General features: G+C 44.4%; 5 protein-coding genes and 5 long non-coding RNA genes across 12 annotated transcripts; 8 read left to right on the top strand and 2 right to left on the bottom strand.

Annotated features, from left to right (window-relative positions):
• The first annotated feature begins 3,311 nt into the window (after positions 1-3,311).
• On the top strand, positions 3,312-7,862 carry sparcl1 (SPARC-like 1). The gene is made up of 10 exons (XM_041933637.1): positions 3,312-3,365; positions 3,516-3,581; positions 3,669-4,748; positions 5,600-5,708; positions 6,047-6,168; positions 6,262-6,382; positions 6,488-6,624; positions 6,857-7,005; positions 7,497-7,645; positions 7,834-7,862. The coding sequence occupies exons 1-10, from the start codon at positions 3,312-3,314 to the stop codon at positions 7,860-7,862; spliced, it is 2,016 nt and encodes a 671-aa protein (XP_041789571.1).
• Positions 7,863-10,788: 2,926 nt separating this feature from the next.
• On the top strand, positions 10,789-12,652 carry scpp9 (secretory calcium-binding phosphoprotein 9). Its single transcript, XM_041934261.1, has 9 exons — positions 10,789-10,822; positions 10,932-10,991; positions 11,262-11,276; positions 11,370-11,549; positions 11,837-11,902; positions 11,991-12,050; positions 12,140-12,211; positions 12,288-12,338; positions 12,429-12,652. The coding sequence occupies exons 2-9, from the start codon at positions 10,947-10,949 to the stop codon at positions 12,495-12,497; spliced, it is 558 nt and encodes a 185-aa protein (XP_041790195.1). The 5' UTR covers positions 10,789-10,822; positions 10,932-10,946; the 3' UTR covers positions 12,498-12,652.
• A 2,002-nt stretch (positions 12,653-14,654) lies between these two features.
• Positions 14,655-16,718, top strand: odam (odontogenic, ameloblast associated). The gene is made up of 10 exons (XM_041934146.1): positions 14,655-14,678; positions 14,778-14,850; positions 14,926-14,961; positions 15,040-15,087; positions 15,162-15,410; positions 15,506-15,562; positions 15,649-15,771; positions 16,223-16,255; positions 16,356-16,439; positions 16,527-16,718. Exons 2-10 carry the CDS (start codon positions 14,791-14,793, stop codon positions 16,560-16,562), a joined length of 726 nt encoding a protein of 241 aa, XP_041790080.1. The 5' UTR covers positions 14,655-14,678; positions 14,778-14,790; the 3' UTR covers positions 16,563-16,718.
• Positions 16,719-23,831: 7,113 nt separating this feature from the next.
• On the top strand, positions 23,832-24,852 carry LOC121604782 (spore coat protein SP96-like). The gene is made up of 4 exons (XM_041934385.1): positions 23,832-23,968; positions 24,081-24,154; positions 24,240-24,302; positions 24,394-24,852. The coding sequence occupies exons 2-4, from the start codon at positions 24,098-24,100 to the stop codon at positions 24,613-24,615; spliced, it is 342 nt and encodes a 113-aa protein (XP_041790319.1). The 5' UTR covers positions 23,832-23,968; positions 24,081-24,097; the 3' UTR covers positions 24,616-24,852.
• Positions 24,853-29,592: 4,740 nt separating this feature from the next.
• On the top strand, positions 29,593-30,385 carry LOC121604700. Its single transcript, XR_006006762.1, has 4 exons — positions 29,593-29,676; positions 29,789-29,862; positions 29,950-30,006; positions 30,129-30,385. It is a non-coding gene; the product is annotated as an uncharacterized LOC121604700 (long non-coding RNA).
• Positions 30,386-31,147: 762 nt separating this feature from the next.
• On the bottom strand, positions 31,148-32,225 carry LOC121604686. The gene is made up of 4 exons (XR_006006760.1): positions 32,141-32,225; positions 31,955-32,028; positions 31,805-31,849; positions 31,148-31,681 (listed from the first exon to the last, which is right to left on the bottom strand). It is a non-coding gene; the product is annotated as an uncharacterized LOC121604686 (long non-coding RNA).
• A 7,201-nt stretch (positions 32,226-39,426) lies between these two features.
• LOC121604795 lies at positions 39,427-40,346 on the top strand. The gene is made up of 4 exons (XR_006006769.1): positions 39,427-39,511; positions 39,624-39,697; positions 39,803-39,847; positions 39,971-40,346. It is a non-coding gene; the product is annotated as an uncharacterized LOC121604795 (long non-coding RNA).
• An 8,428-nt stretch (positions 40,347-48,774) lies between these two features.
• Positions 48,775-49,694, bottom strand: LOC121604792. Its single transcript, XR_006006768.1, has 4 exons — positions 49,610-49,694; positions 49,424-49,497; positions 49,274-49,318; positions 48,775-49,150 (listed from the first exon to the last, which is right to left on the bottom strand). It is a non-coding gene; the product is annotated as an uncharacterized LOC121604792 (long non-coding RNA).
• A 6,198-nt stretch (positions 49,695-55,892) lies between these two features.
• Positions 55,893-56,822, top strand: LOC121604791. Its single transcript, XR_006006767.1, has 4 exons — positions 55,893-55,948; positions 56,061-56,134; positions 56,240-56,284; positions 56,408-56,822. It is a non-coding gene; the product is annotated as an uncharacterized LOC121604791 (long non-coding RNA).
• A 2,045-nt stretch (positions 56,823-58,867) lies between these two features.
• On the top strand, positions 58,868-65,808 carry rrp36 (ribosomal RNA processing 36). Of its 3 annotated transcripts, none has more exons than XM_041933691.1 (9): positions 58,868-58,938; positions 60,743-61,149; positions 62,214-62,628; positions 63,699-63,831; positions 63,913-63,979; positions 64,060-64,164; positions 64,268-64,345; positions 64,630-64,747; positions 64,849-65,808. In XM_041933691.1, the coding sequence occupies exons 3-9, from the start codon at positions 62,247-62,249 to the stop codon at positions 64,998-65,000; spliced, it is 1,035 nt and encodes a 344-aa protein (XP_041789625.1). In that variant the 5' UTR covers positions 58,868-58,938; positions 60,743-61,149; positions 62,214-62,246; the 3' UTR covers positions 65,001-65,808. The 3 variants fall into 3 exon arrangements, with proteins under 3 accessions (XP_041789625.1, XP_041789622.1, XP_041789624.1); XM_041933688.1 differs by lacking the exon at positions 58,868-58,938 and adding an exon at positions 59,715-59,952; XM_041933690.1 differs by lacking the exon at positions 58,868-58,938 and having other exon boundaries at positions 61,018-61,149; positions 62,134-62,628.
• Positions 65,809-68,590: the final 2,782 nt, after the last annotated feature.

Below are 68,590 nucleotides of genomic sequence, written 5' to 3'. Positions count from 1 at the left end.
TTTTTTTTTTTTTTTTTTTTTCCGGAGATGAAGCTCAACACAAACACACACTGGCATGATAATGATGGCACACACACACACCACAAACACACACACACGCACACACACACAGAGTTTCAGTCGGTCCCTCAGTGTCCTCCGCCCCCTCTCAAGTCTTCAGTGAAATATAGTTCAGTGTAGTAAACCATAGGGTTTGTGGCCTGCTGAGAAAACAAACGCACCCACTCAGAGAGGGAAGAAGAGCCAGACAGGGACGTGCTTGTTTCCGGTGAAATGGCTTTTTATCCCTCGCTATCTCGTCTAATTAAAGGTGAAGTTTTTACTGTTGTCTAATCTTAATAACGAGGAGCAAGTGAGAGGTGGTGCCTTGCTCAAGGGTGCGTTCAAAATACTCATCCACACAGCAACAATGGGAAAAAATGAGCTCTGACACGGAGGCTTAAACTTGAGACAGCATCACATAACTGGAGTCACACACACACACACACACACACACACACACACACACATCCACTGATGATGCATGTAAAAAAAACACACTGTTTTGTAAGCTCTTGTCGTCAGGGTTACGTGATGTTACTGGAAACAGGATTTGTTCTTGGACACGGGGCATGTACAGTAGAAAGGCTAAATAAAGACTTCTATATTTCCTCCCGGAGGCACATAATTGTTTCCTGGATGTTCATATATGGTCAGGCCTAAAATAAAGCGACAGAATTCCTTGTTTAACCTCACTTTGGATTTCAACCGTGCAAAGGAAACTTGTAATTAGATGTTCACCAGTCTGGAGCTGTTTGCCAAAGCCACAGCTACCAGTTGTTGTAAGGCCCTGCTTCGGAACAGGAGGGGGGAGGAGACGAGTGGTGCTTGTTGATGCGCAGACCGCCAGTCAACAACCTCAGTTTTTTATGGTGAAGCGACCCATCGGAAGCAGCGAGCTCATTGATTTACTTTCATGTGACGCAGACTCACCTGATCCTGGTCCTCACAGGCCAGGGTGATGCAGGTTTTTGCTGCCACTGGGCCAATCATGGATCATTAGCTAATCAAGGGGGGGGGCGGACAGAAACCTGCAGGATGCTGATACTTCAAAGACATTACATTTCAGAGGGAATATAACTCTTTACTCCACTACATTACACTATTTGACAGCTATAGTAGCTATTTATAGTTATATAGTAGCTATACTACTTTTATTATAGATGAAGTTACCCAGCAGCGTATAAGGGTATACATATATGCATATAAGATATATATACACACACACACACACACACACGCTGTATATTAATATACATAATATACAATATACATATATGTAGATATGTAATATACACACATACATACTCATTATTCATAATGAGTAATTTTACTTTTGATACTTTTGTACTTCCACTCAAGTAAATTTTTGAAGGCAGGACTTGTAACACAGTATTACAGTTTTTTACTTGAGTAAAAGTACTTCCTCCACGACATTGATCCATGACTTGTAAATCTTCAAAGTTCACAGCAGTAACTGTTCTGGAGCTTTCAGTCGTATCACATGATCTTCATCACCGGACAGCCTTGTGAGTGAATGTGAATTTAATCTAAAGTACATTTCCATTAAAACTGGGCAAACTTCCTGAAGATCATGTGGTATGACTGAAAGCTCCAGAAGAGCCACACAGACGACCCCACCACACCACGACGTCGATCGTCATGTCCCTCCCCTCATCACAGGAAAACATTAACACTTGTGGGGTTGGTGGCCTCAGGAGGGCAGACTTGTGACAGAGTGACATCTAGTGGTCAGATGTGTTATGTGTTATTAATGAGTTGGTTTGGTTTTAATCTGAACTAGAAACAACTTCAGACTCTTATTTAAACTTTCACAAAACAAAAGAAATAAATTCAGTCCACCATGAGACCTGCAGGTGAACAACAATCATACAAGCTCAGAGACTGAACTTCATGCTCCATCACTAACGCTTCTGTCTCAAGCCGGATATCATCTAATGTTCACATTACTTTGTTCAAAGTGTCAGGAAAAAAAAACATATTAATAAGATTAAATGAAATAAAGCTTCATCTTCTCTGCTGTTCTCTGCTCTGCATCTCTGCTGCTCAGAGACCCTCCCAAAGTTAGACAAAGCTTTACAGCCATAGACCCAGAAACAACTGTGTGTGTGTGTGTGTGTGTGTGTGTGTGTGTGTGTGTGTGGACAGTGTGAGCGCGGTCTGGAATACAAGAGCACATCATCTCCGCAGGTTCGGCACAGGCTCGTACTGGTGTGTGCGGGACTCTCTTGCTCTTGCTCTTGCCGGCCTCAGGTAAGGTCTGAATTCTGAGACTTGTCTTTTTTGAAGGGTCATTTGTTGTTGGTCAGACGGAGATGTGTGGGACATGTGTGGGACATGTGTGGGACATGTGTGGGACATCTCGTCCACTGATTTGTTTGCAAACTTGCAACTTGTTTTGTGGCGTGTGCAGCGAGCGCTGCCTCGGTTGTGCTGCAGCAAAACCTAATTTAGATGCTCATTTTTGAAGTTGATGCCTTGATTATAGTGTAAATACTCTGTGGTATGATGTACTAATATACTGTGAGTGTATAGACACATTTCTGTGTCGGCTGTGCATAATCTATGTTACATCAGCATATATTTTATAGTTCTAAACTCTTCTCAAGAGATCAAATAACTTGTATTAAATACAGTGAAAGCTGCATTTCTGACAATCAGAAACACATATAGGTATTATATGTATGATAAAGCTAGTATTTGTCCTGTGAAGCATTGCCTTAATATTGTAAAGAAATAAAATTGTGTGATTAATGGCAGTCTGTGAATATCCACACACCCTCCCCCGTGTCCACCTATCAGGGGTTTACTGGGCCGGACCAGGCAGCCATTGTTCCGCTGGACAGGCCCAGCACTGTCTGCTTTGTTTCCGTCCAGAGAGACAAAAAGTTTGTGGACTTAGTCAACTTTTTTCCAGTCTGGTAGCTTCTGATGTTTGCTTTAGCTCTGAATGTGACTTTTGAGAGAGAGGCGCATCTCGGCGGTCTGTAACCACGGCAACAGCGGAGGCCAGTCCTGCAGCTCCGCTTGCTGGCAGCATGCAGATGCACTCATCTGCTTCAGCTTTGAAACGGTTGCCAAGTTCACGCCTTAGCTGTGACCGGCTGGAAGTCAGATTCTCGGATATTCGTTGTTCTTGTTTTGTTGAATCAGATTTTCAGCTCCGCAGTAAAATGTAAATTAGCACAAGTTGTCGAACTGTGTTGTGATTTGCGTCTCACGTTTAAACTGTTCATTTCACCGTTTCAGATATGAGGGCCTGCTTAGTATTCCTGTACTTACTGGCAGCAGCACTTGCCCTGTCTGTGAGTAGCAGCACGATGAATATGTTTCTTAATCTGAAGTGAAGTTTGAGCCATGAAACTGCTGCCAAACAAAAGGTGTGACACTGGTTTAGTGCAGTTTCTGCATTAACTGAGTGGATGTTCATTATCAATTATCCCTGTTATATTTAGGTGAAAAGTAAACCCCACGGAAAACATCATGGATTGCATAAGACTCCACATGCAGCCAAAGAAAAGGTAAATAGATTTTTGAAAATGTACATTAAGTATAAGACGATTTCGTGTTTCATGTAAAATTCACATTTTTCTTTTCTCCTCTTTAAGGACGTTATCACAGAGGAGGCCAACAAGCCACAGATCTTACCCACGTTAGTCCCGTTTGAGGCCAGCAGCCACGAGCAGGAAGATGAGGAACTGAGCTCCGAAGACAATGCTAATGCTAACAAGGAGGAGGGGGGGTTTGAGGTGACTGAGAGGAGCGGCAAAAGCACCGCAGTGCTGTTGAGTGAGGAGGAACTGGTAGACCTCCTGAAGAAAGAAGCAGAGGAAGAGCAGGAAGCAGAAGAAAGAGTGCTGGAAGAAGAAGAAGTGGAGGCGGAGAGAGGCAACGTGGAGGATGAGGAGGTGGAGGAGAAGACGCTGGACGACAAACTAGAACTGGAGGAAGGTGCTAAAGGGGCGACGGATGAGGAAGAAGAGGTGAGGGAGGATGCTGAGATGCTGGAGAAAGAGGAGGAGGTGAAGGTGGAAAAGATGAGCCTTCAGGAAAAGTCTGCAGAAAAACCAGCAGACAGAGAGGAGGAGGAGGCCTCACAGGAGGAAGCAGAGGGTAGCACAGGGTCAGAGATCCCAGCCGATCTGGATTACGCTGCTGATAGTGGCATCTTACAGCCTCTGCAGCTTGTATCCACTGAAAGGAAGCCCCCCAGTGATGACACCCAGCCTGCCTCAAAACCAGATGTTAAAGAGAAGGAAGCCAGTGAGGGAGGACTGCCCGCCATCCCAGACGACTACGAACAAGACGTTCAAAACACAGAGGCAATGGACGGCGAGGAAGCGTCCGATCACGACAAAGAGCCAGAGGCCAAATCTAAAGGGACGAGCGTCGATAAGAAAGAACCCGAAGCAAATGTGGACCCTCAGGAACCAAGGAGCGGTGCAGAGTTTGAGTCAGGGTCCCGAGTGGCTGGAAAGGAGGAAGAGAAAAGTAAGAACGACAGTGGAAGTCACGCCAAGGGCAAGACTAGGAAACAGAAGAAGAACCAGAGGGCAAGGAAGCACTCTCCACAGAGTGAGGAAGCACTGTCTGGACAGGAACAGAGCCAGCAGGACCCTCAGGAGCCTGAAGGCAGCAGCATTGACAATGCAGTCCACAAAGCAAAAAGGAGAAGGGCGGGGAAATGGGTAATGCACACATAACCTGAACATTAACTTTCTTTAAAGTGGCTTTAATCAATATTTTTAAAGTGGCTCTCAGAGATGTCAGTCCTGGGTGATTTGGCGACACCTGTGGTTACTGGTGGTAACAGCAGGTACAGTTGAATGCTACAGCTAACACACTTCTTCTTAATAAAGGATTCAGACAATAATTGACCTTTTCCATCATTCTGTGAACAACCAGGATCTGATTTTATGCTGCACACAGGATGAGTCTGTTTAACACAGCGTTTATTCCAGACCCCCAGTTCATAATACTGCAGATATATAAATACTGCAATGCTTTCATCAGGGGATCAATCACCACTGTGTTAGTTCATTTGGTGATAGATAGTGATTAACAGATATTTATTTCAATGAAAATCTTCAACATTATAACTTTTAATCAACAGTGGATCATGTGACTGCTTGCATGTGACAGAAACCCAATGACTCTCCTCTCCTCTCCTCGTTTTAGCATCTTTCAGCTCAAATTTTTTGGTTTTAGGCCCAGAACGTCGCTGTTTGGTTCACTCTCACTGCTCCCATGGCAATGTTTTTGGCTTTGACCTCTGAAGCTGGTGTAGACCAAACACAGAGCTAAAACTGCTGGATGTGTAATTAGCAACTGACACAAAAAAAACAAATCAACTGAAGGGTCCATGTCAGTGTTTACAGTGTGTTTCTGCTGCCCCCGAGTGGCCACACATCTGTTATTGCAGGTTTTCATTTACCTTTACTGTGATCCTGCTGTCTGATGTGGCCCTAATGGGTGGCTGATACTCTTTTTCTTTTGTGTCAAGTAACTTCCTTTTCATGTTTCCTGTGTGCTTCTCCAGGGTCCTTTAGTAGGAATGAATCCAGTGCAGATTAGAGCCACGGTGGAGCTCTACCCCAGCTCCAGGTCCTCTCTCGGTGCAGGCGCACATCGCCCAGAGGCCCCCGCTGGTTGGTCACCACACTGACTAATGCACTATGCCAACAACGTCACAGAGGAATCTGCTGACTGGATCGTTTGGCTAAAACTTCTGCATGAATAGTGCCGCTCTGCTTCACGGTCACTACCTAAACACAACTCTGAGGGCTTAAGGAGTGAATGATAGAGATCAAGTTGAATTTAATCACTGTACAAACTCCAGTGGCAGAGGAATGCAGGGGTGGTGTGTCGAGTTATAGCTCACTGACTTCCAGGACATAAAACCAGACTAGCCCAGAAAATGATTGTTGACCCCACTGTGTTTAAAGTAGAGGTCAAATGTCGTCACAGTGCTCGTCTTTTCTTCTAGATCCATGTGACAACTTTCCCTGCAAACGTGGAAAGACGTGTAAACTTGATGCGGACAATAAGCCAAGCTGTGCGTGTCAAGAGCCGTCAGAGTGTCCCGCCAGCGTGAACGACTTCGATCACGTAAGTCCGGACGATCCGCTGAAAGCTGAACTGGAAGCGGTTTCCGACAGCCGCCGCGTCGCCTTTGACTGCTGTGTTGTTGCTGTCGTGTAGGTTTGTGGGACCGACAACAAAACGTATGACACATCATGTGAACTCTTCGCTACTAAATGTAACCTGGAGGGCACAAAGCGAGGACACAGGCTGCACCTGGACTACACTGGGCCCTGCAAACGTGAGGGTTAACTGCTGCACAGAGATCACAGTTTAAACAGCAGCATCGCTGACGCATGCTGCAGGACATCTGTCTGACGCTGCTCTTTGTCTGTCCCCCTCTCAGTGATACCTGCATGTGTGGACACTGAGCTGGTCCAGTTCCCTCTGCGAATGAGGGACTGGCTGAAGAACGTGCTGCTGCAGCTCTACGAACACGACTCCATGTCTCCTGGCTTCCTCACTCCTAAACAGCGTTTTAGAGTAAGCTGCTCAGATGAAACTGGGATTCTCCTTCCAAAACCAGTTTAATCTTAAAACCTGTGTATTTCCTACAAGTTAAAGCGACATTATTTCTCTGCAATTTGTTGTGTGATTCGTGTCAGTCAGTCAGTGAAAGCCACAGAGCATCTTTGTGGGAAGGAAAACTTCTACAAAACGTTAAATGTTGTTGATCAAAGTGGGTCAAACTGCGGCGTCCTGGGTTATTTTGCAGGTGAAGAAAATCTTTGAGAGCGAGAGGCGTCTTCATGCTGGCGATCACTCTGTCGAGCTGCTTGCGCAGGACTTTGAGAAGAACTACAACATGTACATCTACCCAGTGCACTGGCAGTTCGCTCAGCTGGACCAGCACCCCTCCGACAGGTTCGTCCGATTCGTCGGTGCTCGCTGAACCACAACCTCTGGACCGCATTCACAGATTCTCACAGAGCGCCCCCTGCAGGCCTTCGCTGTGGGTTTGAAAGCCAATAATTCATAATGTTACAAACATTAAAGTCACTAATTAATCATTTTGTACCATCTTCATACCAAAAATATCTCAAAATTATAAAGAGTAAGATAATTGAAATATCCAGTGGAAGTGAAGTGAGTCAGTTAATAGATAACCCCGACAGCGGTTCATTTTTTATAACGATGTTTCTGACTGTTGTGGTCATTAGTGATGTAAGAATCACAGGACAGGCTCATCCACCAACCTTTAAAGTCAAATTCTTAGACACACAGAAAGTGATCCCGTTTTCTGAAGTTCTGATCCTGGATGAACCTGCGTGAACGCAGCCGGTACAGCAGGGTTCATCGCCCCCGTGCATGAACTCCACGCTCGCAGTGATGAACATGTGGTTGGTGTCGTGCAGGTTCTTGTCCCACTCGGAGCTGGCTCCACTTCGAGTCCCGCTGGTCCCGATGGAGCACTGCACCTCCCGCTTCTTCCAAGAGTGCGACGCCGACAAGGACAAGCAGGTGTCCTTCAAAGAGTGGACTTCCTGTTTCGGTATCAAGAACGGTAAGAGCCCCAGCGTGTCACCTGTAACTCCTGCCTCAGTGCTGATCGTGGCTTTAACTTGTGAGTTCAGCTCAGTTAGTTTGAACCGAGCCGATGCCTCGCAGCACACGTGTTTGTCTTCTTTAATTGTCGCACATTTAAAGCACAAGACAAATACTGTTGACACCTTCTCTTCACTGTCTCCACAGAGGACATGGATGTCAACCAGTTATTCTGAGCTCCATGTTGTTCCTCATCTACTACACAAGCATGATGAAGCAGCTCCAGCAGTGCATCCTGGGACAGAAGCCTCCATGATCCTCTGCGATATCGGGAGCTCTGACGCCCACAGAAACTCATTTCACCTCCTGCTACAGAGGACCGGTGCTGGGGCTCGCTGCTGTTGTCTTGTGTCAGGCTGAGCTCGGACATTTGGGTCCTTGTTCTGTAATCTAGACTAAGATGCTAGAGTATTTTTGTTAGAATGTCCGACTTATTTTTACTTATTTTTAGCTGGTTTTACTCAGAAACTGTTTTCTAATGCATTCCAAAGTGGGGAAACGTTTACACGAGCTCTCTGGTAGAAAAGGTGCTCTTCAAAAGAGCTTCGGTTTGTATGTTAGAGGGATTTAGTGCAGGATTACTCTTTAAATAAAGTAGATGACTCAACACGCGTGTGTTACAGTAGGAGATGTAAAACAGTGACTGTATTTCTTATCGTAGCAGTAAATGCTGTAAGTGTTTGTCTCTGTGTCTTATGTTTTGTTGCAGCTCTCATTAAAGCTTTATTGACAGCACTGACCTTCACAATATCATGACAGAGAATATTTGAGTGCACCCTGATATCAGTGATGACTCGTTTCCTTACAGGCCTGAAATAAGGTTGTTGCATGATACTGGTGGATCCCAGCTGATCACTTCACGCTCTAATATCATGTTTTATTTGCTGGTAAATTTTCCTGATGCCACCATGACATGAAAATATGACCTCTGCAAGTCACTGATACCTGGTTTAGGTGTGCCACATAATCCTGAATAATGGGCCTCTGTAAGGTAACAAAGCAGAAAACAGCCTGCAGCACGGTCATGATGATTACAGTGACTTGCTGTTTTGAGGTGAAATGCTGGACTCTGATTGGACCTCTCTTGGTGATCCAGAACCTGATGTTCTCTATATAAGCAAAGCAAAGATGAAGAGCTTCACCTGTCGACTGCCTCCTGCGGCTGAGATCAAACATGTTCTGCATGCTGTGGCTTGTCTTTCAGACCCTGGCTGTTGTGGTGGGGGGTGGTGTGTCTTCAGGGAGTGCTGAGGCACTGGCCAATGGGGGAGTGAATAATAATGGAGCAGCAGCTGGCAACAGTGTCAACCCTGGGGCTCAGAGTGGGGTCCCACTAAACGGTGAACCCCTTGTGGCCCGTTTAGTCCAACTTGGTGGCTCATTTTTTATCCAGCCAGTCGGGAACCAAGGGGGTCAGGCTCCCCTGCCGCAGCTGATTCCCATCAGAGGTCTCCAACAAGATGGGCCTTTTGCTGTGGGTCAGGCAGGTGGAGCCAGTGTGAATGCACAGGGGCAGCTGGCTCCAGGGGCCGGGGGTGGGCCGGTCACGTTGTTTGCTGTGCTGCCGCAGAGGAATGCTGGAGGAGACCCGCAGGGGGCGCTGCTGACCCCCGGCCAAGTGCACCTGATCCCGGCGGCCGGGCTGAGCAGCCAGCAACAGGCGGCCCGCAGGCTCAGGTTCCAGCGTTCAGTGGCAGCTCGTCTCCAGAGGACGCAGCCTCCGGCGATGAAGGTGATGGCAGCTGAAGAGGAGGAAGAATGCTCCGGGATGGAGGAGAACCAAGCGAAATGAAACGACACCATGTGACTCCTGCGTCCTGATCCTGTGTCACCATAAATCACAGCCATCATAACTGATAACAATAAATGATTGAAGTCAATGTTGAACCTTTGCTGAGTTTTTATTCCAACAATCAACACAACACGTGTTAGTTTCCACATCATCATCATCATCATCATCATCTGAAGCGAAGCACTGAACAACGCGGGTGGGGTCGCTCTGACGGAGCTCAAGGTGCTGCAGGACACGCCGACAGGTGTGCACACATTTCTGTTCGCAGCGTGAAAACACACATGACATCACATGAGTGTGAGGCTCGTGTTTAAAATCTGTATAAAAGCAGGAATCAGACACATAAACGCGCTCTGATTAACAGAATGAGTCGGCAAACACCGTTAAACCATTAAACTGCAGGTGGGAATAAAATGTTGCTCCATTTGAGGAGCATGACGGTGTGTAATCAGTGCAAAGCTGCAGGGCAGACTGCCACAGCGGGTGTATAGCTGCTCTGCTGCGGCTGCACACTCAGCAGCCACACACACACACACACACACACACACACACACACACACACACACGCGTGGAAACATCTGCAGAAACCCGACACACACACCTGCTTATTAGTGACATCATCAGCAGAGGGCTGACAGCTTGCGGTCACGGCTGCCGAGTTGTTGTTGAGTGTAACACGAGTGGATATTTCAGATCTGCTCAGCCAAATATAGACTCATCATAAGTTACAGTTAGGCGTCCAGACACAGACAGTGCCCCCCCCCCCCCCCCCCCCCCCCCCGACATGAAATCTGTGCTTCCAGATTAGAAACAAACAGACAAACACACATGTCATTCTTACTTGGCTGTTTTCCTGAAGGCAGCTTCTTACAAACAACATAATGCGTGCAGGATCTTTAATTAAATGTGGGGGTGCACACGTGTTTTTCACGGGTTCTACATAAAAGCTTTTGATGCTGATGTCAGTTGTTTGCCTCCTGCGACCACAGCCCGCAACATTAAGAAGGCTGACATGACGGCTTTGAGTCAGTAGCTTCCAGAAATCCCCCCCCAGGACACTGACTCACTCTGCTGTTGTTTGTGGTCACTCAGCTGCACTGAGAACAATGTCGGACGGTTCACAGAGAGCAGCTCTATGTGTTGCATTTCTTTAAACCTTGAAGGGTAAGAAAAAAATGTCAAGTTCTCATGACACACAGGTGACAAACAGGCTCCGAACAAGTCAGGTTCTCCTCTATTATTGGCTCATAATAATCTCTGGGACTGATAAAAGGGGCTCTGATTTCAGGGAGCAGCTACAGTCCACCTGGGCACGAAGTGTTTGAGAGAAGAACAAAAACTAAGGTTTGCATTGAGCCACTGAGATTTTCTACAGACGTGATCAGATTTAAAGTGTGACGGAGTTTCAGACGCAGATGTTGATGTTTTGACTGACGTCTGCTCTTCTTCACAGCTTTCAGGCTGCAAAATGAAGCTTCTCCTCCTCACAATGTTTGTGGCGACCATCTGCTATGTGAGTATCCATCCACCCATCCATCCATCCACCCATCCATCCACCCATCCATCCATCCATCCATCCATCCACCCATCCATCCACCCATCCATCCACCCATCCATCCATCCACCCATCCATCCACCCATCCACCCATCCATCCATCCATCCATCCATCCACCCATCCATCCATCCACCCATCCATCCACCCATCCATCCATCCATCCATCCATCCATCTGTCTCACATATAAAGCCATGCATGTCACCTGTGCTCTCTTTGCTCACTACAGGTGAACGCAGGGAAGGTAAGAATCATTCATTATAATAATTTCTGCATAATTAGAGCGACAGTCTCACATCACCAGCAACAAACGCTCCTCCACCCCCCCCTCACACAGAAACATCTGTTGGCTGCTCTGAATGCTGGCCTGATGGCAGGTATGAACAGAGGAATGATGGCAGGTGTGAATGGAGGAATGGCAAATGGAGCCATCCCTGGGATGTTGGTTGGAGGCCTGAACGCACCCATGGTAGCTGGCGGGGGGGCAGGTGTTCTTGGGCAGCCTCAGTTCGCTCAGGTCAGTGCTTCAGGTCGTCATTTTGAGTGTCTTCATGCTTTCTCTTTTGAAGCTTTTTAACATACAGGTGAGCTTACATTCCTGCTGGCTGTGAATGGACAGAAACATGTGACCTGTCTTTTCTCTGACCTTTAACCACCACAAGATGGCGCTCTCCTGCTGTTGGTCCCATGCTTTATTGTTAGCAGATGGAAAATTCTTCACTTTGATCTGAACTTCAAATCTAATTTAAAGTTGGACAATACATCTCCGTCAGTCACATTGTGCCGTCTGTCGCTCCCTCTCAGTTTGTTCCTGGACTTCGTGCTTTTGCTGTTCCGGCTCCGGTTCCTAACCTGTACCCAGTCCCTGTGGTGAGTGCGGTCAGTGCTGCACACACACACTGATTCAGGCTTCAGTTGACCACATAAAAACTCTGACTTCTGCCTCGTTTGTTGGCAGCTTCCTCTCCTGGGACTCCCTCAGACGGCACCGATGAATCCTCCTCAGCAGCCTCTGCTGGTAATCCGCCGCCTCCATCGCTGCTCTCCAGTCACACACGACACCCTTTAATCACAGGTAACGTGCTGACGACTTCCTGTCTTGTTCAGGGGAACGTGGGTGGCGCCGTGCAGCAGCAGCAGCAGCTTCCTCCTCAGCTGGACCCTCTCAGGAGATTCAGGGTAGGAACCAAGCAAACTGCATGAAGATGTGCTGTATGTGAGCTCTGATGATGACTGTTGTTCTCTGACTGTCCAGCGTCAGACTGAGAAACAGGACGGCACCTTTAAGACCACCGTGGACACTCAGGTAAGTTTCATTTAGAAGCACAGGAGCAGGTTTAGGTGGATGAGACTGCAAACATCATCATCACCCTCTGCTCCATCTTCATCTCCTCAGATTCCCGCCCCGACTGAAGCGATGGCAACAGCTCCGTGTGGCAGAGAAGGCCGGCATGAATATGATTAAGAAGAAGCTTATAACATAACTTACATGATTTTGTCAGTCACCAGCGATCATTGAAGCTCTGTGTTATGTTTCATCCTGAGAGTCACTTTTGAATGAATCTCAATAGAAAACAATTGAATCAACTTAAAAGTTCACTGTCCATTAAAAATAAATCATACTTTGACTTCAAGTGTTGTGGAACCTTCTCATTTTACACTGAATCAGACAAACTGTCATCATCACTGCAGTTTATTGTGGATCTCTGCTGTCATCTAAAGGACAACGAGTAGAAGTACATAAAAAGTCACATAAAAAAGTCTCGTGAAGGTCAGACTAAAGGAGACGAGCAGGATGATTCAGATTCATGAGAGGATTGTGAGGATTTACAGCTGAGGTAGCTGAGGTTTCAGTTCCCGTACAGGAAAAGGCTTCTTCAAACATATGGAAGATATTTACAGAAACCAGTGAAGCTGAAGCAGCTTTCAGTTTTCAGGTGATGGTGCGAGATGGAGAATGATGGAGAGCCGTCACTAATGTCCCATCCTGCTGTGACGAGTCAAAGATCTGCTGTGAAAAAGATTCCAGCTTTAAAAACAAGAGACGAACGAAGCACAACTGTCATTTTAACCAAAACAGGAAGTTAGAACTGAGCACCAGAAACTAGTGTTGTGACGTTCACGAACGAACTGGTTCTTTTGAACGGCTGGTTAACATGAACGATGGGAACCGAGTCGCAGCTGGGAACCGTTCTTTTTTTTTTTTCCGGGTTACATGGGGAGGAGCGCTGCCCAGCTGCTTATTAAATATGCAAATATGCAAATAGCAAATAGCGTGAGTGCACCAGTAACAAAAAAAAACAACAACAAAGCACTGTCAAAGCAGAGTGATGTGGCGCCACCCTGTGGAATATTTATAATTAATCCAGATCAGACTTTAAAATCTAATCCAGACATGTCAAATAACGTTATCATCAATGTTTCAGAATAATTCAAACTCATATTGGTGGGATATCTAAATTCATTCCTCCCAGTGATTATTTCCAAGATGAAACGAGTTAAGGCCAGACTGCCTTCTTAAAACTGAATAAATATAAAAATGAGCCAAATGAGCCAGTTTTTTGAACGGCTCTATGAAAGGAACGGCTCACCAAGATCCTCCTCTCCTCAAAGAGCCATAAATCCCATCTCTACCAGAAACATCTGAACATCAAAAGTGCATCTGTTCATTAAAAACACCTGAAACAATCCTCATCAATCAGCTCAGGACAACAGCTGATTCAGCTCGAGGCTACGTGAGATTCACGCCTCCATTTCATCACTGTGTGACACGGGTCGCGGTCTGGTTCTGGTCCATCACTCACTGGGTTCTGGTCCAACATGTTCCTTTCCTGCAGCCACGCAGCAGTCTGACTGACGTCACACATCGGCCTTTTCAAAGATGGATGACCGACATGGTCTCAGTCGCTCAGGTGGAAAGACTCCGGCCCCCGAGAACTGATTCTCTCATCTGGATGTTGTTTATCTAGACGTGTCTATAGGAGACCAGGACGCGGGTCCACCTGGTCTTAATCCTTATTGAAGTCTGTTTTATGGCACTTAGTGCTCGATAGTTCCTTTGATTTCATGCTAACTTTTATTTTCATTTATTTTGATTAATTGCTAATTTATCAACTGGTCTTTCTGTTAAAGTTTAAACTAACATACTAGAAAAAAAGATGGCACCATCAGTGAGAACATGATGAACAGCTTGTGACAAACGTCTGATTACAAGCTCCGAGCTCCTGTTTTCCTTTTCTTTCCTCATGACTTTGCCAAAAATCCCGTCGGTCTTAACACCTGTAATTACCCCCTGAACGCCTCGCTTCAACACACACACATAAGCCTGAGCGTCACGCGCACGGGGGCCTGGGCGCTGAAAGTCATCGAGTTCTGGGCTGCAAAAGAGAAACAGTCAATGAAGCTGAAGTGTTTTAATCCTGATCTCAGATTCCCGACGCAGACCGGTCCGGGTGTTTAGAGACATGACTTGCACCTAATGACACGCTAACCTGCTCTGTGCTGTCAGTGTCTGAGTCTGACGCCATGAGGAACGTCTGTCACACTGACCGCATGCTGTCTGGACGGCTCACGTGGACAGGGTTTAAAAGGGATGTGGACCAGGTGAGGCAGGTACCCGGTCAGCGAAAGCAGAGCCAGAGAAACGGTAAAACCTCGTTGTAGCGCTCGGTGGCGGTTTTATTCCCGTGGTGGTGAAATGTTCAGAGCTTGAACTCATGGCGTCTTTTTAATCGTGTCTTTACAGACTGTCGGACATCATGAGGCTCCAGTCTGCACTCCTGCTCTTCTGTCTCTTCAGGACAAGCTTCGCTCTCCCGGTGAGTGAAGGATGAAGCAGACATTCCTCATATCTTCATCGTGGCGGCGCTGAAGTGTTAATGTTTTTTTGACAGGTGCAGATTGGAATTCTTGCGAGCAACAGCAACGAGGTAAATATACGACTTTTATTCCCGTAAAGTCAAAAGAATGATGTCACCAGACTGAATGCAAGCCTCCTGTGTGCTCAGATCCTGAGGCTGAACGGACTGACCCTGGCAGCTCTGGGACAAACACAGGTACCGGTTCATCGTTTCTCTTCAAAGAGCTGAAGGAAACGACTCGTTACTGACGCGCCTCCTCTCCTCTCCAGGCGTCCTCCGTATTACCGCAGTACGTGCTGCAGCAGCAGCAGCCGGAGGTGCTGCTCACTCCACAGGTGGTGAACCTGAACCCTCAGATGGCCGGTCCCTTCGGCCCCCAGGGGCCCCAGCTGTTTCTGCCCGCCCAGGGCAACCAGCTCACGCCTCTGCTCGTCCCCAATGGCCAGCAAGACCAGCTCGGACCTCCGCAGGACCCCAACGCTCCGAATGTCCCCCAGACGGCCCAAAACCCTGTCCAGGTAGGACGAACCAGACCGCTTTGTGCTGTCGCTGTATCTGCGATGCTCCTCACAGTCATATGGAGATATGAATAACTGTCTTTGCTGTGCTTCAGATGTTTCCACATTTCCAGTATGGCTCTTATGGATTTCCTCAGTTTCCCAGACAGCAGGTATGAAGTCACGCATGCTGACCTGAGCGCTCACACCCGCCTTTGGACGCTCACTGCAGATTTTAAATCGCTTCTGTCGTCCACAGGGCTTCCCGTACTTTGTGCCCTCTTACGGTTATCCTCAGCAGAGGAACACTGCGGCGCTGCAGCCCAACAACGGCCAGCAAACCCTGGAGAGGAGCACGCAGAGACCACAGCTCCCCCTGCAGGTGAGTAAAGGAAACACGCTGGCTTCATGTTTACTGAAGAACGTAAGAAAAGCTGAAACTTCCCTTTGCCACTTTGAACTGAGGTTAAGGGCTGAAACCCCAGACTGAGATGACTAAAGAAGGGCTTACTGATAATAACACAGCGGCAGGCACTGAGTCATGTGTGGTGACAGGTGTGATGGAACTGTCTGTCGAACTCACCACAAAGTGTTCGTCTGGCTTCGTGGCTGAACTCACGTCGCTGAAGTGTGAAGCGACTGGAAAACATGGTCAGGAATTCATTTTGACTCATCGTCTCGCTGAGTTCTTGTCATTTTGCTGCTGTTGTTTATCGTGATTCTTGTTCCTAACCGATTTATCCTCAAAGTTAAATTCTAAAATAAAATATGTGCGTGAATCCTTAATCCGTCTTTAGTAAATCCTTTTTCTAATCTAATTTTCCTCCGTGTAGCAGGCGTCCCAGCCCAAGCTGCAAACAGAGAAGGTGAGTTTCTGACATCAGCTCTTAATTTGTCTGATTTCTCAGGTAAAACGAAGGTGTGAGGTCTAACTGCTGTGTTTCTGAATCTTTCTGTCTGAAGCAGACGTGGCCGGTGGGGACGCAGAAAGAGTCGACCACAGTCCCTCCTGATCCTCGCGGGGACACATCTGGTCCAGGTGTTGACGAGGTGTGACACTCTGACACTGCGTCCATGTCGGCGTCCTTTCACTGTGCAGGATTCGGTTATTTTAACAGCAGTTTTCTGTTTCTGCAGGCTCAATCCAACTTCCCCTTCCTGTTTGAGCCTTAGAGCTCGGTTTGGGGAGACGTTCGGCCACAGTCGCTCATTCTCCTGCTCGACTGGGTGAATCTTTTGAACGCAACTTCTTTGTACTCCATTCTTTTTACTTTACATGAAACGCTCCTCGCTTTCATAACATGTCGAATAAAAACTTTGCCAAAGTCACTTCTGAGAGTTTTATTGTGATTTGCAAGAAGCTTTTACAGGAAATGCAGAATTAGACGGGAGATTTCTCAGAATGTTGATGCAACTTTAAGGTCCTGGTTTCCTGACGAGAGCGAGAGAAAAAAACATTGTGAGCAGCGAACTGATGATCAGGAAATTAAACTCAATCAGCATCACATAACTCCACAGCCCTCACCTTTTAGAGCCGTCCGTCATCGTCCTCTGGATTATTTTCCCCTCAAAACACCTTGAAAATAACAAAGTTGTTCAAATGAATCACACAAGACCACAGAAATGTCAGTGAATGTGCAAACAAAGACTTTTTATTAGGCCGATTCCAGATAACATGCATAATAACCAAGTTCAATATAGTAAAGTCAACAGTAGGTCTCATTTACTGGTGAGAGAGAAGCAAGAATTTCACATTTTAATGACAAATATTCTATAGAAAATCAATTCAGACTAACATATGATGTCATGTGCTTTCAAGCTGCCTGTACTTACATATTTCATGACTCCATACTCAATGGACACGTTGTTCTGCACACGGAAGAAGAGGAAATAGGATTATTACTGAGGAGAGGCAGCAAACACAGACATGTTCAGTGTGTGCAGAGCGAGGAGGTCACCGGCTGAGCTGCTCCGTAGATCAGCTTCACATATCGCTGAAAAACAAAAATCACGACGCAGCTCTCTTTAAAATAAAGTCTCACATCAAAGCAGGTGAAAATAATCCCGGAGGAAGTAAAGTTGTGTTTTTATACAATGTTGGACTGAAATGAACAGCCGGCATACCCTGTCCCCCTTGGACTCGAAGTACGAGTGAAGATCAAACCTGCTGTGCTGCTGTAATAATGACTCCCCGTGATGATGACGACGTTCTTCCTCGGTGCTGTGGGCAGAGGGTCAGTCATCAGTGTCGTTAACAGTGGAAATATTCTTCTTCTTTAATTTGATTCTTTAAATGTGAGTTAAATTATTTTTTTACCACCTGATGATGATGATGATGATGGTGTCGTCCTTCACCAGGCTGTGGATTGATTGTCAGTGATTAGTGTTCATTGATCTTTGACTGTAATTAAATTTCATGCTGATTGTTCAGTCGCCTGCCTTTGGAAACACAACATTTCACAACACAAAGTGAAGATTTCATCAATAAGATTCAAATCAAGAAAGTAAATCCTGTGTTCAGCTCCTGCAGGGCTCAGCTGAGCTCCTCTGTGGATGAACGATGGTCATACTGTGTGAAGCCGCAGCTCTGCATGTCAAACATGAAACAGTTTATTGGACATAACATTTTTCACTCATGATCTCACCTGAAATGACGCATTTTCAATCTGAAAAATATGAATAAACACATGAAAATCTGTTTTTGCCGGCTGTTAAAGGTGTATTGATGTCATAGAGAGACGATAGTGGACGTACCTGGAAAACAGGGTGCGCCTAAAACAAGAAAGAAATGATTGTATGTCATTTATTTTCATCATAAAGCAGAACAAAACCGCTTCAGCTGTGACGTCTGAGTCATTTTAAAGCCACTTTTGAAAGGAGACATCAAATAGTGCTTCACAATCAAAGACAACAGCAACAGATAGAAGATCTAGACAGATCATAGAGGTAAAAAAAGTACAGGTAATATAAAAAGAATAAAATGAACAAAATAAAAGTGAGGTTGAGGTCTATTGGGTAGCTTTTCTACCTGCCCTGCGGCTTCATGTCACCTGGTTTCAGAGGAAAGTGACTCACCTGCTCAGTGTGATGAGTTCAAATGTGTTCTCCTGATGTACAGTCAGAACGTTTTATTCAGGATGCATCAGAAATAGTTGTTAAATGACAACATGAAATAATAAAAGAAATAAAAGCCCTTACATTCACATATTATTTATTATATATATATCTTATATACCTGTAGACACATTTTATTGCCTTTATGGTTCCTTAAACATCACATCAGGCTTCATGTGCTAACATATAGATTTCAGCTAGACGGAGTGAGCTCAAAGCTGTGCTAACTAAGCTAAAGCTAATTATCTCTCTGTGTCGGGCTAAACGAAGACAATCTGCATTCAAATCCTGGCGTCACGTCATCGTCATTATCAAGCAACAGTGAGCAGGAAAACAGGCAGCCGAGCAGCTCGCCGAAGGTAAAAACACGCCTTTAACACCGTCCTCCAGTCATGAAGACATAAAATACATGATGATGAATGCTATACTGCACGTCTGTAACGCTGCACGCTGCACGTTCACACCTCATAGCTTGTTTGTTAACACATGCAAAATGTGGAAAGGACATTTGTTGATTCAGACGTGGTCACGTGGCGTCACCACAGACTGACGAACAACAGGTCTAACTACAGTTAGTCCAGAACGCTGCAGCCAGAGTCCTGACAAAAACAAAGAAAATCAATCATATCACCCCCCTCCTTAAAACACTACACTGGCTCCCTGTTTCCTTCAGAATAGATTTTAAAGTTCTTTTATTCGTCTACGAAGCTTTAAATAACCTCGCTCCTCCGTACATAAGAGACTCTGTCATTTTATGTCCCAGCCAGAACACTGAGGTCCTCTACTGCTTTTATTTTGAAAGTTCCTCATATGCTCCAGGTGAGTACAAGTGAAGCTGCCTTCTGATTTTGCGGCCCTAAACTGTGGAGCACATTACCTTTTGACATCAGAATGGCGAGCTCTCTCTGTATTTTTAAAAGGAAATTGAAGACCTCTTTTTAATCTGGCTTTTAATTTGGAATAATGTTATAACCCAGGCTGACAAAACACTGCTGCTTTAAACTATTTTAATTTCAAACACTGTTGTTTTTGCCCTAGTCTATTTCCATTTTTTATTTATTTATTTATTTATTTATTTATTTATTTATTTAATTATTTTTATTCTTGTATTGTTTTATTACCATTTCATCATTTTGCTTTTTGCCATTTTATTGTTTTATTGCCATTTTATTGTTTTGTTTCTTTCTTGATGCCTTTTAATTCTGTTTTGATGGATGATTGCATGAAAGGTGCTATATAAATAAAAGTTGAGTTGAGTTGAGTTGAGTTGAGTTGAGGTCGTCTGTCCGCCGGTCACCGTGACAACCCTCTGGATGTGGCTCGCCATGAAACAGTTGCAAAACATTTTCATGCTCTTTTTTGTGGACTGTCTCAACAAACTCTCGGAAAGAAAGTGAATTAAACTATTCCTGAATCAGAAATAAAAAGGTGGCGGTAGATACCTGTCTGCAGCCTTTCACGGGTTCTGCTGGTTTTCCCTGTCCTGGTCTTTGAATGGGCCAAAAAAAAAGTTTCAGCCCCAGAGAAGAAAAGACATCATCTCCATGCACAAAGTCATCACAGTCACTATTACCTGAAATAAAACGACAGATTTCTCAGGTTTGAACATTGCTGGAAACATTTGTTCTAATGTTTGTGCACAACTCAACAAAATCTCTGGTGTAACACAGGTCCAGTCGTTTCAGACGTTTTAATGTAATAATGGTGCATTTTGTCCGTTTGACTCATGGCTTGAGGCGACGTACCTTTGCTGCGTCTCCAGTTTGTGTCACAGACTGCTTGTTGTCACCACGCTGAAGGTTAGAAAACATTAGAAACAAACAGTTTAAAACAGAAAAGTAATTTAAGCCCACCCAAAACAATACACATATTATCAAAAGTCAAACTTACATGAAGCTGCTGACAGCAGCAGAGCTACGCATGGCTGCACGGCTGCACGGCTGCCCGGCTGCACGGCTGCACGGCTGCACAGCTGCACGGCTGCACGGCTGCCCGGCTGCATGGCTGGACGGCTGCTGAAGAACATCAGGAATCATTGGAGCAGAACATGAAGCTCAGCGGGTCACTGACGGTTGATCCTCCACTGTGAGACTCACCTGTGCCGTGCAGGTGTGTGTACGGTCCATACGTGTGGATTCTTATATGAACATTGAGACACACCACACGTTTCTAAAACAACATCTTCATCACACCTAATTACAGATTGTTCAGTAACGTCTTGACTTTGATCCCTGTTCTTAGCAAATGAACATGATGATAACACTGATAACTGATGATTAATGATTAATAACTAATAAAACTGGAACACCATGTCAGATGGGTGAGTTGTACATGGTTTTGGGCAGTCCAGGTAACAACAGAAAGTAATTTCCTAAAATAAGAGGATCCATAAAGAAATGCACTCTTCACTGGGTGTTGGCCGATAAGTCACATGTAATAATTTGTAATCTTTAAACCAGGTATTCCCAGACAGGTGGAGAATACAGAGACTGGACATCCATAACATAAAATGTTTTCTGACTATACTAAAACTGATATTTACACTTGAATTTTACTCAAATCCAGTGGACCGTCGTACGTTAATTCTGATGGGAGATAATCATGAATGCTTCATCTCATACGGTCCAGGTGTGGTTTCAAAACTGTGGAGGTGGACGGAGGATTTCTCAGTGATTTGCCAACAGTGCTGTGTGCTGATGAAATGACCTCCGCTCCTGTAACTGTATATAAGAAAAGCTGAACAGAGCGACACTACAACCACCTCCTCCACCTGCTGCCAGACCGTCTGCTGAAGCTCTGAAGGCTTGAAGGTAAAGATCTGAATCCTCTGTCTGTATCTGCAGCGTGAGCTTGATGGGATGGTGATTGGACTGAGATCATGCTGACATCTGATGCTGAAGGACGCCTCCCGAGCCTCGCTCTGGCTCGTCCTGTAAGTCAGCATCAACAGGAGTGCAGCAGCAGCTGGAACGACTCCACTTCCTCCACCTCCTTCTCAACCTCTTCTGGTCACTGTGTTGGTTTGGCATGAAGACTCCGTCCTCAGTATCTGCTGAGTAAACTTCATGGATGAGAAATATGAATGAAGCTGTGCAGAGAAACGATTGGACAGGAAGACAGTTTCAGCGGGTCTGTGCCCTCCTGACGACTGTGGTCAGACCGAACCAGAACTTTGAGATATTCCAAACGTTATTTCATTTGTTTGGCAACTTTATTGGCATTTTGTGGCAGAAGAACAGGACCAGAACCCCTGCACTTCCAAAGAAGTTTGGCCTCTGCGTGAAACATGATTAAAAGAGCAGCAGCAGTCGTGGATGGACAGTTTGAAGCTGAAGTTTACGCACCAAAACTTCTTGGTTAGTTTGAGGAAATGGTTCGGCTAACCCTAACCCGGTCTAAATGAGGAGGAGGAGGAGAGTCAGTCCATCAGCGTCAACAAAATGAGCCAATTAAGGAAACGAAGCAGCATTCAGATGCACTTTCCTCTCGTGGCAGACAGTAAGGCTAAACGCAGTATTTGTCAAAAAATATTTCTTTTAAGTCAGACTCCACAAATAATTTGCACAGACACCTGAAAACTGAACATCCAGCAGTGACAGAGGTGACAAGAGAGCCAGACGACTCAGATAATAGTGACAGTGAAGTCTCTGAAGATGTCACCAGTCTATTGAACAGTTTGTTTGTGTGTTTTGTTGTTCTGGATTATTAACATTAATTTTTATTAATGTTCTTGTGTGGAAATCTTTGCACTAAAAGCTGTTTTGCACAGAAATTCACTGTATCCTGCTTTGTTTTTTAATGTTTATACGTGTTCAAGTCCTGGTTTACACACATACACAGATATGTATGTGGAATTCCATGTGGAATATTTATAATTAATCCAGATCAGACTTTAAAATCTAATCCAAACATGTCAAATAAGGTTAGAATCAATATTTCAAAATAATTCAAACTCATATTGGTGGGATATCTGAATTAATTCCTCCCAGTGGTTATTTCCAAGATAAAACGAGTTCAGGCCAGACTGCCTTCTTAAAACTTAATAAATATAAAAAAGAGCCAAATGAGACAGTTTTTTTAACAGCTCTTTGAAAGGAACGGCTCACCAACAGCCATAAATCCCATCTCGAGCACACTTCCTCACTCTCGCCCCGCCCCCTCCTCCTCATCCAACCACACGCACGCATCCGTACCAGAGGCGTTCACTGACGGTAGGAAACTGGAACACTAAACAGCGATAACATTGCGGGGTCGTTACAACATCTATGGTTTAAAGGAGTTCTTTGACAGAAAATTGAAAACTTAAATCCTGCTCCCAAACCATCATCACCTCAGTGGTATTGTTTCATACGGTTGACATCTTTTGGAGTTGTTTCTGAAAGAGGTTTCGTTCCTCTTGGAATAAATGTTTAATTGAGGAAAAACACATTTTTGTTATTATTTTCAGCCATATATTACTTTTTAATATAAAAATTGAAACATTAATGGATAAGTAATGGTTAATTTTCCCGATGATAGATTCAGAAAATTTTGCTCATGTGCCACAACTAGAACACCCCCACATTTTAAATGGCTGTGACGCCCCTGTGAGGAAGAGTATAACTGGATGCACATGCGCATATGATTAGCAGTGACAACACAAAGCTGCTGGAGTGCAACAGGAACTTCTTTCAAGTGGTGAGAAATGACCTGAACCCAGGCCACAAGTGATGGAATAAAACCCAAATGTGACTCAAACACTCAGCATCTCCAGATGTCAGAGCACAGCCTCCAGATGTACGGACATACTGAATATATAAGCATGATTAATTCAGTTCAGTCTTATTTATGTCGTCTCAGGACACTTTCCACTTAGAGCAGGTACAGACCAAACTTTATCTGCAGAGACACAACAATTCCCTCATGAGCAAGCACTTGTATGCAATAAATTATTATTAATAATAAATTAAGTGTATACTTAATATCATTTACTGAAGATACTTGATTGGTATTATTACTAACCACTAATTATTTGAACATTTTTATATGTACCTCTGGCATTTTTCTTCTTCGTTTTGCTTTCCTGGCAGCTTTCTACTTCTTCCAAATGATAAGTCAGTCTCACAGGTGTGTTTATATCAGGCAGGTGGAGTAAAGCTGCCAAACAAACACTGAAATGAATGTGTGACAGGAACAGAAATGAGCTGGGACTGCAAAACAGTGTGGTATGACTTGTTAAATAAATTGTGCCTGTTCCCTCCAGGTGTGTCTCCAGGGGCTGATAATTACCTGGCCAACATATTTCCTCACCTCAAACTGTGGAGGAGGGAGATTTCCCAATCATTGTAATTTGCCAACAGTGCTGTGTGCTGATGAAATGACCTCCGCTCCTGTAACTGTATATAAGAAAAGCTGAACAGAGCGACACTACAACCACCTCCTCCACCTGCTGCCAGACCGTCTGCTGAAGCTCTGAAGGCTTGAAGGTAAAGATCTGAATCCTCTGTCTGTATCTGCAGCGTGAGCTTGATGGGATGGTGATTTGACTGAGATCATGGAAGAGCTGCTGGTCTGAGCGAGTCTTTATCTTTTCCACAGGTGTGATCACTGCAACCATGCTGAAGGTAGCACTTGTGCTCGGATGCCTCCTGAGCCTCGCTCTGGCTCATCCTGTAAGTGTCATATTCTCAGACTCAGTGCATCTGATGGCATCTTTATTCTGTCTGTAATGAAGTGTGACGGGTGGGTTTTCTGCAGACGGAGACTGAACACCAGCGGTTCGCTCGCTCAGACTCTGGCTCCATCTCTGACTCTGATGAGGTGAGTTTTCTCTGTCTGTCAGTTATTGTGAGATCCATAAGACGCTCCTCGGCTTCATGTCTGACGATGAATGTTTCTGATTGTCTTGAAGGCTACCCCCGCCATGACTTTGCAGACCCGAGCCCAGTTGATCCAGGTCCTTCTGACCATGTTACAGACACAACTAACTACGACTGCAGCTACGACTACGACTGCAGCCACAACAACGACTGCAGCTACGACTACGACTGCGGCGACAACTACAACTGCAGCTACTACAACTACAGTTGCCACCACCCCCGCCCCAGCTACTACTACTACTGCGACAGGTTAAAAAGTGAGATTTAAGCGGGGTCAGCAGGTGAATTTAAAACCGTATTTAATGACATGAGTGAATTTTTTCGTTGGTGTACGTTTGTCAGGAGAATTGTTTCTTTCTTTTTATAAATTTCAGTGCTGTTGTCTGTTTTTTATTCTTCTGCTTCAGTGAAACGTGTGAATCAGAAACTCTGTGTTCTCTGTTAAATCTGTTCGATAAATGCAAAACATGGACCCAATAAGTTTGTTTTTCTTCAAATCCAAACGTGTGAGAAACATGAAGCTGTGTAGAAACCACAGAGATGAACGGATCGACTGTTTCTGTCGAGTCTCAATGAATGACTCAAAGTACAGCAGACCTTCTTCAGATGTCAGCTGGGTCTGCGGGGCTCCAGCCTGGGCCCAGGTCCTTGTGGGCCCTGAGCAGAACCTCATGCACGTAAAGTGTACTGATATATGGAAACTGCACTTGTTTGGCACTGCAGGATTCATAAACATAAACCGAGCTATGAACAGAAATAGCAACAACAATTAAAGCCAGGCAGCTGCTGAGAGGATCATCCACACTGTGACTCTGTCAGGTGAGACCAGAAACTGGTGCAGAGACCTGGACCTGAGGGACTCATCAGAGATAGAGCTTTAACACAAGCTGGATACTCTGCAGCTCCAGCAGGGAGCAGCTATAAGAAGACTGGCTAACCTCAGGATTCAGCGCTGACGACTCACTAACAGAAAAAATAACTGTTTGTGCTGAAGATCCTCTTTACGAACCAGTGATGATGCTGAAATGTCAAAACACAAACAACTATTTAATGACCAAACTGAGCTAATTTAATCTGTCTCATGTGAGCCAACGTCAAAACCAACCACATTTGAGTGTTACTCCACTGTGTGTGTGTGTGTGTGTGTGTGTGTGTGTGTGCACCTGCTCAGGGGCGTAGCTACAGACTGTCTAATCCCGTTTTTATTAATCTCTGGAAAAGAAAGTGATCTAATTACAGGTAAACAACAAAAAATAATGCTGTTTTTCTCATTAAGCAAAAGACGTCACCATAAATGCAGATTCTCACTGAGGAAAATGTTGTGACACCGTACTAGTGTGTGACGTTCACGAACGAACTGGTTCTTTTGAAGGGCTCGTTAACATGAACGATGGGAACCGAGTTGCAGCTGGGACCCGTTCTTTTTTTTTCTGAGTTACATGGGGAGGAGCGCTGCCCAGCTGCGCGCTGCTTATTAGATATGCAAATAGCATCATGGCACCTTGTGCACGCTGCCTTCACGTGAGTGCGCCAGTAACAAAAAAAAGCAAAGCACTGTCAAAGCAGAGTGATGTGGCGCCACCCTGTGGAATATTTACAATTAATCCAGATCAGACTTTAAAATCTAATCCACACATGTCAAATGACGTTATAATCAATATTTCAGAATAATTTAAACTCATATTGGTGGGATATCTAAATTCATTCCTCCCAGTGGTTATTTCCAAGATAAAACGAGTTAAGGCCAGACTGCCACGGCTCTTTGAAAGGAACGGCTCACCAAGATCCGGCTCCCCTCAAAGAGCCATGAATCCCATCTCTACACCGTACCCCCTAATACCTAGTGTTACCCCCCCTTTGGCAGAAATAATGGTGATGCTATGATGGTGAGCTGGCCAGGTCCTGTTGCAGCAAAGCGTCCCCAAACCACGACACTTCCACCTCCAGGCTTCACAGCTGGTGCGAAGGTCTTTTCCTGGAACGCAGCAAACACATCCTCTGTTCTGGTGTCCAAATAATTCAGCTTTACTCTCATCTGTCCAAAGAACATAATTCCAGAAGTCCTGTTCTTTGTCTCTCTGTCAAACTTCAGTCTGGCCTTAATGTTTCTCTGAGAGCGAAGGCTTCCTCCTCGCACACCTCCCGTCAAACTCGTGCAGTCTCTTTCTGATTGTAGAGGCATGCACTTTCACATCGACCTGTGCCTGCTGGAGGTCCTGTGAGGAGATTTTAGGGTTTTTGGAGACTTCTTGAAGCATCTTGTGGTCTGCTCTCGGGGTGAACTTGCTTGAACGGCCGGACCTGGCCATGTTGGCAGTTGTTTTGAATGTCCTCCACTTGTACACTATTTTCCGGACAGTGGAATGGCTGATTTTCAAGATCTGTTGAGATCTGTCCAAAGAACATTATTCCAGAAGTCCTGTTCTCTCTCTATGTTCTCTCTGTCAAACTTCAGTCCGGCTGTTGAGATCTTTTTCAGTCCCTTACCAGACTCATACGCTGCAGCAGTCTTCTCTCTGAAGGCCTCAGACTGGTGTTTTAATCTCACGTCAACAGTCCGGAGTACACCAACCTGAATGACTGAGGGTTTAAATGGGGCAAGTCTCCTTCAAAATGCTGAGTGACAATGTTGTAATCGTGCACCTGATGTGATTACACCTGTGTGTGATGTCACCCAATTTAAGTAGGGGAAAATGTGGGGGTGAAAAAATATCGTCTTCAGTTTTACTTGTTTAGTTATATTACTTGAATCTCTGTATATTCAAATTATATATTAAATATCCATTTGTTTAAATTTGTCAAAAAACATGTCTTCATGGGATGTCCTAATCTTTTCACATGACTATATATATATATATATATATATACAGTATATGCAGTATATACATCTTCAATGTGCACATCCACCTCTGTCACGGTGTCTTTAACTTTATTTGTAAAACTGAGGCAGCTCATCGATGAAGTCTCATCGTGATCCACTGATCAATGACGCTCTGATGAAAATGGTCTTGTTACGCTGGCAAAGGTCTAGATGATCCAGTCCAGCAGGAAGAATCAGTCCATTTCAAAAGAGACAAAAACCATGTTTGTAGTCCAGATGTTCAGGATAGTTCAGGCTAACCCTGCAGAGGTTAATGTAATGTTAGCACATTAAGCTAAATGGTTTCATAATAAGCTCTGCTGTGGCATGTTACTGATTAATACTAATTATTTCTGGGTTAATGTCAAGTTGTCAAACAGCATATTTAATGTTTATTAATGACAACAGTCATAAACATGCATGAAGGCCCATTCTGTTGGGGTGAAGGTTACCACAGGCCTCTGTGGTCCATATCCCTTTACAGTTCAGTGTTTCAGCTGCAGGAAGCATTTGTGGTTTTCAGCTGTGAAGCTGCTGGTCCTCGTTCTCTCTGAAGTTCACCCCTCCTTCATTTCCACCATTTCAACTGTGGCCTCCCATGTCAGACGGTTATACCTTCTAGATTTTCACATTACGTACGAGGCCGCGTGTTTTCACGGCGCCTCCAGGCAAAAAGCAGGCAATGTGGATTCACAGAGTCAAACACCGAGATTAAAGAGGTCGGAGTTCATGCAAGTGGAAGCTATCAACCTGACCGAGCCTGGACAGATGGCAGACAGAGGAACTCAACATCTGATCTTTAGGTTGACTTATTTCATGCTGACCCTTTTTCTGGAGTACCTGGAATTAAACAAGCAACGCATTAAAAACATTTGAAGAGGTGATCTTCTCTTTGGCTCTTCTTTCTGTTGTACGGTGGCCCTGAGAGCTCAACACATCCAAAAAACACATTCAGATCGAGCAAACACAAGCAAATCAGGTCAACATTTACGTCAGTTTAAGAAAACAGGCTGCGAGCCCAGAAAACCGCGTCTGTGTATTTGGTTGTGTTTTGCAGCACATTTGTGTGTCATGTGCAGCGTGTTAATGAGATGCTGCCTGTGTTTAGTGTGTGCATGTGCGTGTCCTTTTTAACACCACACTGCTTCATTCTAGAAAAGTCGCTCTTATTCTCTCTTTTCTGTGCATTTATTTATTCTTATTTCTAATCATCTTTTTATTGTGTAACGCAGAGTTTTCACACGACATAGCTTGCATTGCACAACAGAGGAATCAGATCAACAGAATAACTGCATATGATTTCCCAACGAGGCTGCCTCACAGCGTCTAGACGTGGTTACCCTTTGAAATAGAAAACCACAGAAACCACATTAACACAATGTCATGGCAGCTTTTCTGTGAACATTTTCAGCACTAAAAGTGGTTTAACGTGCTGGAAAACAACATGATCACCTTTTGCAGATTTACGTTTGGTCCCACAACGAGTTGAATTTGAGTGAAGGATGACAGGAAGTCACAAACCTGCTGGAGAACAACAGGTGGTGAGAGCTGATCTGAGCTGATCTGATCCCAGCTGCTTCATCGTCCATGACGGGAGTATTTTTCACGCTCAGTTTCAAACTACACAAGGATCAGTTGAGGCACAAAGTAAAGCTGTCATTATCTTTTTCCGCTGTAGCGTGTAAAGATGGATGTTTTCTTCCAGAGGCGTGAACAAACAGCTCGAAGCCGTGTGCATGAATCACGTCCTGCGAGCATCACTTCAGCGTTTCCCAGCAGCTGTGGGATCAGTTATCAGTCTCACATGGACGGTGGACAAAACACATGAATTCACATCACATCACATCACATCTCATCTGGACATCATGAGACATTTGTAAATTATTAACGATTTCAGTGATTGATGATGTCATACTGAAACTTTCAATGACGTAGGCACAAAAAAAGAGAGTTTGGATCCAATCACTTTAGCGCAGCCTCTATTGTTGTATTATTCATGACATTATTCTGCTGGATTTGCACATAAAAGCAGTGAAACAATGTTTTTACAACCTTGAACTGAATATTCTGACTGACCATCACTGATTCTTCTTCATGTTGGGTTCCCGGCACGTTTATACTTTATTAAACTGTGAAATATAAATCAGAATCTGGAACTGCAGGTGACAAATCCAACTGATAGTAATGCGCTATGTTTGATATCAATTATTGGATATATTGCACCGATCACACTGCCCAGGTGTGTGTCTGATAATTACCTGACCAACATATTTCCTCACCTCAAACTGTGGAGGAGGGAGATTTCCCAATCATTGCAATTTGCCAACAGTGCTGTGTGCTGATGAAATGACCTCCGCTCCTGTAACTGTATATAAGAAAAGCTGAACAGAGCGACACTACAACCACCTCCTCCACCTGCTGCCAGACCGTCTGCTGAAGCTCTGAAGGCTTGAAGGTAAAGATCTGAATCCTCTGTCTGTATCTGCAGCGTGAGCTTGATGGGATGGTGATTGGACTGAGATCATGGAAGAGCTGCTGGTCTGAGCGAGTCTTTATCTTTTCCACAGGTGTGATCACTGCAACCATGCTGAAGGTAGCACTTGTGCTCGGATGCCTCCTGAGCCTCGCTCTGGCTCATCCTGTAAGTGTCATATTCTCAGACTCAGTGCATCTGATGGCATCTTTATTCTGTCAGTGTAATGAAGTGTGACGGGTGGGTTTTCTGCAGACGGAGACTGAACACCAGCGGTTCGCTCGCTCAGACTCCAACTCTGGCTCCGATGAGGTGAGTTTTCTCCTAGAATTAAACATTCGACACACCTGAATGTCAGTTTCTGTAAAATTCCTTATCAAAAGGAGATTCATCTGCCTCATATGTGACAATGAGTGTTTCTGATTGTCTTGAAGGTGACCACCACCACTGCGACTACAACTACAGCTGCAGGTGCAACAACAACTACAGCTGCAGCAACATTGCAGATTCAACAGATTCTCCAGCTCCTTCTGACCCTCTTACAGCGTTAATAAACGACCACTGCAGCGCTGCTACAGTTTGTCAGTTTGTCAAGAAGCTGCTTCTCTCTCTTTTCTCTTTTCAAACGTCAGATGTCTGACTGTCCAAACCTTCTCTCTGCTAAATAAACTGCATGAATGCAAAACATGGACCAAATGTGTTTTTCTTAAAATCCATATTTATGATCAGATTAAAGCAGCTGTACAGAAAGGTGTGTAGATTAGATTAGATTAGAGCCACCAGGGGTTTTATAAAAGGGGACAAGCTGTCCTGATGACTGGTCTGTCTCCTGACAGATGTGGTGGCACTGGACAAACCAAAAGATGCGTCTCATCGTGAGATAATGAGGTTTGAAACCTTTTCGTATGTTAATTCTGCTCATTTAAACGCTGCTGTTTGTTTCGCCTCACTTTTATGTTGCCATGAATGTAACTGGTGGTACATTAAAAATAAGAAAACGCATACATACATGCATGTTTTTATGGTGCTTTCAATTCAGATAAAAAGCAAGTCATGCAGATTAATGCAACAGTCGGCGATATTTGATTCTTCAGGGAAATGATGGCGTCAGACACAGTCAGAGACTTATGAGGTCAATACCAAATCATTGCATTCATAGTCCATAGAATTATTATTTTAAATATAATGCTAAAAAGTAGAAGTTTTCTGGATGAGATCTATGCTTCAGTATCCGTCCCTCTCCTCTATCAGCCTGGACAGCATTGCTGCACTTCCTGTTCGGAAGTTTTGCCGAGACAGCTGCTATGAGACAAGAACCGAATTCAAGATATGCTATTAATTGAGTATTTAATGTTCACCATTATTTAAAAATAAATTCAATTAAAGAAAAGGCCTGGATGAAGGAATGATGATGATACAGGCCTACTAAATTTTCTTCAGCTCTTTCCTTATTCAGAGGCATCTCTACGGTGGCCCTGAGAGCTCAATGCACCGCAACACAAACATAGAAGCAAATGGAAAAAACAAAAATCACAACCAAACACATCGCTCTCTTCCTACTCATGTTCCCAGACTCAGAGCTCCGTTTTCATGCACTTTATTTAGCAGAGAATTGTGTGGTTGTGATCCACACGTCTAAATGAAGTAGAATGACGAGTTTGAGAAGCACATACAGACATCTTTGAAGTTTGAAAAGAGACAGAAGAAGTCTTCTCGACAAACTGACACAAAACATATCTGATGTTAAACATGGACGTCATTCGATGGTGGCTGTCTCTGATTACATTTTAATTTTCTGTGCTAGTAGTTGTAGCTGCAGGAGGAGTTGTAGCTGCAGGAGGAGTTGTAGCAGCGCTGCAGTGGTACTTTATTAACGCTGAAAGAGGTTCAGAAGGAGCTGGAGAAGCTGCTGAGGCGACAACGCTGCTGCTGCTGCTGCTGCAGCTGAAGCTACATCTGAAGCTCCTGCAGCCCCAGTGGCGGTAGCCTTCAAGACAATCAGAAACATTCATTGTCACATAGAAAGCAGATGAGTTTCTCAGGAATTTTACAGCAACTGACATTCAGGTGTGTCAAATGTTTAATTCTAAAGGATAAAGGAGGTACTCACCTCATTGGAGTCTGAGCGAGCAAACCGCTGGTGTTCAGTCTCCGTCTGCAGAAAATCCACAAGTCACATTACACTGACAGAATAATGATGGTCTCAACATCTTTCCCCAGCTGGTGGTTCATACAGCTGATCTTATCTCATCACACTTACAGGATGAGCCAGAGCGAGGCTCAGGAGGCATCCGAGCACAAGTGCTACCTTCAGCATGGTTGCAGTGATCACACCTGTGGAAAAGATAAAGGCCCGCTCAGACCAGCAGCTCTTCCATGATCTCAGTCAAATCACCATCCCATCAAGCTCACGCTGCAGATACAGACAGAGGATTCAGATCTTTACCTTCAAGCCTTCAGAGCTTCAGCAGACGGTCTGGCAGCAGGTGGAGGAGGTGGTTGTAGTGTCGCTCTGTTCAGCTTTTCTTATATACAGTTACAGGAGCGGAGGTCATTTCATCAGCACACAGCACTGTTGGCAAATTGCAATGATTGGAAATCTCCCTCCTCCACAGTTTGAGGTGAGGAAATATGTTGGTCAGGTAATTATCAGACACACACCTGGGCAGTGTGATCGGTGCAATATATCCAATAATTGATATTAGAAATAGTGTATTGCAGTCTATTGGATTTGTCTCAAGATTTAGCCCCTCTTAGTAACACGCAGCCTACGAGGTTTGATGTATTTCAAGTTTATATTTACACAGCGATTTGTCTCTGTGGTACATTTTACAAATATTGTTCCACCTGCTGCGGCTGTATTGTCTGTTGTGCAGCTGTAGATAGATAGATAGATACTTTATTAATCTCCAAAGAGAAATTTACACTTCCAGCAGCTCAAAGGGTGGAAACACAAGGGCATGCAAAATAAGAGCAACTTTCAAGTACAAAATGCAAAGATCATTTATAAACCAGGAGGCAACAATACAACACAAAATACAAAATAACAATATAAGAAAAAATAGTGAGAAAAAAGGGTGAACAGGACCGGAGAGAGCACAGTTCCCTGCGGTGCTCCTGTGCTGCTGGCCACAGTGTTGGACCTGCAGTCCCCCAGCTTCACACACTGTGGTCTGCCAGTCAGGTAGTCTGTAATCCATGCCACCAGGTGTGTTTCAGCTCTGTCAGTTTGTCCCTGAGGAGCAGTGGCTGGATGGTGTTAAAGGCGCTGGAGAAGTCCAAGAATGTAATCCTCACAGCACCACTGCCTCTGTCCAGGTGAGAGAGAGATTGGTGGAGCAGGAAGATGATGGCATCCTCCACTCCCACCTTCTCCCGGTAAGCAAACTGCAGAGGGTCAAGAGCGTGGGGGATCTATGGCCTCAGGTGATGGAGCAGCAGCCGTTCCATGGTCTTCATCACGTGTGACGTCAGGGCGACCGGCCTGAAGTCATTCAGCTCACCAGGATGTTTCTTAGGGACTGGAATGATGCAGGATGTCTTCCACAACTCGGGAACCCTCCCCTGTCCCAAGCTCAGGTTGAATATGCGCTGAAGGGGGTGTCCCAGCTCCCCCGCACAGGCCTTCAGTAGTCGTGGTGATACTCTATCCGCACCTGCAGCTTTGCTGGGGCGCAGCCTCTTCAGCTCACTACAGACCTGAGCTGCTGTGATTGCTGTGGGTGGTGTGAGGGGGGAGGGGAGGTGTCCTCATCTGTGTTGGTGATGGCTTGTGGGAGTAGGAGGGTGGGGGTGGGTGCTGCTATGCTCAAAGGTGTGAATGGGTTGGGGTGATCAAACCTGTTGAAGAAGAGGCTGGTGCACCCCAAAAACCGGACACCTCACACTCAGAAAAACAATCTGGTGTATGCAGTCCAGTGCAGTGAGGAATGCACAGAATTGTATATTGGGGAAACCAAACAGCCACTGAGCAGACGCATGGCACAACACAGAAGGGCTAACTCTTCAGGGCTGGACTCAGCTGTTTACCTGCATCTCAAGGAGAAAGCACATTCTTTTGAGGATAAAAATGTGCATATTCTGGACAGAGAAGACAGATGGTTTGAAAGAGGGGTAAGAGAAGCCATCTATGTCAAGGTTGAAAAACCATCTCTGAACAGAGGGGGAGGTCTGAGACACCACCTATCTCCCACATACAATGCTGTCCTTTCATTTCTCCCTAAGAGATTCAAAGATTTGGGGGGATCGTTTGCCTCACAATAGAGTGATACCATTCTTGTTTTTGTGGGTTGGTCTCACTCAGGGGATAAATACTTGAACCTAACACCATTGCATTGGACTAGAGCTGTCCTATCTAGTCTGGTGCGCATGAACTGATGAAGCCTGCTCGGATGAGAGGCGAAACGTCTTCTAAGACAAACTGACGAGGTCCAGTTGCGAACGATTGAATGCCCTAAAGCTTACAATGACCTGGAAGAATGAGAATATTCACAGGCATGTTGAAGAAGTGGTTAGCCCCTGGTTTGCCTTCCCACATACCTCTCAATGGGGGCACCCTTCTGACCAAAGAGTGGGACGATCTGCCCATCAACGGCATCCATCAACAAGCTCGTGGAGAGTATGCCACAACGTCTTAACCCATTGATCCGTGTCAGGGGTGGCCACACTCAATATTAGTGACTGAGTGAAATTTGAAACAGTAATATTGGACATTCTTATTGCTGGAATCCCCCCTCAAATACTTACCAAGGTTGAAAAATGGTAACAATGCCCTTAATCCTATTGTTCAATACCTCCAAATTTGTTTGTGGTTTAATTTTCACTGTAATATGTTTGGAAGAGATTGATCAGTAAAGTTTTGAGGAGATGTACATACATATACGGACAGTTATAGTATGTGGAGGGTTTGATTTGGAGAGTGAAAGACTGAGACTGAAAGACAACAGCTTGTGGTCCGAGACAGGGAGGGAATCTGATCTGTAGTCAACAGGTGAAACACCTGAGCAGCAGATTAAATCCAAAATGTACCCTTTGATGTGGGTGGGAAAGTTAATACATTGCTGAAGTGCAAAACTGTCCAAACAGGATGTGAAGTCTTTGGTGAGGATATTATTGACATTGTCCATGTGAATATTAAAATCCCCCAAGAGCATTATGTTCGGTGAGACCACTGTGATCAGCACGGCTTAATGGAGGTGTAGGATGTCTGGGTGCAGGAGCGGAGCTGGTGGTGGTGGTGGTGGCTCATGCGGATGTAAATACTGGAACAGTGCTGTCGATGAATGATGGACAAAAGACGGGACAGTCCAGGCGGGCACGAGCCACGCATAGTTAATCTACATTACATACCGGAGGAGGCAACAGGTAGGCTAATCTTGCCCCAAACACACACAGACACGGATGTCAGTTCACATAGTATGATGGGAGGACTGGATTAACGAATGGTCCACACACAGAGAACAATTCCAAAGTCTACAGACGATAAAATTAACTAGACAATTCCGGCGCCGCCGAAATTTTGACAGTGGCACGAGGGGGCTGCAGGTCTTATTAACTGAATCAATAAACATGAATGAATTTAATGGAAATGAACATCTCTATTATCATCCAAAGTTTTTACTAACAGAGCCAACGATGCTAATGCTAACAGAGCTAACAGAGCGAACGGAGCTAATGCTAATGGAGCTAACAGATCTTACACTAATGGAGCTAACAGCTAACGGTGCTTATAGAGCTAACGGCGCTAACGCTAACAGAGCAAACGCTGTGAACAGAGCTAACGGTGCTAACATTTCTAATAGAGCTGTCTGTGTGTATTTAACTGTATTTGTGTGTGACTGTGTCTCTGTGTGTCTTCGTCTGTTTGTGTGTGTGTGTCTGCTTGAACTACACATTTATCAAATTGTCCCAAGTATTTTGAACAAGCAGCCCAACGAGCTCCTACATGGAGATGTGTCTGGTATATGTGTGTCTGAATGTGTATGTGTGTGCGTGTCTAAGTTCTGCCCCACCTCCTGATAATTACCTCTCTACCTCTCCCACTTTTTACCTGTTCCTGTTCAGTTTTGACGTGCTTGTTTTTAATCACTTTTTAGCTGTTGGTTAGCCCTGTTTGTGTGTGCGTTTGTGTGACTACTGTCTCAACTTTTTTGGGAAAGCGCTTTCTGACGCCGAGTTTAGCTGCTTGTTGGACGGAGATTGTTTTCAAACAATGCCTTTGTTTTGACTGAGCTCGTTAAGAGGACAACTTTGATCTTAATGGATTTAATCTTTCTTAGGCTGGTTGTCCTGGAGATGTGTGTGCGTGGGTTATTGACCGGTATTTGTGTGTAAATGACAGTTGCACCTGTTCAATTCTCCCCCAGAAGAGCTACTTATTCGCTGTCGATTTCTTCCGAACAACTTGTGATTGTGACAAAACCATAGCTGCTATCAAAAAACCGATTACATTGTGAGATGCGGACAAGTCTGGGCCAGATGTACATAACCAAATAGTCTTTAGAAAAATGACTAAATGGTCGATTTAAAAAGACACACTCCGGCAGGCTGCGACTCAGAAAACAGGAGTTTGTATGGGTTTAAATGGAGCAGCAGAGCAGGGCAGCTGGTGCAAGATCCCTCTTTATTTAAATTTAAATAACCCTTTAAAATTGAACTTTGACAAGAGAAGAAAGATTTGTCTACAAAAAGATCCAAAAATTACGTGTCTCCTATTCACCGGTTGGATTTTACGGCAATTTTAGAAAAAAAATTCAGGTGATTTCTCACTGGCTCTTTCACTCTAAGTGATGAGGTCATCCACTCTAAGGGGAGAAATTCTGAGCATTTTTTGAGAAACTTTATGGTCTTCAGATGGTCATAGCTCGAAAACCGTAAGAGATATCAAAAATGTGCAGAGGTTCATTTCGGCCCGACAAAATTATCTACGTTTTAAAGTTTGAATGAAGTCTCTAGGAGAAAGTATGGCAAAGCAGCGGACAATTGAAAAAGGCTGAAATTTGAGGAAATTTCTCATTCATTTCTTATGGGAAATTCTTCGCAGTTTTTTGCGTATAACGTAACCCATCCACTCATCAAGCTGCTGCAGTACGTATGTCCCGGTTCTACGCTCCAGTCCTGGCCAGACGGCTCAGTTTGCCACTGTGGCATTAATGTTACAGCCAAGCTCTGAGTTTGTCAGTGTTTCCCACGTGGTTTCCTGAACTCTGCTTAGGTTTGTTTTCACCTGTGTCTCAGGTTCATATCCTTCCATGCTCTCTACCTGCCTCACCCAGTGTCCTACCAGTCTGTCCTCCAGCTGACAGCCCGGCTCGCTCCTTCTGTCCTGCGTCGCCATGAACTCATTCATTTACAGCAGGAAACAAGCTGAATTTCAGCCATGAATCACAGTTAACTGCTGTAAAAACACAAACCTGCAGGAACACAACAAGATGAGAAAGAGAGAGGAGAGAAGTGACCTGAATGAATGAGGAAGAGGAAGGTCGTCTCTGATGACCTCAGAAGATTTCTGCATTTGATGTGGTTAAGTAAAGAGGACGAGACTCCCATCGCTGCTGTTTCCCTGCGTGCAGAGACGGCGTTTGATCGGGTGGAGGAGGATTTTTGTTTCATAATCTAGAGTCTTTTCGATTTGGCAACGGGTTATTAAATTGGATCTGAGAGACATCTGCTGACCCGCCGGCATCAGTCCTCACAAATGTGTTTGTTATCGTAGCTGATGCCAGGCGGTCGGTCAGAGACGCACCGGACACGTTCACACACGGTAAAATCACACACAGGTGTGATCGTACACCCGTTCATCTTATGGGTGGTGATTATTGCTGGAGGTATCCAAAGGAAACTTTTCTTTATATGTTTTGTCCTTTTGGACACACGTAGTCAAAGTTATTGGAGAATTGGGACATAAACTATCACCCAGATCTCCCCACTTATGCTTATTAGGCCACAGGTGTCTCCCTCCCCCAGGTAACTTGCTTTGGCAGGTTTTCCTGCCGCCTCAGGGATTGTTCTCCGTCAGACAAAGCCTGCTTTGAGGAGTGGCTGAAGTGAATGACTGACACTGACTCCTACAGGGACTGAAGGCTCTGTGGGAGGTTTGGTCTGATTTTTAGTTTACATAAAGAAACTCAGCTGAATCCTTTCCAAGGTGAACGTGTGCTTTATGCTGCTCTCCGTTTGTCCTTTTCTCGAGTCCCTGATCTGTTTTGTTTTACGTCTGTTTGTCAGATGTTCTTATCGTGCATTAACATGATGCAAAACAACATCTGTTCCGTTCACTATTTTCTCAAATATAAAGGGACATTTGTATAAATAGACATGGCGGTAACCATGACGAATGGGAAATGAGAACTTAAAGTATTAGGAGACACTCCCTCCCTGACACGCTTCCTTAATCCCAAAATTTGTAACACGTTACGCCACCAGATCCCAAAATGTGAGACGGCGAGCTGGCGGAAAAACAACACCTCCCTCTGACTGCAGAGCTGAATGCAACAAAGATGAGTCACACAGCGGCTGCTGAGGTGATCATCCACACCGTGACTGTCAGGTGAGGCCAGGTGAGGTCAGGCGAGGCCAGGTGAGGCCAGGCGAGGCCAGGCGAGGCCAGGCGGTTAAACAGCTTTATTCTGAGAACCGACCCGTGACAACTGATGTAAAAGAGGAAATATATATACAGCTGACCACAGACAATACAGCCGCAGCAGGTGGAACGATATGTGTAAAATGTACCACAGAGACAAATCGCTGTGTAAATATAAAGTTGAAATACATCAAACCTCGTAGGCTGCGTGTTACTAAGAGGGGCCAAGTCTTGCGTTCTTCGTCTTTTTCCTTGTCTTCTTTCTTCTGGTTAAGTGTACAAACTTTCTATAACTTTAGACACTTGATAACCTTAAATTATTCTGGTCTCCTCCTTCTTGTCTATTAATGAGGTGTCTGTTTTATTAATCACGTGGGAAACAATGGCGCGGCAGACATTAGTTCCGCCTTAAAAGCTGCTGCAGGTCGGAACCAGAAACTTCTGAATGTGCTGAACTAAAAGTTTAACAGCAGATGTGAGTTACAGTTACAGCGACGCCAAAGTCACAGTGTGTCTACAGTCAATCAACATGTATCTCTTTTCTCATTTTCCCACGAAATATTAACATGAAACACACTGAACAGCTGACAAAGATCAACTCAGAACTGAAGTTTAGATCGGAGAACATTTTTTCAGACATTTTTAAACTGAATTATTCACATTTATGATGTTAAACAGAAACAAAAGGGAACAAAAGAGAGCGACAATCAAATCCCTTTATCTGCAGACAAACACTTTTATTCATTACGCTTTTCTGCTGTTTGTCTGAACGTAAAAACAGTGAAACATTTTTTATAACATGGAACTGGATCGCTGCACTGTGGTAATATTCTTATTTGTCGGGTTCTATCAGTCCCCAGATACTTTCTGGGGTTCCTGGCAGCTTTGTTTCTGAAGTTGAAAAAATAATTAGTCAGACTAACGACTCCAGATGATTAGAGTTTGAGACAAATCCAATAGACTGCAATACACTATTTCTAATATCAATTATTGGATATATTGCACCGATCACACTGCCCAGGTGTGTGTCTGATAATTACCTGACCAACATATTTCCTCACCTCAAAGTGTGGAGGAGGGAGATTTCCAGTCATTGCAATTTGCCAACAGTGCTGTGTGCTGATGAAATGACCTCCGCTCCTGTAACTGTATATAAGAAAAGCTGAACAGAGCGACACTACAACCACCTCCTCCACCTGCTGCCAGACCGTCTGCTGAAGCTCTGAAGGCTTGAAGGTAAAGATCTGAATCCTCTGTCTGTATCTGCAGCGTGAGCTTGATGGGATGGTGATTGGACTGAGATCATGGAAGAGCTGCTGGTCTGAGCGAGTCTTTATCTTTTCCACAGGTGTGATCACTGCAACCATGCTGAAGGTAGCACTTGTGCTCGGATGCCTCCTGAGCCTCGCTCTGGCTCATCCTGTAAGTGTGATGAGATAAGATCAGCTGTATGAACCCCCAGCTGGGGAAAGATGTTGAGACCATCATTATTCTGTCAGTGTAATGTGACTTGTGGATTTTCTGCAGACGGAGACTGAACACCAGCGGTTTGCTCGCTCAGACTCCAATGTGGTGAGTACCTTCTTTATCCTTTAGAATTAAACATTTGACACACCTGAATGTCAGTTGCTGTAAAATTCCTGAGAAACTCATCTGCTTTCTATGTGACAATGAATGTTTCTGATTGTCTTGAAGGCTACCGCCACTGCGGCTGCAGCAGCACCACCACCAACAGCAGCAGCATTATTGTCGCGTGAGCAGCTTTTCCAGCTCATTCTGAACCTCTTGCAGCGTTTATAAAGTACCACTGCAGCGCTGCGACAACTCCTCCTGCAGCTACAACTGCAACCACAGAAAATTAAAATGTAATCAGAGACAGCCACCATCGAATGACGTCCATGTTTAACATCAGATATTTTTTGTGTCAGTTTGTCGAGAAGACTTCTTCTGTCTCTTTTCAAACTTCAAAGATGTCTGTATGTGCTTCTCAAACTCGTCATTCTACTTCATTTAGACGTGTGGATCACAACCACACAACTCTCTGTACTATCTGCTGAATAAAGTGCATGAAAACGGACCAAATGTTTGTTTTTCTTTAAATATTCATGAGAATATTAATGAAGCCTGATAGAAAGATGTGTATCACAGAACTGATTCGAGTAGATTAGACAGATAATTTCAGCACCTTCTCTGTGGCCGTCCACCTTTTATGAAGGCCCCTGGGGGCCTGCATGGCATTCTCAGGCATGTTTCTTCCACATACCCGCCACATGCAAACATGGTGGTGGTTTTGAGATACCTCAGTCTCAGTCTTCCCTGCAAAGAGCGCTGACTGAAAGGCAGCTCCAGCGCGGGGCAGTCGGGTTCTGGTGAAACATCACCTCAGGGTAAAAGTAGAAGCTGGATGTGTGCACAGACAGCACATTAACTCATTTCTCCGCCGGTTTCTGCTACCTTGAACAGTGTAAATTCAAACCTTTGGGAAAGCAGTGTAGTTCACATTCCTACATGTGCCTCTTATAATAACAGATACTTCACTTTGGGATTTATTAAGCTCATTTAAACAGAACCACTGAGTGATCAGACTGATGCACGAGGACTGTGGTTGTGGTGGCGACAAGAAAGACGTGAAATTGACGACATCTGCGTGATTCTCATTGATCACCTGCAGCGGGCTCTTCCTGAACAGACCCAGCACAGAACTGAGTGCTATCTCTCAGGAGTGCCATCAGCTCCACGTAGTTTATATGAGCATTACAGAGACAGGTCCCGTTTAATCTTTTTGTAGACAAACCTTTCTTCTCTCGTCAAAGTTCAATTTTAAAGGGTTAGCCCCCACCAAATTTTAATAAAGAGGGATCTTGCACCAGCTGCCCTGCTCTGCTGCTCCATGTAAGGTGTGCTCCAACACACCTGATTCAGATGCTCAGCTCGTTACTGGGCTCTGCTGAGGCCTGATAACGAGCCATTCATTTGAATCAGGTGTGCTGGAGCAGGGATACATCTAAAACATGCAGGGCATGGGTACTCCAGGACCAGGCTTGAGAGACAGTGGTATAGATAACACCAGCAGCCCCAGTAGACAACTAGAATTGTCTAGTTTGTAGTAAGTTATGCTTAGTTAATAGAATGTTAACAAATGTTAATAAAATGTGCATTATGGTCATTTTAATTGGGTAACTGATGCATGTGTGATGTCAGTGTGATCTAACTTGCATGTTGTATCTTAATTGTAAATTCAGGGTCAATTCTGTATGTATGTAATAAGTTATTACATTATTGGCTGATTATTACGTTATTGGCCTAGTATTTAAAAACCCTTTGAAAATGCAATAACTGGTGCTGATAATGTAATAATATTATATATGACTGTTATTTTTTATTTTCACTGTCAAATATGTCTAGTTTATGCTCAGGTTGATGCCACTGAATGACCACACAGTGACTTCAACACAATTGTGAAACATTTTAAGTTCTGCACTGCGTGCCTGTTTCCAATCTACATTGAGATGCAAACCTCTACCATGCTAATCATATGTCTGCAAATGGATGATGCTTAGTGTTATCTCCAGAACACTCAAAGTCACTGAAGTTGCTAATTAAGTGGCAGCGCAATTTTACCCATTCAAAATTCCAAATTTGCTCTAATCCAAGATATGTCCATGCATTCAGTCAAGTTCCAGGCACTGTCGGCAGCATTTTATCCCAACCTCTATATAAGAGAAACACTTGAGGAGGGCCTAGAGCTGGACAAAGAAAATGACTTCACCATCAGTATTATGAAGCTATACAAGGCTGCTGGACGCAGCAGTGGTCTCAGTGAATGGATAAGGGAGTTGTTTGGCAAACATAGCCAATGGATGAAAGCCTGGCTAATTCTGAGTTTTGGGCAGTACAAAGTTAAGGATATCTACTGGAAAAAGTAATGCCAGTTTTATGTTAATTTTTCCTCCTTCATCATCTGTCTGAAGTTTGTTTTGTTGTTTGGTTTTTACATTTGAGTGAAAGCTACTTTTCATTTGAGAAGGAACGGTTTTAATTCGTGGCACGAGGCAACGCAATACCCACTCACCTCTATAACTCAAAGAACTATAGAAGGCGAGTGGCTCGAACGTAGCTTTTTTCATCTTTCGCCAGAATTTCGGCGCGTAACTAGTACCGCAGCTTTGAGAACCCTCGCAAACTACATATGAAAACGTGCGGCTCGATCGGGAATGGTGAGCTACGACTTTTATAGCTCTTTCGTCAATAATTCGCAAAGTTATACACAAAAAACTGCAAAGAATTTCCCATAAGAAATGAATGGGAAATTTCCTCAAATTTCAGCCTTTTTCAATTGTCCGCTGCTTCACCATACTTTCTCCTAGAGACTTCATTGAAACTTTAAAACGTGGATAATTTTGTCGGGTCGAAATGAACCTCGGCACATTTTTCGCTATCTCTTACGGTTTTCGAGCTATGACCATCTGAAGACCATAAAGTTTCTCAAGAAATGCTCAGAATTTCTCCCCCTAGAGTGGATGACATCATCAGTTAGAGTGAAAGAGCCAGTGAGAAATCGCCTGAAATTTTTTTCTAAAATTGCCGTAAAATCCAAACGGTGAATAGGAGACACATAATTTTTGAATCTTTTTGTAGACAAATCTTTCTTCTCTCATCAAAGTTCAATTTTAAAGGTTTAGCCCCCACCAAATTTAAATAAAGAGGGATCTTGCACCAGCTGCCCTGTTCTGTTGCTCCATTTAAACCCATACAATCTCCTGTTTTCTGAGTCGCAGCCTGCCCGAGTGTGTCTTTTTAAATTGACCATTTAGTCATTTTCTAAAGAATATCTGGACATAAAACACACGTACATCTGGCCCAGACTTGTCCGCATCTCACAGTGTAATCGTTTTTTTGATAGCAGCTACGGTTTTGTCACAATCACAAGTTGTTCGAAAGAAACTGACAGCAAGAAAGTAGCTGTTCAGGAACAGGTAAAAAGTGGGAGAGGTAGAGAGGTATTTATCAGCAGGTGGGGCAGAAGTTACACACGCACACACATACACATTCATACACACATATACCAGACACATCTCCATGTAGGAGCTGGTTGGGCTGCTTGTTCAAAATACTTTGGACAATTTGATAAATGTTAAGTTCAAGCAGACACACACACACAAACAGACGAAGACACACACATACGCAGTCACAAACAACGACAGATACATACACACAGACAGAGTCACACACAAACACAGTTAAATACACACAGACAGCCTCATATACATAGACAGACACAACGCCGTTAGCTCTATTAGTGCTATTAGCATTAGCACCGTTAGCTCTGCTAGCCCTATTAGAAATGTTAGCACCATTAGCTCTGTTAGCACCGTTAGCTCTGATAGTGTTAGCGCTGTTAGCTCTATTAGCGCCGTTAGCTGTTAGCTCCATTAGCTCTGTTAGCGCCGTTAACGTTAGCGCCGTTACTAAAAAAGGAAGCTTTGGATGATAATAGAGATGGTTCATTTCCATTAAATTCATTCATGTTTATTGATTCAGTTAATAAGACCAGCAGCCCCCTCGTGCCACTGTCAAAATTTCAGTGGCGCCGGAATTGTCGAGTTTCATTTTTATTGTTCATGTTTTTCTACACACACACACACACACACACACACATATATATATATATATATATATATATACATACAGTATATATATACATATATATGCAGTTCAGCTTTTTGGAATGTACATACTGTGAAGCCATTTTTCATTTGAGGATGACAGTTTTAATTTTATTTTTGTTGTTCACACAATATGCTGTATATTGTATGTTACAGTTGAGAAGTTTTGATTGGAAATAAATAATAGAGAGAGGGAGAGAGAGAGAGAGAGCTAATGAAGAGGTTTGAAGTGGAAGTGAAAATCCTCCATCAGCTTACATTAGATGGATATTAATTGATGAGATATATATCAACAATATAAACATATATTTTATAAAACAGCTCCAGTTCCTCACAGTCCAGATGTGATCTATAGGCTGTTACATCATAGAGTTGTGCTAAACCCTCTGTGAAACACCTGGATGACATCACAGGATCTTACAGGATCAAATATCATTTTTATCTGATCAATATTAATAATGAGAGAGATCAGGCAAGAGAGAGAGAGACAGAGAGAGAATCTAAATCTTAAATTTGTCCACTGTACTTATTTTAATTCAGTGAACTGCACAAAAAAGTGTATTATTCCCAAGAACTGCAGTCATATATAATATTATTACATTATCAGCACCAGTTATTACATTTTCAAAGGGTTTTTAAATACTTGGGAGCTTGGGACGATGGTATGACGCAAAGCTCAAAGACAATGAGCAATTTGAACAACTAAAAAAGGACACCATCACTTACATGGATCGCATCAATAAGACCCTGTTGCCAGGAAAACTCAAGTTGTGGTGCTTCCAGTTTGGCATCCTCCCAAGACTCTTGTGGCCTTTAACTGTGTACGAGATCCCCATCACCAAAGTGGAAAAGTTGGAACAGGTGATAAGCACACAGCTGAAACAGTGGCTTGGAGTTCCACGGTGCCTAAGCTCCATCGGACTGTACGGGAATGGAAAATTGAAATTACCAATCACAGGTCTCGTGGAGGAATTCGAATGCACCAAAGCAAGGCTGGTCATGACCCTTTCTGAATCTGAGGACACGCCGAACAGCGCCCCCCCGGGTGGCAACGGGAAGAAAGTGGACTCCATCAGAAGCTGTTCAGAGTGCAAAGTCTGCTCTTCACTTTAGAGATGTGGTTGGCCAAGTCCAGCATGGACTTTCGTTTCAATCAACGAAACGTCGATGAAGCAGGGTACCCACCTGATGACCCCAATGAAATACATACCCTCCTTTTCACCACTTCACACCGACTGCTATGTTCAAGAGTTACCTACTTACCAAGGGATTAAAACATCTAGTCCTTTTAGCTTTACTTACTAGGCCAATAACGTAATAACCAGTCAATAATGTAATAACGTATTACATTATTGGCAAAAAGTTACTACGTTATTGGCTCAAAGGTTTTATTATATTATTGGCAAGTTATTACATTATTGGTTTTATTACATTTAAAATGGCCAAAATTATTACGTTATTGGTAGTTATTACATTATTGGCCGTTATTACGTTTTTGGTTGCTACACACCTCAACTCAACACCACAACTGCCATGAAAGTATGGAAAGAACTGGCCGTCAGGATAAAAAAGGGGGAAACAATTGATAACCAGGAGATGGCACTTCTAGAGGCTGAGAAGATGAGATGGAGAGCAGTGTTGACCCGTCTGACTGCAGTCTCTGGCAGTGAGAAATCTGATACTAAGGGGGAGTACAGAAAAACTGTTCACGCCATCTAATGGCTATTTCCTAGGTTGAACTGATGGCACAATTTGACCCAATAATGAAAGAGGACCTTAACCGGGTCCAAAAAACTACCTCTGGTCACACCAGCTACCTCAGTTACAGCAAACAGAACGAACTGATTAATTTGATGAGCAACAGGATCATTTTTGAAATGGTGAGGGAGATCAAGCAGGCAAAATATTTCTCCATTATTCTTGATTGCACAGCAGACATCAGCCCACCGAACAGCTGTCAGTTGTAATTCGTGTGGTGTCACTGACCGAGGAGAAGCCCCGCATAAAGGAACATTTCATGGGTTTTTTGGAGGTAGAGGAATCAACAGGTCTGCATTTGACATCTCTGATTCTGAAGAGATTAGAGGAGCTTAAAGCTCCTTTTGAGGACTGCAGAGGACAGGCTAGGGGGCAAACATGACAGGACGGGGCAAACATGAAGGGGAAAAACAAGGGTGTTCAAGCCAGGCTTCTACAAATTAATCCAAGAGCTCTTTTTGTGCCATGTGGGGCTCATACCCTGAATTTGGTTGTGGCTGATGCTTCTAAGGCTTCCACGGATGCCATGAACTATTTTAAGATTATGTATAGAGTTGCCTTATTTTGCTTTCTTCAGGGATTTTATTCATCTCTTTTTTCTCTGTTCTAGTGACATTTTTTTGCATTTATGAATATATTTAATAAAGTAATCCAAATAATATAATGTATTGTTGTGTTGTTTGGGGGTAAGTCCTTTGTTTGTGGAGGGTTTTTTTGGGGGACGGGGGTGCCAAGGGATGGTTCACCCAAGGGGCTAGTCCAGCCAGAAACCGCCTCTGGTGCAATATATCCAATAATTGATATTAGAAATATTGTATTGCAGTCCATTGGATTTGTCTCAAGACTTAGCCCCTCTTAGTAATGGGCTGAACACATGTCTTTGTGCACAGTGAGACCAGTTTTCCTGTAGAGTCTTTCAAGTTGACGTCCTTCTGCTTTTAACTGTCTGAGAGTGGGAGTGAACCAAAGTGCGGGGAAAGAAATGAGACAGATCTGGTTAAGTGGCAGTTGTTGTAGTGGGAGAGCAATTCATCTGGCAGGACTGTCACAGCGCTGTCGACACTGACCGATAAATTGTCCAAGCTGATGTCCTTAATTATACGGACAGTTATAGTACGTGGAGGGTTTGATTTGGAGAGTGAAAGACTGAGACTGAAAGACAACAGCTTGTGGTCCGAGACAGGGACGGAATCTGCTTTGTAGTCAACAGATGCAACACCTGAGCAGCAGATTAAATCCAAAATGTACCCTTTGATGTGGGTGGGAAAGTTAATACATTGCTGAAGTGCAAAACTGTCCAAACAGGATGTGAAGTCTTTGGTGAGGATATTATTGACATTGTCCATATGAATATTAAAATCCCCCAAGAGCATTATGTTCGGTGAGACCACTGTGATCAGCACGGCTTAATGGAGGTGTAGGATGTCCGGGTGCAGGAGCGGAGCTGGTGGTGGTGGTGGTGGCTCATGCGGATGTAAGTACTGGAACAGTGCTGTCGATGGATGATGGACAAAAGACGGGACAGTCCAGGCGGGCACGAGCCACGCATAGTTAATCCACATTACACACCGGAGGAGGCAACAGGTAGGCTAATCTTGGCCCAAACACACACAGACATGGATGTCAGTTCACATAGTATGATGGGAGGACTGGATTAACGAATGGTCCACACACAGAGAACAATTCCAAAATCTACAGACGATAAAATTAATTAAAATTACTTAAAAGAGGCCAGGGGGCAGCGGCAGCTCAAAAAACACCGGCGTCGACTTCATCCGGGTCATCCGGTGTTCACTGATGTCCCAGTGATGAAGATCATGAGGATGCCATTCTTCCCCCTCCAGATGTTCTGGCCCAGCAGCTCCATCGGTGGGGAGCACAGCCTTCCTCTGCCCCCTGTGAAGTCAACCTGCACGAGGTAAACAGGCGGCTGTCAGGTTGGTTATTGACTGAGTGGCATCGCTGGATGTGACAAGTGGGACAAGAAGGATTTATATGATGCAAAAGCCTTCTCGTCAGGTCCGCTCTAGGCCGCTCATGCCTGCAGTTCCTGTGTGTATGATGGAGGTGAAGCCTTATCACCAACAGCTAGCTTCTGGGGCTTACAGGACCCCCAGTGGTACCTGCCCTCCTGGGGAAGATGGAGCCCTTCCCTGCCTCCATGTACCATAGAGGAGGTCCTTGAATGGGACCTGTCTCTGTAATGCTCATATAAACTACGTGGAGTTGTTGGCACTCCTGAGAGATAGCACTCAGTTCTGTGCTGGGTCTGTTCAGGAAGAGCCCGCTGCAGGTGATCAATGAGAATCACGCAGATGTCGTCAATTTCACGTCTTTGTTGTCGCCACCACAACCACAGTCCTCGTGCATCAGTCTGATCACTCAGTGGTTCTGTTTAAATGAGCTTAATAAATCCCAAAGTGAAGTATCTGTTATTATAAGAGGCACATGTAGGAATGTGAACTACACTGCTTTCCCAAAGGTTTGAATTTACACTGTTCAAGGTAGCAGAAACCGGCGGAGAAATGAGTTAATGTGCTGTCTGTGCACACATCCAGCTTCTACTTTGACCCTGAGGTGATGTTTCACCAGAACCCGACTGCCCCGCGCTGGAGCTGCCTTTCAGTCAGCGCTCTTTGCAGGGAAGACTGAGACTGAGGTATCTCAAAACCACCACCATGTTTGGCGGGTATGTGGAAGAAACATGCCTGAGAATGCCATGCAGGCCCCCAGGGGCCTTCATAAAAGGTGGGCGGCCATATATATGGTGGCATTAGCTTCCATGATTGGTTGAGCCAGAAGGCGCTTCCCTCAGTGAGATACTTCACTCGGTTTTTGGAGAGCAGAGGTAACCCAAAGTCTTCCCAGGTGAAATGTATGAGACCATGTTTGTGCTGGCTCACCTTGACCACAGTCCTCACACCTGTCAGACAGACTCAGAGGTGTTGAGAAACAGAGGAGGTGCTGAAATTATCTGTCTAATCTACTCGAATCAGTTCTGTGATACACATCTTTCTATCAGGCTTCATTAATATTCTCATAAATATTTAAAGAAAAACAAACATTTGGTCCGTTTTCATGCACTTTATTCAGCAGATAGTACAGAGAGTTGTGTGGTTGTGATCCACACGTCTAAATGAAGTAGAATGACGAGTTTGAGAAGCACATACAGACATCTTTGAAGTTTGAAAAGAGACAGAAGAAGTCTTCTCGACAAACTGACACAAAACATATCTGATGTTAAACATGGACGTCATTCGATGGTGGCTGTCTCTGATTACATTTTAATTTTCTGTGGTTGCAGTTGTAGCTGCAGGAGGAGTTGTCGCAGCGCTGCAGTGGTACTTTATAAACGCTGCAAGAGGTTCAGAATGAGCTGGAAAAGCTGCTCACGCGACAATAATGCTGCTGCTGTTGGTGGTGGTGCTGCTGCAGCCGCAGTGGCGGTAGCCTTCAAGACAATCAGAAACATTCATTGTCACATAGAAAGCAGATGAGTTTCTCAGGAATTTTACAGCAACTGACATTCAGGTGTGTCAAATGTTTAATTCTAAAGGATAAAGAAGGTACTCACCACATTGGAGTCTGAGCGAGCAAACCGCTGGTGTTCAGTCTCCGTCTGCAGAAAATCCACAAGTCACATTACACTGACAGAATAATGATGGTCTCAACATCTTTCCCCAGCTGGGGGTTCATACAGCTGATCTTATCTCATCACACTTACAGGATGAGCCAGAGCGAGGCTCAGGAGGCATCCGAGCACAAGTGCTACCTTCAGCATGGTTGCAGTGATCACACCTGTGGAAAAGATAAAGACTCGCTCAGACCAGCAGCTCTTCCATGATCTCAGTCCAATCACCATCCCGTCAAGCTCACGCTGCAGATACAGACAGAGGATTCAGATCTTTACCTTCAAGCCTTCAGAGCTTCAGCAGACGGTCTGGCAGCAGGTGGAGGAGGTGGTTGTAGTGTCGCTCTGTTCAGCTTTTCTTATATACAGTTACAGGAGCGGAGGTCATTTCATCAGCACACAGCACTGTTGGCAAATTGCAATGACTGGAAATCTCCCTCCTCCACACTTTGAGGTGAGGAAATATGTTGGTCAGGTAATTATCAGACACACACCTGGGCAGTGTGATCGGTGCAATATATCCAATAATTGATATTAGAAATAGTGTATTGCAGTCTATTGGATTTGTCTCAAACTCTAATCATCTGGAGTCGTTAGTCTGACTAATTATTTTTTCAACTTCAGAAACAAAGCTGCCAGGAACCCCAGAAAGTATCTGGGGACTGATAGAACCCGACAAATAAGAATATTACCACAGTGCAGCGATCCAGTTCCATGTTATAAAAAATGTTTCACTGTTTTTACGTTCAGACAAACAGCAGAAAAGCGTAATGAATAAAAGTGTTTGTCTGCAGATAAAGGGATTTGATTGTCGCTCTCTTTTGTTCCCTTTTGTTTCTGTTTAACATCATAAATGTGAATAATTCAGTTTAAAAATGTCTGAAAAAATGTTCTCCGATCTAAACTTCAGTTCTGAGTTGATCTTTGTCAGCTGTTCAGTGTGTTTCATGTTAATATTTCGTGGGAAAATGAGAAAAGAGATACATGTTGATTGACTGTAGACACACTGTGACTTTGGCGTCGCTGTAACTGTAACTCACATCTGCTGTTAAACTTTTAGTTCAGCACATTCAGAAGTTTCTGGTTCCGACCTGCAGCAGCTTTTAAGGCGGAACTAATGTCTGCCGCGCCATTGTTTCCCACGTGATTAATAAAACAGACACCTCATTAATAGACAAGAAGGAGGAGACCAGAATAATTTAAGGTTATCAAGTGTCTAAAGTTATAGAAAGTTTGTACACTTAACCAGAAGAAAGAAGACAAGGAAAAAGACGAAGAACGCAAGACTTGGCCCCTCTTAGTAACACGCAGCCTACGAGGTTTGATGTATTTCAACTTTATATTTACACAGCGATTTGTCTCTGTGGTACATTTTACACATATCGTTCCACCTGCTGCGGCTGTATTGTCTGTGGTCAGCTGTATATATATTTCCTCTTTTACATCAGTTGTCACGGGTCGGTTCTCAGAATAAAGCTGTTTAACCGCCTGGCCTCGCCTGGCCTCACCTGGCCTCGCCTGACCTCACCTGGCCTCACCTGACAGTCACGGTGTGGATGATCACCTCAGCAGCCGCTGTGTGACTCATCTTTGTTGCATTCAGCTCTGCAGTCAGAGGGAGGTGTTGTTTTTCCGCCAGCTCGCCGTCTCACATTTTGGGATCTGGTGGCGTAACGTGTTACAAATTTTGGGATTAAGGAAGCGTGTCAGGGAGGGAGTGTCTCCTAATACTTTAAGTTCTCATTTACCATTCGTCATGGTTACCGCCATGTCTATTTATACAAATGTCCCTTTATATTTGAGAAAATAGTGAACGGAACAGATGTTGTTTTGCATCATGTTAATGCACGATAAGAACATCTGACAAACAGACGTAAAACAAAACAGATCAGGGACTCGAGAAAAGGACAAACGGAGAGCAGCATAAAGCACACGTTCACCTTGGAAAGGATTCAGCTGAGTTTCTTTATGTAAACTAAAAATCAGACCAAACCTCCCACAGAGCCTTCAGTCCCTGTAGGAGTCAGTGTCAGTCATTCACTTCAGCCACTCCTCAAAGCAGGCTTTGTCTGACGGAGAACAATCCCTGAGGCGGCAGGAAAACCTGCCAAAGCAAGTTACCTGGGGGAGGGAGACACCTGTGGCCTAATAAGCATAAGTGGGGAGATCTGGGTGATAGTTTATGTCCCAATTCTCCAATAACTTTGACTACGTGTGTCCAAAAGGACAAAACATATAAAGAAAAGTTTCCTTTGGATACCTCCAGCAATAATCACCACCCATAAGATGAACGGGTGTACGATCACACCTGTGTGTGATTTTACCGTGTGTGAACGTGTCCGGTGCGTCTCTGACCGACCGCCTGGCATCAGCTACGATAACAAACACATTTGTGAGGACTGATGCCGGCGGGTCAGCAGATGTCTCTCAGATCCAATTTAATAACCCGTTGCCAAATCGAAAAGACTCCAGATTATGAAACAAAAATCCTCCTCCACCCGATCAAACGCCGTCTCTGCACGCAGGGAAACAGCAGCGATGGGAGTCTCGTCCTCTTTACTTAACCACATCAAATGCAGAAATCTTCTGAGGTCATCAGAGACGACCTTCCTCTTCCTCATTCATTCAGGTCACTTCTCTCTCTTTCTCATCTTGTTGTGTTCCTGCAGGTTTGTGTTTTTACAGCAGTTAACTGTGATTCATGGCTGAAATTCAGCTTGTTTCCTGCTGTAAAATAAGCACAGTTCATGGCGACGCAGGACAGAAGGAGCGAGCCGGGCTGTCAGCTGGAGGACAGACTGGTAGGTCACTGGGTGAGGCAGATAGAGAGCATGGAAGGATATGAACCTGAGACACAGGTGAAAACAAACCTAAGCAGAGTTCAGGAAACCACGTGGGAAACACTGACAAACTCAGAGCTTGGCTGTAACATTAATGACACAGTGGCAAACTGAGCCGTCTGGCCAGGACTGGAGCGTAGAACCGGGACATACGTACTGCAGCAGCTTGATGAGTGGATGGGTTACAGGTGTGCAGGCTGATTGGCAGGAGGAAACAGGTGATTGACAGCAGGAGGGAACAGAGAGTCCAGCCAAGACAAACATGCAGACACATGTGGATCCTGTTTTATGACTTGGTCCTGACTTTCACCAAATCCATTTTATTCTGCCAGGCAGCAGCTAAAAGAACCCTTATTAGTGGCACGAGGCAACCCAGGAGCCACTCGCCTCTATAGCTCAAAGAAGAATCTCCCATAAGAAATGAATGGGAAATTTCAGCCTTTTTCTTTTTTTTGTCTTTACTTTTTATTGGTTTTTGATTTTGCATGTAAACAGACAAACATTCAAACAATCAACATGAAGACCTATAGATGAGTACAGAAGTACCGAGGAGAAAATAAAAACTTACATAAGTGGACTAGTAATCACCTCCAGTTAAGAAAATATAGGCAATCTGATCGTACAGTCTGAAATGACCTGAAATCCGGTCTAATTATCTTCTTAATAGGTTCATCTTTGTAAGCTTTTACAAATACCTGTAGAATATCATTTTCAGGTTCATAATTTTTTATAATTTTTCCCCGATATAGTCTCTTATTTGTATATACCTGAATAGGTCCTGGTTTTGTAAACCAAAATTGTCCTTGAGATCTTGGAAACTTCTAACTGTGCCTTTACTTATCAGTGAATAGTATGTTGTAAGCCCTAAGGAGGTCCATTCCTTGAATCTATGGTCGTGTTGATTAGGTGTAAATTGTGGGTCATAAGCAAACCATTTCAAGACTTCGAGCGTCTTTTTTAAATTGAACTGTTTTGATACATCACTCAAAAGCTTTAATGAATTAGTGATCCATGGATTATCTTGATCAGTAAGTTGTCCATGCAGTGATGGGTCCCCAATCAACACACTGACTGGAAAACCTTTTCCCATTGTTTATTCAACATTTTTCCATCCGGCCTTGTAACTAGGTGTACACCAGCAGATTAGCCCGTATGTACCTAGAAATTAATCTGTCCCATTCTTGAAATTGTTTTTCTGGTGCTTCTAAAGGCAATGACTGAAAAAGGTATAAAACCCTTGGCAGGATGTTCATCTTGATGGATTCGACACGTGAGCTGAGGCTTAGATATGGTATCAGGCTCCATCTGTGAATATCTTCCTTGATTTCCTTCGTAAGAGGTTTATAATTGGTTTCAGCTAATCTCCACAGATATTTAGGAATATTAATATTTTATAGATTTTTCATCCCAGTTTAGCTGATATTTCTGACGGTGATCAGCAGGAGAATTATAATCAAAACTAATGATCTGTGTTTTTTGAACATTTAATTTATAACCTGAGAAAGAGCCATATTCATTTAAACATGTCATTAATGCTGGCAAGGATCGTGTTGGGTTACTCAGATATATTAATACGTCGTCAGCAAACATCGCCAGTTTCTGGTCATCTACCATTTTTATCCCCTCAACTGCTTCATTTTGTCTTATTCCTTGAGCTAAAGGCTCTATAAAAATAGCAAAGAGAAGAGGACTCAGTGGACATCCTTGTCTCGTTGATCGTTCAAATATAAATGATTCTGAGAGTTCTCCATTAATCTTCAGCCGTGCTGATGGGTTTTTGTATAATGTTTCTATTGTTTGTACTATTGTCTCATTAAAGCCAAATTTTTCCATTACCTTGAATAAGAAGGTCCATCTTACAGAATCGAAAGCTTTTTCTGCGTCCAAGCTCACTATCATAGCCTGGAGATTGTTTTGGCTAATATGTCTAATAATCTGTGATGTACGTCTTATATTGTCTTGGGTTTGTCTACCTTGAATGAACCCTGTTTGATCCAAATGTATGATCTGTGGTAGAATCTTGTCTAATCTTTTAGCAAGGATAGAAGTGAACAAATTTCAGCCTTTTTCAATTGTCCGCTGCTTCGCCATACTTTCTCCTAGAGACTTCATTCAAACTTTAAAACTTAGATAATTTTGTCGGCTCAAAATGAACCTCGGCACATTTTTTGATATCTCTCACGGTTTTCGAGCTATGACCATCTGAAGACCATAGCTCACCTTAGCTCAAAAACCGTAAGAGATATCAAAAAATGTGCCGAGGTTCATTTTGAGCCGACAAAATTATCTACGTTTTAAAGTTTCAATGAAGTCTCTAGGAGAAAGTATGGCGAAGCAGCAGACAATTGAAAAAGGCTGAAATTTGAGGAAATTTCCCCATTCATTTCTTATGGGAAATTCTTTGCACTTTTTTGCAAATAACTTTGCGAATTATTGACAAAAGAGCTATAAAAGACAAAGCACACCATTCCCGATCGAGCCGCATGTTTTGATATATAGTTTGCGGGGGTTTTCTCAAAGCTGCGGGACTAGTTACGTGCCGAAATTCTGGTGGAAGATGAAAAATGGGAAGAAAAAATGCGCGGGATAACAATAGTGGCTCTTGCGTTGCCTCGTGCCACTAATTATTTAAAAAGCTATAACACATGTAGCTCACAAAATGCCTTGTCAGTGTTTGTTAGAAGTTGGGAAAAAAAAGGAAAAAATACCAAGGCACTCATCTTGATTTTAGAAAAAGTCTTTAAAAGTTTTTATTAAATTACAGGATGTTAGAAGTTATTTAACTTAGCATATAGCGTATAGGAATAATAAAGTCCGCAGTCAGGACAGCTGTGTGAATTTGCAGTTGTTGTGTTGCAAACACAAACTAGACTCGGTTGCCCATGGGTGAAATTAGTTGCATGACATGATGCCTCAGTTCTAATAGTTGAGTTTAGCAAAACTAAATATCAAATACAGTCGTCTTCTGTAGCTTAGCAACATATTAGCAAGAGGCTAATAAATAGGCGATAGCCTACCGTCCTTCATATCGCTCATAGAAATCTGCAGACCTTCTTCTTTTGCCCGTTTCTCCTCTTCTTCTTTTTGTCTTTTTTGAAACTGGGCACCTGATGGCTTCTTTGGTCTTTTAGTTTGAGCCATGATCTTCATTTAAGACACGACTCCATAACATGACCTTTCGCATTATCTTTTGCCAACATTGTCCGTTCACCCGTCAGTCAACCGGAGTCCGGAGTCACGTGACGTAAACAAATTTATGCATTTTTCACATAACCCAATCAATTATGTGTAGACATATGAGTCTATGTTAATTATGAAATACAATTTAGCAAGTTGACATGACAATGAGGGCGCCGTCTCCACTAACTTGACATGGAAATAAGCGGTATTCTAGAAAACTGGCGAGTTTTGTTTTGACTTTAGTTTATTTGTTTTGTTTTGTTATTTTAAGGGTGCTCGGGCGTGGCGCCCTCGTGCGCCCTCACATAGATTGCGCCCTTGGCGGTCGCCCACATTGCCCATAGAAAAAAACGGCCCTGTATTGCACCGATCACACTGCCCAGGTGTGTGTTTGCTAATTACCTGACCAACATATTTCCTCACCTCAAACTGTGGAGGAGGGAGATTTCCAATCATTGCAATTTGCCAACAGTGCTGTGTGCTGATGAAATGACCTCCGCTCCTGTAACTGTATATAAGAAAAGCTGAACAGAGCAACACTACAACCACCTCCTCCACCTGCTGCCAGACCGTCTGCTGAAGCTCTGAAGGCTTGAAGGTAAAGATCTGAATCCTCTGTCTGTATCTGCAGCGTGAGCTTGATGGGATGGTGATTTGACTGAGATCATGGAAGAGCTGCTGGTCTGAGCGAGTCTTTATCTTTTCCACAGGTGTGATCACTGCAACCATGCTGAAGGTAGCACTTGTGCTCGGATGCCTCCTGAGCCTCGCTCTGGCTCATCCTGTAAGTGTGATGAGATAAGATCAGCTGTATGAACCACCAGCTGGGGAAAGATGTTGAGACCATCATTATTCTGTCAGTGTAATGTGACTTGTGGATTTTCTGCAGACGGAGACTGAACACCAGCGGTTTGCTCGCTCAGACTCCAATGAGGTGAGTACCTCCTTTATCCTTTAGAATTAAACATTTGACACACCTGAATGTCAGTTGCTGTAAAATTCCTGAGAAACTCATCTGCTTTCTATGTGACAATGAATGTTTCTGATTGTCTTGAAGGCTACCGCCACTGGGGCTGCAGGAGCTTCAGATGTAGCTTCAGCTGCAGCAGCAGCAGCAGCAGCGTTGTCGCCTCAACAGATTCTCCAGCTCATTCTGAACCTCTTTCAGCGTTAATAAAGTACCACTGCAGCGCTGCAACAACTCCTCCTGCAGCTACAACTCCTCCTGCAGCTACAACTACTAGCACAGAAAATTAAAATGTAATCAGAGACAGCCACCATCGAATGACGTCCATGTTTAACATCAGATATGTTTTGTGTCAGTTTGTCGAGAAGACTTCTTCTGTCTCTTTTCAAACTTCCAAGATGTCTGTATGTGCTTCTCAAACTCGTCATTCTACTTCATTTAGACGTGTGGATCACAACCACACAACTCTCTGTACTATCTGCTGAATAAAGTGCATGAAAACGGACCAAATGTTTGTTTTTCTTTAAATATTCATGAGAATATTAATGAAGCCTGATAGAAAGATGTGTATCACTGAACTGATTCGAGTCGATTAGACAGATAATTTCAGCACCTTCTCTGTGGCCGTCCACCTTTTATGAAGGCCCCTGGGGGCCTGCATGGCATTCACAGGCGTGTTTCTTCCACATACCCGCCTGCAATCATGGTGGTGGTTTTGAGACACCTCAGTCTCAGTCTTCCCTGCAAAGAGCGCTGACTGAAAGGCAGCTCCAGCGCGGGGCAGTTACCTCAGGGTCAAAGTAGAAGCTGGATGTGTGCACAGACAGCACATTAACTCATTTCTCCGCCGGTTTCTGCTACCTTGAACAGTGTAAATTCAAACCTTTGGGAAAGCAGTGTAGTTCACATTCCTACATGTGCCTCTTATAATAACAGATACTTCACTTTGGGATTTATTAAGCTCATTTAAACAGAACCACTGAGTGATCAGACTGATGCACGAGGACTGTGGTTGTGGTGGCGACAACAAAGACGTGAAATTGACGACATCTGCGTGATTCTCATTGATCACCTGCAGCGGGCTCTTCCTGAACAGACCCAGCACAGAACTGAGTGCTATCTCTCAGGAGTGCCAACAACTCCACGTAGTTTATATGAGCATTACAGAGACAGGTCCCATTCAAGGACCTCCTCTATGGTACATGGAGGCAGGGAAGGGCTCCATCTTCCCCAGGAGGGCAGGTACCACTGGGGGTCTTGTAAGCCCCAGAAGCTAGCTGTTGGTGATAAGGCTTCACCTCCATCATACACACAGGAACTGCAGGCATGAGTGGCCTAGAGCGGACCTGACGAGAAGGCTTTTGCATCATATAAATCCTTCTTGTCCCACTTGTCACATCCAGCGATGCCACTCAGTCAATAACCAACCTGACAGCCGCCTGTTTACCTCGTGCAGGTTGACTTCACAGGGGGCAGAGGAAGGCTGTGCTCCCCACCGATGGAGCTGCTGGGCCAGAACATCTGGAGGGGGAAGAATGGCATCCTCATGATCTTCATCACTAGGACATCAGTGAACACCGGATGACCCGGATGAAGTCGACGCCGGTGTTTTTTGAGCTGCCGCTGCCCCCTGGCCTCTTTTAAGTAATTTTAATTAATTTTATCGTCTGTAGACTTTGGAATTGTTCTCTGTGTGTGGACCATTCGTTAATCCAGTCCTCCCATCATACTATATGAACTGACATCCGTGTCTGTGTGTGTTTGGGCCAAGATTAGCCTACCTGTTGCCTCCTCCGGTGTGTAATGTGGATTAACTATGCGTGGCTTGTGCCCGCCTGGACTGTCCCGTCTTTTGTCCATCATCCATCGACAGCACTGTTCCAGTACTTACATCCGCATGAGCCACCACCACCACCACCAGCTCCGCTCCTGCACCCAGACATCCTACACCTCCATTAAGCCGTGCTGATCACAGTGGTCTCACCGAACATAATGCTCTTGGGGGATTTTAATATTCATATGGACAATGTCAATAATATCCTCACCAAAGACTTCACATCCTGCAATGTATTAACTTTCCCACCCACATCAAAGGGTACATTTTGGATTTAATCTGCTGCTCAGGTGTTGCATCTGTTGACTACAAAGCAGATTCAGTCCCTGTCTCGGACCACAAGCTGTTGTCTTTCAGTCTCAGTCTTTCACTCCCCACATCAAACCCTCCACGTACTATAACTGTCCGTATAATTAAGGACATCAGCTTGGACAATTTATCGGTCAGTGTCGCCAGTGCTGTTGTGCAGTGCATGTTCTATTAATGAAGACAAACTTCAAGAGATGATGACAGGCCTTCAGATCCATAAAATCTGTCTGTTGTCACTTTGGCTCCTGGCTACTAAATTTCAGAGGCTAAAAAATAGATTTGATGTATTGTTAAACAAATTGTTCATTAACGTGGAGGGAGCTGTGTCTGACCAGCAGAGGGCAGCACAGTCTGTCCATGAGAAGGCGTTTATTTTGAAACCGGAAGTACGTACCTGGAGTGACATTCTCAGCCGCAGCGGACGCACGTGGATCACAGAGCTCAGCAAAACGGGTGTTTCAGAAGAACTTGATACCAGGTATATAAACTTTTATTTTATCTCTGCCGCCGTTGAGCAAATGAAGCGACGCAGTCTCGTGTCCCTGCTTTGTAGAGACGTGTTAGCTTAACTAACGTTGGCTGACAAGTCCTCACAAAGCGTTTTCTGGACTGTGGCTGCGGCGGCAAAGTGAATGGAAAATCTGCCGTCTTAAAATGTTCTTTGTTTTTCCGTGAAGGCACGTCGTTCATAAAGCTCGTAACAGAACCTTCTACTTTTCATACGATCGAGTTATTAATTCGGGATGTAACTGATTAGCAGAAAGGTCATATTTTAAAAGATATTTTTTATACGAGTTAGCACAGCGTGCTAAAGGTAAACAGCAGGACTACGAAAACAAGCTAAGAAACAGAGCATTTCTTTCGTATAGCCCGAATCCAAGTGTAGCTCTTATCAATACCCTAAGATGTTTATGCTTTATCGTAACCCATTTTTTACTTGTACTCGTAGGCTCTGAATTGAGATGGAGTTTAGTTTATAACTCCTCGCTCCGGGCAAGATTTACCAGTAGCAGTAACAGTTGGAAGATACCTTGTGTGCTTAAACTTTCGGAGAGTTCGGAGTTGACAGATCACGAACCATAGACCGTATAACGTAATATATGTTAATCTAAAATATACTTTATTTAATACGTGGTTGGTTTGTGGGCTCCCGGTTTGACATCGTTTAACATATTATTGCGTGAATTCACAGTAGTTCCGGTTTGTGTCCGCTCAGCGCGCAGTTATCGCGTCACTTCCGGAGCGCCGTTCCGCCGCGGGCACATCAGAGGAACCAAACTGCCTTTAACCGAGTGTTGAATTTGCTACGAATCAGCAAAAATGTCTAAAGTCCAAACGCTGAGAGCTTTTGTGAAGCAGAGACTGACTGCGGCTGCTGAGGAGATATTTGAGCTGTTTGAAAGAACGATAGCGGAGTACGAGGAGGAGGTTTGTGTGCGACACAGACTGCTGGACGCTGTTTTCAGGCCGGAGGTTCGCTTACACAGAGCAGGTTTGTGCATGTGACTTTATTCTCACCTGAAACTGATAGAAACCGGCTCGTCCTCTGCAGGAAGCAGTTTCCACTGAAACAGTGCCGTTCTTTATTGTCATATTTACAAAGGTGAGAGTGGAGCATTAGAAATCTAAGTTCTCCCACAAAGAAAACCACTTAACTAAAACTGAGAATCAAAGACATAAAGTCAAACATATGCAATAATGTGTTTAATACTGTGGTAGGCTGGTGTACAGTGGTGATAACATGAATAAACCGTAGTGTAGACAGGTTGAGCAGGAATGTGGTGTGTATACGTGTAATGATACAGGTGAGAACAGGATGTAGACAGGTAGTGCACACAATGATGAACAGCTTGCCAACAGGTGGTAATATAGATGTATTGTAGTATATGAAGATGATAACAGGCAGTAAGCAGAAAGTAAAAGTAGTATAAAGGTAGGTGACATGCAGGTATCAGTGAGGTGAGGCGTCACAGTGGTGAGTTTCAGAGCTCATCAGTCTTGTGTCCTGCGGGATGAAGCCGTCCCTCAGCCTGGTGGTGCAGGACCAGATGCTGTGGTCTGTCAGCAGGCAGGTCAGGTTGTGGCTGAGGTGACTGGTGTCCAGTAATTTTCTGCCACTTCTGCTCTGAAGTGCTTGATGTGGCTGCAGTTTGTTTGAGTTTCTTGTCTTCTGAATGTGTGCAGCATTTCTCCACACGTTGAAGAAAGTAGTGATGTCAGTGTTTTGAATGTTAACAGGAAGTGAAAGTGTTCTAAAACAAGTATTTCATTATTGTCCGCAGACGTCGAGCAGCTGTTGGTGAGTAAAGACGAGGATCTCCCTGAGCAGCAGGAGCGGAGCCCTAGTCTGGACCAGGAGGACCCAGCAGAGCCGCCACGCACTGCAGAGGAACCGTGGACCAGTCAGGAGGGAGAGCAGCTTCGAGGGCTTGAAGAGGTCACACTCACTCCTGTCGCAGTGAGGAGTGAAGAAGATGACGAAGACAAACCTCAGTCCTCGCAGCTTCATCACAGCCAAAGTGAAGAGGACAGAGATGCACAACATTTGAAAACAGGAGCCGATGAAGAGGACTGTGACCCAGCCAGGAACTCCGATCCAGATCCTCATTTAAAACCAGCTAGTTGTGACTGGGAGGAGAGCAGCGAGCCTCAGGCAGGTTTAAACCAGCTGCAACCCAGCGAACAACCTGTAAGTGATTTGGAGTGTCATACTAGAAAAACATCAGTGTGCTCTTCTTAATGTGCTTCAGGAGGGACATCTGCAGAACACAATGGATACAGTATATATGAGGAGTATTTATACTGTGTGTATATCTATGAGTATCCCATGCCAACCTCACCTCCACCAGCCTCTGCGATACCCTTTGATGATCCCGTGAACTCCGTCGTCGTCACATTCACAGCAGAGCGTCTGCTTCAAAACATTTATTACGTCTAGCAGAGTGAAAACTAATTAACACTTTAATTCAGGTTTCCGACAAACTACAAAATACACAACACAACAAACACGTACCGTTTAAATGTGCTAAATAGCATCTAAGTGTGAAATTTTGGACATAGCGGAGAGCTGTGTTAGCATAGCATGTTGCTGTTAGCATAGCAAACGCTAAGGTATCAGCTAATGCTTGAACATGCTAATTGGCTTCGTTAGCAAGCCGCAGCTGTGGGTCACATATGCTAATTTTAGCAAGCTTAAAACAAAGTGTACCGACTGGAAAAAACGAACAGCCGACATTTTTAGGTCCATCGATTCGGGAACTGAAAAACACTTTGAAAGATTCAAAGATGAAAACTCGGACAGCAACAAGTTTACGGTGGATACGCATCACTATGCCTCTGTCCCGACTGACAGGTCACCGTGGTAGCGACTTGTCAGTCATGGTAGCCACACCCTAAAGCGTACCCTGCCGTTTTAAATGGGACCAAAATTTACAGCATGAACTTCATCGTCATCATGATGTATTGAAGGAGACTTGGTATTTTCTCCATTCATCTGATAAATATTCAGATCCTTTACTTCAGTAAAAGTACTAATACCATACTGTGAAAATACTCCACTGTACGTAAAAGTCCTGAATTCAAAACGTTACTTCAGTAAAAGTATTTAAGTGTATATTTGTCGATTTTGTAATGAAGTACAGGAGTTGAGTAAATGTACTTGGTTCTGTTCCAGATAAGAAACCTGCGCCTCTGGAAGGTGGAGGCCTCTTCATCCACCATCACGCCTCACTCTTCCTCCTTTGCTTTCTGCAGCTTTCTGAAACCTCCGGAACAACAAACACCGAGATGAAGCCGCGGCGGCAGCTGGAAGCCTCAAAGAAAAAAAATGTGACGGCCAGCAGCAGCGATGAAGACTCCGACACGGAGAAGAACTTCGCCCTACTCACTGAGAGAGGAAGAGGAGCTGAGGAGGGAGAGCGGTACCATGGAGGAGAGGAAGAGGAAGAATTCAGTGACGATGACGACGAAGGGTCCGATGGTGGTAGTGAAGAAGAGGAAGATGATGGGGCGTCGGATGCTGGTGAGGGAGAGTCTGATGGCGAAGAGGAGGAGGCTGAGGGGGATGGAGACAGTGAAGGCTCTGAGGAGGAGGAGGAGGAGGAGGATGGAGACCCAGAGGATGCTGGTGGAAGCAGTGAGATCCAGACAAGAGAAGACATTAAAAAGGGTGAGTTAGTCTGCAGAATGATATAATATATATTCTACACATTTCAGACCCCAAAAAGTACAACCTGACATCTTTGAGATCTGAGCTAGAATAAAATCTCTGTTTGGTTTGAACAATGTTTGACTGCACAGCTTGAATCTGTCGTGTAGAAATGAAGCACTTTACGTATTGAGGGGATCTTCTTATTGGCTGTTACAAGCGGGAAGAATCAGAGGTTATGCAGGTGTAATAATGTCCCGTTCAGGAACAACGTGCGGCACCGTGTTCAAACAAACTGTCTCTCTGTAGTCGAGCTAGCAAAGCTCCCAAAAAGCATCAGTCATGTGACCCGAGTGATGATCAGGTCACATGACCCGAGCCGTCCATTTAAAAAGAACACGGGAAGAGATAAAGAGAGGAATCGTGGTGGAAAAAAAGCACAAATGTAAAATGATGCATCCTGATCCTGAATGGAGCAGAAACACTCCTGATGTCTGTCCTGGAGGACGAGTTTGAGATGTGAAACATGCAGTGAGCAGACGAACAGTGTGGAGTTCAGTGAGGGTGGATGAAGCTTTATGAAGCAGCAAAGCATCTGCTGGTTTGTACAACTGAAAGAGGCGATAAAAGTCCAAGAAACTTCACGTTATTTAGTAAATCTGTCATGGCTTTGTTCAGAAGTGCTGCATTCACTGTTATTCAGCATGTTACAGTAAAATAATAACTGCATCGTCGGTAAATCTAAGATATTTTTACCTTATAGGTGTGGTTTAGTGTCGGTTCACTGTCAGTGTGACGTGATCGGAGAATGATATTACGTCACTCGTATGTTCTCATACTTACGATTGTGTTTTTGTAGCGTACATCAGAAGCCGAGCAGCCTCCTCTGACACAGCTTCTTCAGGTGCAGGGAGAAGGAAAAGGAGAACGTCCAAACTGAGGCCTCAGACGCCGTCACCTGCTTCTTTTCATTGACTCAGTGTTGAAACGTCAGAGCAGAGCCGTGAAACGCTGTCAGCTGTTCAGGTTTCTGTGAGAGCGGTGCTGATGTGCAGTAACCACACGCCTCTGCTCTCTGTTCTCACCCCCAGAACTTTCCAACATGTCCTTTGAGGACATCATGAAGCTGCAGAACAAAGTGGGAACCAAAGTTTACAACGAGGTCGCCTACGGCAACAAGAAGGGCAGAGAGAGCGGCGAGAAGAGACGACTGAACAAGAACAGGTGAGCGGCGTCCGCCTGCAGCGACACGCAGCCGCTCTGCCTCCAGACGTTCACTCATCTACAGCGTGTTTGTGTTTTCAGGCCGATGGAGATTTCAGCCAAGAGACGAGCTCCGTTCCTCCGTCAGGTCGTCTCCATCAGCAAACCGGTGAGTAAAGAACGCCCGCGGATCAGTCTGTCCGTCCCCGCTGCTCCAAACACTCACAGTGAATCTGTTTGTCTCCTCAGACCTGGAGAGACCCTCGATTCGATGACCTGTCTGGAGAATACAAACCTGAGATTTTTGACAAGACGTATAAATTCATCACTGACATCAAACACAGAGAGAAGGAGGTGAGACATCGGATCAGACCTGCCGGCCGACGGCCGCGGGAAGAACGACCGGCTGCACAACGTTTGGACCAAAAATGAACGTTTGCTGTTTGTTGTCATGCAGATCGTCCAGAAGAAGCTGAAGAGGACGAAAAAGGACAACCAGAGGAAGGAGAAACTGCAGCTCCTGCTGAAGAGGATGGTGAGTGTTCCTCTGACTGTCAGCTTAAACCTGCACGCCTGCCAGCTGCAGCTGCAGCGCAGCCCAAACGTGTCAGATGTCTCGTCTGTTGCCCGAAACTCGACTCTGTTCACTCATACTATTATTTATTTATATTTGCTAGTTCATAGAACTCACTTCTGCTTTGTTGTTGTGATTTTAACCAAAGTGCTGGTGTGTCACAGTAAAAGCTATGCAGTGTGAGCACAGTGTCAGCACGCGGGCGCGATGTCACTTTTAAATGTGCAAACTGTGACTTTGTGCAGGAGAACCAGGAGCGAGCGACCAAGAGCCGAGAGCAGCAGAGAGAGAGAGAGCTGCAGTTCAAGAGGCAGCAGAGAGAGCGAGCCAATCAGGGCGCACGACCGTTCTTCCTCAAGAACTGTAAGAACGAGCTCACACTGAACGTCTGTTCCAGATTACTGCTGAACCTGTAAGAAGCTGCTTTTTGACGGAAATGTCTCATCTTCGTTTTTCTTTTGCAGCCGACAAGAAGAAGCTGCAGCTGGCTGAGAAATACCAGGAGCTGAAGAAGAGAGGAAAACTGGAGAACTTCCTGAGCAAGAAGAGGAAGAGGAACGCCGTGAAGGACCGCAGGAAGCTGCCCAAACAGCTGCAGAAGAAGAAGGCTGCCTGAGGCGTCGGGGACACAAAAACACCTGAAGAAGAACTGACAGCTGGACAGAACTGAACGAGCAGCCTGTAATGACCCGTCTCAGCCTGCAGGTGGAGCTGTCGAACGTTTGACTTGAGTTTGGCTTCTCAAAGTTACATTTTCTTGAAAAACATCTGTGGTGCATTCAGTGATGCTCGGACATCCCGTCATTGAAATGTTCATTGTTTTGTTTTGAGTGTGTAACTTAATCCCTCATGTTGAGAACAGTTTCTTGATTTGAAGAACGCAGGTCGAATCTCAACTCACCGTCCAATCACGAGCCTTTACACATGAAACACTGAGCCAACGGGACACAGAAATATGTTTAAATGTCACGTTTTATTCATTTGTGTCTGTCAGAGTGCAGAACGCTGCAGAACGTCTGCTCAGTGTGAGGAGAACGTTGCAGCCGTCAGATCAGAGGGAATAAACCAAGACTTGACGTGTTTTCCTTCAGAATCAGGATTCAAAGCAGCGCCTCTAATGGAGTTGCACCACCTTTGACCGTCTGAGCCTTCTGCTTCCAGTGTGATCAATCAGCGGCGGAGGACATCTGCGTCCTGGTCTGTCAGTCCAGCAAAATGAATCAGCGTTGAGCTGCTCCATGTATAAACGTCACTTCATCACTGTGTGCCTGTGAGAGGAGGAGCTGTTTCAAAGATCGTAGATTAGTTCTATTAAAGATGGATTTCTGTAGCTGATGACCTCTGTGAAGTCTGTTTGTAGCTCGTCAGTCTCCAGGGACATGTGGTGCAGTGTGGCTCAGAGGACAGCAGGGGGAGCTGTGGGACAGAAGGCTCAAACTGCTCAACACACACACACACATTTATTTAGTCATTACAAACTGTATTTAAGCTGTTCAGAGTTCACATCTGCAGTGTGTCGCCTGTCTTGATTCATCCAGCAGTTTTCTTTGTCTGAGCAGTGCATGATGGGAAACACTGCCTGATCTGTGTGACTCGGCTTCACACACACACGCACAGCAGTTTATTTACGTCTGTATGGTGGCCTGTGATCTACAGAAACAGCAAAGCCACATTTTCCCAGTAAAACAAGTAAACGGACACAAATAAAAAACGAGCCTTTAAAACAACAGACGTTAAAGTTGTGTCGCTGTTTCACAGCGTTTACGAGCACAAGCGGCTGCTTACTGCACCATAAATGACAACAATAGAAATGTGTGAGGCATCAGCATGACGAACAGCATTTAACAGAGAGGTCAGCATGTTTTCTGCTGCTTCAGGCCACAAATATGAGTTTTAAAGTATCGTTTAGGTGTCCAGCTGCATGTGAACAATGGTGGAAGAAGTAATTACATCCTTTACTTAAATACTCCATTACAAGCAGCAGCCCTCAACTCCAAATGTTCCTCCTCCTGTCCTGAGAGATCTCATGCTGAACACAAACACACGGTAATGACTCCACGTCGCATTCATTCATGAAACAGATCTGGAAACAGTTCGTGTACGACACAAGTTGAAATCAGAGTAATATCTTTCCACCAACAGGCCGAACATCCTGCAGTGCGACAGGTGCTGCAGTGTTCAGGGCTCTCACAGGTCGGATCATGCCGTTGGCAGAAAACACCTGAGCACCTGTTCTGTGGTCCAACCTGCTCACGTCTGCGTCACCATGCAACACAGCGCCGCCTGCAGCTCGGCACGCCTGCACCTGTCTGTTTGCTGCTGTGTGAAGGTAACATAACGAAGTCTTCATGTGCTCCACCATCTGAGGACAGATGCTGTAGATTTAGTTTATTTTTGATGGAAATGTGACAAAAACTGCTTTTAAACATTATTCCACCAGTCTGCTTCATCAGCGAGGGCCGCTAACGGTGCAAACTCACCGATGGGTCGATACCGACAGTCTGTGACCGACGTCTAACTTCAAACTTTAAGTTTTACCATGTTTTTTACTAGTTATTTTCATGGTTAGCCTGTTTAACTTGGTGCTAGCATGTTGCGCGGCTAATGTGACTTCTTCCAATGACCGGAAGTGATGTTGGGCTAATTCTGTAACTCTGAGTGACAGTCAGGAGAAACTGAACTTCAAGCCTCGTTTGAACCCAACTAAATAATTAAAGTAGAAGGTTTGGTGCCGCTAACTGTTCACATTAGCCTTGTTGCTACATGAAACCTGTTCTGCTCCAGGAGCTTCACCGGTGTGTGTGTGTGTGTGTGTGTTGCTGTATGTAAATGTACTTGAAAGACATGTCCTGAAGGTAATGATGATTTACGTGTGAAGAAAAAATGGTCAAACTGCAGGAATTATTTTGCTTGGCAACATTATGTAGCTTTGATTAGCATCCAGCAGCTAGCTTCCTCAAACCATGCAAAGACCGTTACAACGCCGTATCGTTAGCGGCCCGCTGGACAGTGAGGCATCAGATTCGTGCTCCATGCGCGCTGCTGAAGTTTTATTTTAGAAGTGGCATTGTGGTGGCTTAGTTCACGGAAAAAGCTAAATCTAACAACACCTGCAGAGCTGACAGGAAACATGATGAGCGGCACCTGCTCAGGTCTGTGTGAACTGACCAATCAGAGCAGACAGGGCTAATTGGAAAGGGGGCCTAAAGGAGTACTGGAGCTAAGGCCACTTCAACTACTTACACTGGATGAACTGCTATTATCGAACACGCATCCACTGACTCCTCAACTCTTACACTTTCACTGACACTTTCAGCGATCACACGAAACTTGTTTCAAGTGATTTCAATGCCTTTAATTTAGCCAACACCTCAACTCCTTTCAGTGGTCAGACTTCAGTAGACCTTTCAGAGCCTCAACGTGAAGTGTAACTCAACCTGTTCGGTGTATCACTTGCAAAGACGCGACCCTTTAGCCTGTCCAGCATTTTTAACGTTCAGCGCGGCGTTGCTGTTTATTCTCCTCACTGATCTGCCGACTGGAAACTTTAAAAAACCTCTGAAAAGATTTAAAGATGGTGTTTATTTCTCCGTCAGAGCAGATGAACTAAAAATGGTTTTAGTAACAATCTTCATGAGTTTTCTTTCAGTTTCTCCGTCGTCCGGAGGCCTCTGATGTCTCAGAGTCTCTTCTTTCCTCCGCACTGCGCTGCTCTCTGACAGGTGGCTTTCACCCCTCACAGCGCTGCTCGCCTCACAATCCTCTCTGCCCAACAACAGAGGACAAAGTGGGGGCCACACATGGGGGGCCAATAATACAGGGTCTTATATTCATGAGCTAATACAGCCCCCAAACACCCCCGAGCCCCTCCATCACCCTCCAACTTGTCTTTTGTGTCACTGCTGTTATAAAAGTTATAAAAGCCTCCTTAGTGTGTGCACGTGCGTGTGTGTGTGTGTCATCTACTTTTTAAGGTGGTAGCAGCAGTTCTTGAGCAGCTTCTTGTATAATTAAATTAAGGTTTCTGATTTACATGCTAGTAATTATGAACCAAAGCGATCTTACACTTCTGAACACAGTAAAAATAAAAATTCTCTTCTTATTTCAAACGGACGGTTCAGGTTTTAGTTTTCAGTTCGAGGGTTCCCGTCTGTAAAAGTGTGTCTTTACTATATTAATGATTATTATTATGTTGCTGGAATGAAT

Source organism: Chelmon rostratus, chromosome 3 (assembly GCF_017976325.1).
Source record: "Chelmon rostratus isolate fCheRos1 chromosome 3, fCheRos1.pri, whole genome shotgun sequence".
In the NCBI taxonomy this organism is placed as follows: Eukaryota; Metazoa; Chordata; class Actinopteri; order Chaetodontiformes; family Chaetodontidae; genus Chelmon; species Chelmon rostratus.
Note: the sequence above shows the minus strand (reverse complement) of the source record. Positions and strands in the feature narration are given on the sequence as shown.

Excerpts from the sequence above, each read along its gene's own strand:
- sparcl1 (XM_041933637.1), top strand. The coding sequence starts at position 3,312 with ATGAGGGCCTGCTTAGTATTCCTGTACTTACTGGCAGCAGCACTTGCC. Across the intron at positions 7,006-7,496 it reads GACCAGCACCCCTCCGACAG|GTTCTTGTCCCACTCGGAGC; the intron begins GTTCGTCCGATT and ends GGTGTCGTGCAG. Across the intron at positions 7,646-7,833 it reads CTGTTTCGGTATCAAGAACG|AGGACATGGATGTCAACCAG; the intron begins GTAAGAGCCCCA and ends CTGTCTCCACAG.
- scpp9 (XM_041934261.1), top strand. The coding sequence starts at position 10,947 with ATGAAGCTTCTCCTCCTCACAATGTTTGTGGCGACCATCTGCTAT. Across the intron at positions 11,903-11,990 it reads ACCTGTACCCAGTCCCTGTG|CTTCCTCTCCTGGGACTCCC; the intron begins GTGAGTGCGGTC and ends GTTTGTTGGCAG. Across the intron at positions 12,339-12,428 it reads AGACCACCGTGGACACTCAG|ATTCCCGCCCCGACTGAAGC; the intron begins GTAAGTTTCATT and ends TCATCTCCTCAG.
- odam (XM_041934146.1), top strand. The coding sequence starts at position 14,791 with ATGAGGCTCCAGTCTGCACTCCTGCTCTTCTGTCTCTTCAGGACAAGC. Across the intron at positions 14,851-14,925 it reads GGACAAGCTTCGCTCTCCCG|GTGCAGATTGGAATTCTTGC; the intron begins GTGAGTGAAGGA and ends TTTTTTTGACAG. Across the intron at positions 16,256-16,355 it reads CCAAGCTGCAAACAGAGAAG|ACGTGGCCGGTGGGGACGCA; the intron begins GTGAGTTTCTGA and ends TGTCTGAAGCAG.
- LOC121604782 (XM_041934385.1), top strand. The coding sequence starts at position 24,098 with ATGCTGAAGGTAGCACTTGTGCTCGGATGCCTCCTGAGCCTCGCTCTG. Across the intron at positions 24,155-24,239 it reads GCCTCGCTCTGGCTCATCCT|ACGGAGACTGAACACCAGCG; the intron begins GTAAGTGTCATA and ends GGTTTTCTGCAG. Across the intron at positions 24,303-24,393 it reads CCATCTCTGACTCTGATGAG|GCTACCCCCGCCATGACTTT; the intron begins GTGAGTTTTCTC and ends ATTGTCTTGAAG.
- rrp36 (XM_041933688.1), top strand. The coding sequence starts at position 59,781 with ATGTCTAAAGTCCAAACGCTGAGAGCTTTTGTGAAGCAGAGACTGACT. Across the intron at positions 59,953-60,742 it reads GGTTCGCTTACACAGAGCAG|ACGTCGAGCAGCTGTTGGTG; the intron begins GTTTGTGCATGT and ends TATTGTCCGCAG. Across the intron at positions 64,346-64,629 it reads AGCTCCTGCTGAAGAGGATG|GAGAACCAGGAGCGAGCGAC; the intron begins GTGAGTGTTCCT and ends GACTTTGTGCAG.